Below are 72,089 nucleotides of genomic sequence, written 5' to 3'. Positions count from 1 at the left end.
ATTTTATAGCTTTTACATAAGATCTTTAGTTCGCGCATACGCCTTAAATTAGGCATAAAATTTCAGATTTTATCCCAATTTAAGGCGTATGCACAAACGAAAGATGTTATGTAGAAGCTATAAAATATTTTTTTTTTGTTTCAAACTACACTATATACTGGCAATTTATGGCTGTCGCCTAGTAAGAATATTTTTAAAAAAAAACTAATTTTATTATTTTTCAAAAATTTAATTTTTAGCATATTTTTTCAAATATTCAGCCTTATGCGCGAACTGAAGATGGCAACTTAGAATTTTTTCTCAATTTTTCCTCAATTGAGGATACTAAACTACAACTGTTGAGAGATAACGCGATATCGAAATAAAAAAAATCGATTTTTCTAACCACCCTACTGCCACATGGTACAAATACAAATACTACCTTTGTACTGAAGAGTAAAAAATAATAAAACAACGTTAAAATGCACAAATTTGCACGAGCTTGCAGTACGCCTCTTCACTTTCACTATTACAAGGAATCCATCTTGTGCACAGTGGCGGATTGGTTGAAAAAATCGGCCCTGGCATTAGGAGGTGTAGCGGCCTCATAGCTCTTATAGATATTAAATTTTACCTAATGATTGGGATATCACTTAAACATGAGGAAATTATTCTTAACAAATAAATATGTTTTATTTAAACAAAATTTAACAGATATGAACACTTCTGCACTTTAATGGTGAATAAATTGATACAGTATTAGCTAAACCTTATTTTCGAGGAAAATTGTGATTGTAATTAACCATTTAAGTAATTTTATAATGCCCGGAACTAGATTCAGTATTTCCTAAATAATAACACTGCTTGGCATGTATGTCCTTTTCTGCAGTCATAACAAGTAACTTAATTGCCCTGCCCTGTTATATAAAACTGATCTAGCGATGTTCATGGGTGAAAGACTAGGGCCGTCTTAGAACGTGATGGGTCCCTCGTCACAAACATACATTACTGGACCCTGTCATAAACATTCCCTTTTTTATACTGCTATATCCTGACGACCCCCAGACTCGATGCGAGGTCAAAAACCTGGTGGGAGGGGTCGGGTACGAGTTTGGCAGCACCTTAATATTTTTTCAAACGCAAGTATTAATACAAAGAGCGAGTGAGAGAGTGAACTTAGCTTTCTGGCTTTTGGGAGTCATTAAAGTATTAGCAATATAAACTTAATTGAAAGAATAACATTGAGTCTGAAATAGGGGGGTCCGGGGGCCTCTCCCCCGGAAAATTTTCAAAATTGTAGTCTTAAAAATTCAATTTTAGACAATATTTGGTGATATTAGGGGAGCGTAGGTTCAGGGTTTCTCCTGCTGCAATTTTTCAGAAGTGGAAATCCAAAAACAGAATTTTAAATTATCTTCGAGTAAATGGTATGAAGAGCGGTTCCGGGGTCTCTCTTATGAAATTTTTAAAAATATATTAGCTCTGAAAACGCAGTTTTAGAAGATCTTTGGTGATTTTGAGACGAGATAGATTCCAAGGCCATCCATCAGAAAATTTTCAAATTGAAGTCTTAAAAGCCTTTTTTTGGTAAAGACTAGGACACCGGCAGTTACTCGAAAATTAAGTTCCAAAAACGAAGTTTTTGCTGACCTTCAGTGATGTTAGGAAAAGGAGTTTTCAGGAGGCTCACCCCGAAAATTTTTCGAAATTGATGCACTAGAAACGAGATTTAAAACTTTCTTCATTGATGATGCTGAGAGAGAGGAGGAGACAGGGCACTTTCCCAGAAAATTTTTGATACTGTTAATTTAAGAACACAGTTTTACACCATCTTTGAGAATGTTAAAAAAATGGGAGAGGTTCGAGTACTTTCCTCCAGCAAATTTTCGAAACTGGATACTCCTCAATGGTATTTTAAGATTGCATATTTTAAAATAATTTTACGGAAAAAAATATTTTGTCACTTTTATTCCAATTGTTGAAAACAGGGTCGCCGAGAGCAAAAGTGGATCCGGGGAAAAAATGACAAAGGTTCATTTTTTCACAAGCCTCCTTCTACACATTTCACCATTAGGATATTTTACCCTCTGCACGAGTTCAATTCCGAGCCGGGCCCCTATTCACCAACTAAGCTGACATGACCTCACGTCGGCCCTTGTTGTAAGTTGCATTTTATAGCAATTGTGAATTGTCATTTATAAATAAAAGCGTCAAAGAGACCAAAAATATGTTAACTTTTTTCAACCGATAAGGTTTCCTTGTTTTTTTTTTTTTAATTTATTCATTTATTTTTTATTAAAAATATATTGGCAGCCCCAAAGAACGACTAACTAAAAGTGAGGCCCTAGGCCTACACTAATTTGGAGGACCCCTGAAGACTATGCAGTGTTTGATTTATATTTTTAAAGCACGAATGCGCTTTTGGAGGCCTCTTTGTCTAATCACACAACTATGTGCATTTATGAATCCCCTTTGGGCTCCCTCATAATCGTGACCAAGTATATTCGTTACTGGCAGAATGATTAAAAAATCCCTTTTAAAGAAGTTTAATTTCCAATTAATAAGTCATAATTTTTTATTTTTTTAAAATACATGTATTTTTCTAATACATGCCTAATTTTTTAAAAAATGTGGGGCTCCTTAAGAACATGGGGCCGCAGGCCTAGGCCTAGTCAGCCTGTGTGGTAATCAGGCCCTGGGCAGCCCCATTTCAGAACCCCCCCCCCTCACCCTTTTGTGGTGACGGCCCTATCTCTCCCTCCACCCGCAAGCTTTAGCCCATGCGTAAAGAGGAGCTGAGGCTGTGTTTTGCGAATTTGCGTTATTCTAAACACATGCGCGCAAAATTTACATTTTGCTGTTAGTTGACAGGCCCGAAAGACTTTGCTGTTAGTTGATCGGCCCCAAGCATGACCGGCCCACCGGGCAGATGTCCGGTTGCCCGCCGGCTGTATCCGCCACTGCTTGTGCAAAGGTATCCAAAAAAGCAAAAACGCTTTTGTCGGATGTCCGCCCCGCAAAAGTGAATCGCTGTAAATGCAGCTTTTCCCTGAGAAACCTATTATAATGGTGAAGCTAGATTTACAGAGGTGTCCATCTGATAAATAAAGCTGCCTTTGGTTTGTCGTCATGCTTCTTGACATTTTAAAAAGAATCGCTTAAGCCAAAAATATCCTTAGATTTAAAAACAATACAACACATGTTTGATTATTAGTTTTAAATAAGCAGAAACCTCTCACGGTCAAACGTATTATGTACTCTAAATTAATGGGGTTGTTTCCTTCAGTTAAAAGTACAGTAGGCTGTCTGTTTAACGACTTTCTCTATTTAACGACGGCTTTTCACGGTCCCAGATGGTTCACTGTAGTGTTAAAAGTATTCTATTTAAGGACGTTTTCTACTTAAGGACGATTTTTTGTGGTCCCTTGAAAGTCGTTAAACAGAGAGCCAACTGTACTACTTTTAGTCACTGAAATTGATAGAATGAGTTAAAAAAAAAAGTAACATGGACCCAGAAAATACTTTTGCTTTCCCAACAGTTATTTTTTAATCAATTTTTTTAAATGTCAGATTTTGAAAACAAGGCGTGGTCTTGATGACGTCACAAGTGATGCACTTTGCCGCATCTTTCACCACATTTCCACGTTATGATAATCAAGAAGCGAATTAAATATTGCGCTCTACGCTTGCTATCAGCCATATCGTTGCCAATACACGTGAGTAAAGATGCGAATTAAATATTTTTCGCTGAGAATGGCAACACTGACTGGTATTTCATCATTTGTGATGTCACACGACAGAAGCGTAAACAATAAAAGCGCACCGATTTAAGAATTTTTTTTTTTTTTTTAATTTTTTTTAATATTAAACTTAAACAAATTATTTAAGAAATGGTCAGATCCTATGTTTTTAAACATGCTCTTTCAGAAAAAAATACTTCAAAAATTTTGGAAATGACCCCATTGCAGAGTTTTCGAGGAAAAAAATAATTACGTCTACCTGCAATGGTTGTATTTTTAATGCTTCGCTGGTTTATTCAGTGGCGGATCCTCGCATAGGCTCGGGCCTGGGGTGTCAGAATCGCTGAGAGGCTCGTTCTCAAAAACCAAAATAACTTTGGTTTCGAGGATTTGTCAAAAAAAATTAGGGTTTTCGGAGAAAAATGTTCTAAGTCATCAGGGGTGCCCCCCTCCCTAAGAGTAAGTGTCCACATTTCTAAATATCGCAAAGACCCTCCCCCCAAAATAAACAAGAACCCTCCCCCTCTCCCCCCCAAAAAAAGTGAAAAATACCCCTTAAAACAACTCCCCCCCCTTGAAATCTCAATGGCGCAGACTGCGCCATGACCGCCCCCCCCCCCTAGGTCGGCACCCCTGTAAGTTATGGAAACTGACAGTTAGTCCTAGATTTAGAATTTAGGGCCTACGTAATATAAATTTTAAAGTTATATGATCTAAATATTAAAAATAATATTTTGAAAGAATATTGCACATGAAAGTTATCAGGTTCGCTGTAGCCTGAACATTTTTAAAAGAGTGAGGTTGAGAAACGCCAGACTAGAGTATTGAATAAACATTGAAAAAAAATTGTGCAGTAATAATGATTTCTTTGCATTTTTTTTCCATTTCTGATACATGGAAAGACTCGACAAAGCGGGAGGAGGGGGGGGGGTGGAGGTACACCGCACCAGTGTTTCAGAGAAGTGGCTGCCAAATTAATTTTAGTACTGTAATGAATTAAAGCCTATACGCAGTGCTCAAAGTATAAATTTAAAAATAAAAAAAAAGAATGAAGTGAATAACAACGCCAAAAAGTTTTTTTCTTTGTTAAATTTAAAAAGAAATGGCAACTTTAAAATATCCGAGAATCTTTAATGTTAAGATTAGATTACTTAAGGGTCGCCAAATGTACGTTTTAAACATTGTTTTAGCGAAAAATGCCTCAGTTTACAAGAATGAATACATAAATATGCATAATAGCTTCATAGAGGCACATACATTTTTAATTACATTTCTTACTACATTGCTAATTTTTCAAAACCCAAATATCGTCACGAAAATTGTAGTGAAGTGGAGAAAAATACAAGGGTCGCCAATCACCGAAATATTTTTCAGCTGGAAGACAAGTTAGACAAAGACAGAGATTTAAAATATTGTAAAGAAATTCACATCTTTAGTTCTTTGGTTTTGAAGGTTTAAAAAAAAAGGAGAACTAAACAAAAACTAGTCTAAAGGTTTAGGAGGCATGGTATTAAAAAAACTAATAAATAGATAATATAAATAAATAAATAATGGAAAAAGTGGCCAAAAGTATCACCGCAGACTAACTAATTCGGTCCTAAATGTTAAAAGTTCTTTTACTTAAGCCGAAGACCAGAGCTTTAAGCCGAGAACTGCTGGATCTGTTTCAGTCCTGATGTATTTTTGATTCTTTATCTCTGTTGTATTTTCCTCCAAACCGTTAGATCTGTTTAAGCCTTTCAATTTCAGTCATACATTCTCAGGCCCTATGAGCTAAGAATAACTACTGCACACATTACATGAAATACACCGCCAACTCAGTCATTTCCAGCCGAGGACTGCAGTTTCGTGCTTATTAGCACTCATCAGCACGGCATAGGAAAGTGACTGAGCTGGAGATGGAAAACCTCTTAAAGAAGCCAAGAGTGCCAAACAAACTGGTAGCTAATATAGAATTAGCACATCTCCGAATTTTGCTCAGTGGAACTAAAATTTTCCCCTAATAGAACTCCGAATTTTGTCGAATGATAATTTTGCAGAATCGTGAGACAAAATGTGCCGAATAGAACTCTAAATTTTTCTGAATGGAACTCCAAATTTCGCCGAATAAACTCCAAATTTGGCCGAATGATGATAATTTTGCGGAATCGTGAGACAAAGTATGCGGAATAATGACATTTTTGGAAGGTCACAGTCACCTCCCGTGACCTCTCATCAGGGCGCCCCTGTTCCCTTCGCGTATAGAGTTTGTGTGTGTGTGTGTGTGTGTCAGTCGGAATAAGTTCTCTCCCCCGACAGCAATGAAAAGTGCTAAATGCCCAACACCCGCAATTCAACTTTCTCTCTACGTACTTCCGCACAATAATTACATTTCGGAAGAATTATTTCCCCACAACACCCCTCAAAATTTATTGCTTCGGAGCGCAGGGACCGTGGGCACATGTTTGGGAATCGATGATATTTTGTAGCAGGGGGAAGGGGCCGATCGATGAGGCGACGTCACGTGACGTCGAAGGGTTTTCCCAGTCATGTGGTATGCAATAATACGTAACGGGTCGGGTTGCAATTGGTGGCGATTCAGTGGGATTTTGTGACAGGTTTTGGTTTTGTTTTCTCGTGAGACCGAAAATTGAAAACGCTACTTTCAGATTCATAAGAGATGATCTTTCTGAAAATTGGGCAGAAGTAATATGGTTATGTTTCATTTAGAATTTTTTAATCGCCAATAAAAGTCGAAATTAGTTAGCGACGAGCCCCGTAATAGCCGAAACTCACCTTGTTGTTGTGAGTTCTCGACATACCGTGTTTTAATTATACTAAAATAAATAAAATCTTTTATCAAGAAAAGAAAACTAATTAGAACTTTAAGCAACGTCATTCCTTTTTGCAATTATTTTCTGCAGTGTTCCTTTCCATCAATAACCTTTCACGAATAATTCTGTCATTCCTTCGAATCTATTTTTAAGGACAGTTTAATATTTTTAAGATTTAATTCAAAAAAAAGAAAAAAAGCGTAGACAAGCAAAAAAAACACTCCTTTCAATTAAAATTAGTTCTACTCCTGCGCTCTCTCTGAACGCAGCGAATGTACTGCTCACTGTGATTGCGGAAATTAAACGATCACTATAGTCGGGGAAACCTAACCTTGCAGCGTCGAAAAGCTGTGATTAGGATCTGCGCAGCCTTCACAATGCTGCCAGGTTAGGTTTGCCCCAACTATAGTTATTTTTCAAGGATTTTCCTTTTTTCCGTTTAGAGCTCGATTCTTATACGCAGTTTTAAGTAAAGAATATTAAATGGGAAAGACGTTATTTGAGGGATCAGGGGTGGGCTGGATTTTATAAACATTTATCTTTGTGTGTGTGTGCTTGTGTCTTTTTTTTTTTTTTTCGCTTTTTTTCCTGTAAAATAAATTGAATGTACACCTCTCCCGCCCCTTTAAACTTTGAAACGAAGTGTCTAATTGTGAACGTAAACAGTCCGAAGAATTTATCTGAAAATCATAAAAATTAGAGATGTTAGGGTTTCTTATTTTTTTTCTTTTCCTTTTTCTTTCTTTCTTTTTTTAATGGAAACTAAAATAATACTTTCGTTTTTGCACACTATTACACCACTTTAAAGTGCATTACTCCAGATGCTTAATGTCAGTAAAAAAAAAACGAACTTCTCTTTATTTGTTTTAATTAAGCATTAAAAATAATTTGTGATCTTTTTTAAATCTACTAATTGATTTTTAATCCTATAGAGGAATTATGGTCTCAAAAGCTTATCGATTCTTTTAAGGAATGGTAAGGTAAGTTAAAACGGTCTTCAAAGGGTGAGTAATGCAAAATAATATAAAATCTACTCTCATAACTTCTGTGTTTGGTGAAGAATTTCGCTTTTTAATACAATGATAAAAAAGTTGCTACTCATTCCTATAGAGGAGTCTAATTTTATTCTAAAAAATCTTAGTCTAAAAAAATAATTTCAAATTCTATTGAAATAAAAGTGCTAATGATGTTTAGTTTTGTAATAGAGTAATAGAATTTCGTTTGTCGTTAACAGGAATTTTCGAAGAAGCTAAGTTTGTAAAAGCGTGCAACAGTGATTGACAGTAAAATTTTCATATTTTATTGATAAGATCGGAGCTGCAAAAGTAAAGTCTCTCAAAGTAATGCAGAGTTTATATTCGGAAAGTAGTGCATTAGCAAGCGCTGATTCGTACAAGGATGAGAAAAATTCAGTTTCTCAAGGATGGCGTTGCCCGAAAAATCATTAGAAACCTTTAAATGGGTGATTGCACTATCGCGCATGGTACAAATTGAACTAAATTTTTCCTTAAATTTGGATAACTGTAAAAATTATTTAGGAATAAAAGTTCCCAGTTGCTGACTTATTGAAAGCTCTTTACTTCTTTACTTGTATGATTTGTCAGGCAAAAGAAAAAAAAATCACTATATTTTTTTAACCGTTATTTCAAATGAAGTTTATCTGTCACGTGAAGGGCACACTTTTGGACATCTGTTTTAGACTACTCCATTTAGGAATCTATCCTCCAAATCTATTGCTGCAAGTTTATTAAATATATACTTTGCATTCCCATATTATGTTTTAGTTTTAGTTTCCAACAAAAAGAGAGAGAGAGCCATTTCATGGGAAAATAGACATTTTGTCCCGCGCTTGACATCTCTATATTTTATTTCAAAAGTAATTTATGAAATCTTTCCCCCTAAGAAATCACACACACATGTGCGATTTCTTGGGCAAAGCATTTTATTAATTACACGTTTTGAAAGGAAACACATGCAGGTATTGTAGAATGCAGACAGAATGGCTGCTTAGAATGGCTCATATAAGAATACTATCATCAGGGGACGGACTTGGTCTCGCAAGAGGGCGCCAACCTTGGCCTCCAAAGGGCGCAAAAAAAGATGCGCTAAAAAGTTTTAAAAAAAGAAAGGAGAAAAAATAAAACAAAAAGAACAAAACGATGATACACAGTTTTACGAGTTTGAAGAAAAGAAAAAAAAAGCGAAGGAAAGACGCACAGATTTGTGAGAGCAAAATAAAAAAGAAAAAGAAAAGAAAGAAATTGCATCAAAATAGTTTAAAAATAAATAAGTTTATAAAAAAACTTTTTTTTAATTAAAAAAAAGATGTTCATGCTTGAGGGCGCATAGGTGGAAAGACACATCGGCCCGCGGGCTGATGGGCCGGCGGGCCAGGCTACCCCTGACTATCATCAACCGCAGTTTTGATTGTGTTTGTGGAATTCTTCGTTTTTCATTTGATAATAGCAACTGAATTTATAGAAAAAATTAGAGACATGTATCTAAAAATAATTTTTGGTTAGGGTATTAACTACTCTCTGCTCTTGAAGTTTCATTAACTCCCATATTTTCCACTCTGTATTAAACACCTTATTGGCTGGGCCGCCAAGAGCCAAGGCGGCCCTCTGTCAGCTTGTTCGCTGGGCCCCCTCCCCCGGTAAAAGTTGTCAAATTTATACTACTCCGATTCCGAGCCGGGCTCCTAGTTTCCAACTGAGCTGACATGACCTCCCTTCGGCCCTGCTTAGTACCAGTGTGAAAACCAAATGAATTCTAATACTCATTGCAACCGTTAAAAAAATAAGTAAGCACACATTTTGCATTTGGCGAAGAGAATAGCGCCAAGCATTGATGGCAGAACTATTGCAACCTTCCTTTCCTGCTCGTACACTTCTCCGTACTACAACATCATTTGAAATGCCAAGCGTCTCAGTTGAGTTAATATTCATAAATTAAGGTCAAACATTTCGATCAAGTGAGATTGAATTTCTACACGGACCTTTATGGTGATTTTTGACATTTGTAGTTTGTGAACCGCTTGTCTGGCGACAAGCTCACCAACAGCCAGTAGAATTATGGTGACTGCTTCCGCAAGGAGATTTTTCGGCTTCGATGTCTAAACGCCGCTTGTTTTGGTGAGTAGTTTTTCTTAATTGAAACAGTTAGAAGAACGAATTTTATAATTTATTGTGCCTAAATTTGTCGAATATTGACAGCTTTACAACTAACTAATGTTGTTATAAATAATGTTAGTGGAAATCAACAAAATTGACAAGTGAAAGAGATCAATATCTGATTCATTTTTGCTATGTCGGTTCATAACAAAAATACTTCTATGAAAGCTCTTACAGCATTTTTGCTATAGTAACAAAGTTTCATAATTTAAAAAAAATAATCGTTTCGTAAAAATGTCATATGAAGTCTGTTTCTTTCACAAAAAAATAAAATACAGTGTTTCATATTTTTAGCAATTGAGATTCAACACTTACGCTTCGGCAAAAGTACTTCTAATACCTGAGAAGCCCATTATTTATTTTATTTCATTTTATTTATTTATTTATTTATTTATTTATTTATTTATTTATTATTATTATTATTATTATTATTATTATTATTTGAAGATCAGTAATGATTCTTTTTAAATTTGAAAAAATACTATGTAATAAAAAAAAGTTCAAAATTTTTCCATAATAAATTTATAGCGGTTGAACGTTCATGCATTAAAATTGAAGACTGGGTATTTTTTAATATTTTTAACAAAAGAAAATAAATTTTAGACTCTTACTTTTAACCATAAGATATATGTAATGGTTTTTGAATTTTTATAAACTGCCAGACGCGTTCAAATTGAATTGTTCTGTATACATAACACACAGAAAATGTGTCGGAGTTTTAGAAAGTTAATCCAATCACATAAGGAATGAAATTACAATAATAATAATAATGAACAATGTTTTCTTTTAGTTTCTATATAAAGAGCATTTTTCTCAATTTTTTTCCTACTCACTTTTTTTTTTCTTTTTCAAAAAGTTGTAGTTAGCTTTTTCTGTAAAAACGTCGCATTTGATATTTATTGTTAAAAGTTGAAATAAAAAGCGTGGAACAGCATTGGCATTAGCACCCCAAAAGCCCCCGTGCCATCCAATGACATGAAACTGAGGGGTCAGTTTGAAACAACATTAACGCGTGCAGTAAATTGTAAACATTTTACTTACTTTAATTAAGGATAAAAAAGGAAAGGAAGTGGTTTGTAAAATCATGATAACCTCATAAAAAATAATTAATTAATGGAAAATGCAATGGAAAAAAAGCTAGCCTCTCTCTATATATATATATTTATTTGCAATTTTCATAAAAGTTTAAGGTATCAGTTGCCTCCTGTTCTTCAGACTCTTCATTTGTTTGAAAGAGAAACAATAGAATGCATGGTATGAGTTAAAAATGAATGAATACAGGAAAAAATATTTAAATGCTAATTTAAAGTCGTAGGGTCAGATGGGATGAAATGACCATAAAATTAGTTGTTTTCAACTTTGTTAATCTACATTTCTAAAACTACTCAAAACATTTGAATTTTTGGACAGATAGCTGACATTATAGTATCTGAGAGTAGCTACCTTTTTTTTTAATGCTCCTTTTTTTGAAAAACAAAAAGCTGTTTATTCATCGCCTCTTTTAGGTTTGTTTTATGACCATTTTATCTAATAGTGTGGAGTAAAATGAATACATATTGCGAAAATCAAATGACCTTCAAAAGGCAATTAGACCAATTAGGAAATCAAACAAGACCCACGCTATTGAACCTTTTTATGAATAATAGTAGTTAGAATTAAATTTATGCAATTTGTAATGTCCTCTGTTAAGAAATATTTACTCATTCAACATTTGGTCAATGTTACTTCCAATGCATCTTCATCAAAATATTCTGGAACAGTATTTCTCTACCAATGGATAGTTGATAAGATTTGACAGCTAAAAGTTTTAACCAACTTTCTCTCTTTGTACTTGACCTCTCTCCAGCTACTAGCAAATAATGGGCCTGAAAAAGGCGTTATGGTGTTTTCAGTTTGAATTATTTTTTCTGATCTTGTTATGATTTACAACAGTTTTTCTTCAAGCACTAATCAAGGAATAATAAGCATTTTTTCTTTTCTGTATTCTTTTGGAAAATTTGCATCAACCATAGCACCACCTGTATTTGCTTGTAGACATTTTCGTTTTTTTTTCCCCCTAAGTTTGCGAGGCAATTTCTGTTTTAGTGCATTCTAGTGACTGAAGGAGACAGGTTAATTTGTATGTTGGTCTGTTTCTCAAAAAAAAATCTAACATTATAAACATTGTTTTGGAATATAGTAATAGCAAAGCCTGATACAATGATCATTTTACCCCACTTTACTTATACTGTTCTAAAAAATAAATAAATGAATGAATTGAACACAACTTTAATAATATATTCTCTTTATGAATTAGAAATGTTTCCTTATATTTAGGCTTGCCAGACGTTTCGGTTTGACCAGAACAGTCCCGTTTTTCAGACAAAATCCCGGTGTCCCGGATGGCTTACTTTTCGTCCCGGAAAAGATAAATTTGATTACAAATGACCAAAAAGATCTAAAAATAATTAACTGTGAAGGATTATTTAGGATAACTACTTTTTCATTTGTAACATTGACTTGCAAAATTAGTACCGGATTAGCTTGTGATGATTTTTACAAGGTTAAAACCAAAAGAGACGGTCTAAAAAAAGTCCTTTTAAATGAAAAGTATATCTAAGTTTTTTTTCAGTTTTTTATTCCTTATTCAAAGTGTTTTTTCTAATTAAAATAAATTGTAACTATTTACAGCTAAGAAGTGAAATGTTCAAATTTTAACTGCTTATGTCATTTTTTATTACCCCTGTTTCAGGTTCATAATTAGTAACCATTTATTCATAGCACTGAGAATAACTGCCCTGTAAAACGCTCCAAAAATCAGCCACAGGTGTGTATTCTTTTGAATACTCGAGATGCTGGAGGGGGGGGGGCATTCCGGTGTACCGGTTGAACATTTCAGAAATCTGGCAAGCCTATGTATATTGGAAATTAGTTGGAATTTTCTATGAGATACGTGATGCAGAAAAGGAACTTCATATTTCAGACTGAGTCAAAACATTAAATCAGGAATGTTGTGTCTTTAAACTTAAATAAAGGGTTGGACAATGAAAAAGACAGTTTACAAATACTTCTTAAGATATAAATTACATGTGGTCATTTCCGAACTCGACACTGAAAAATGCACAAGATTCAACTAACAAATCATAGAAACATAATAATTACAGGTTTGTGTAGTTAATAATTTTTTCCTCAGAAATTCTGCACTTGCTTTAAAATACATTGCATGTCTTTTTTAATTCAGTTTTTGACTTAATGTAATCTAATACTTGAACACTTGCAAAATTATTATTAATATCAGGAATTTAAAGAGGTTTAAATGGATTTCAAATCCTTTCAATATATCAAGCAACCCGATATCAAATCGAAGTGACAGACTACAACCCTGTAAATGTAGCTTTACTATTATAATTGTTTACTGAAGGAAATGCGTTATTTACAGTGAATCAATACTCGTTCGCTGTTATTGAAATATTGGCAATTAGAAAATCAGTTTTCAAATTATTTCATACTAATACTCGAATGCTTGCTAGTTTAATATTAAACCCAAGAATGTTTTTGGCTTAACTTGTTTCCAAGTTCTTTTAATATGACCACAAACCTTATTTTATATCGTGATCGGTTTCTCATAGTGAAGCGATATTTTCAGTGATTCACTCCTTCGATTTATCATGCATCAATATTAGTAATCAGAAAATTATTTTACAACTTTATTTCAAACTAGTGGTACCCGCACGGCTTTGCCCGTAATAGAAAAATTTAAAAGGTTTTTTGGTTCACCTGTATATTTACAAATAATGTATGGTGAATTTTCTTGCCAATTGGCTTGTACCCATGTTACAGTTCCACGATATGATAATGTGGTATCTCGCAAATTGGCTTGCGCCCATGTAACGGTTCCACATTATGATAATTTCGTAAATTACTCGTCGATCTTATGATAATTTTGTTCTTAAAATTGGAATAGAAAAATAACAAAATCGAATTTTCGAAAAATCGCTTCTAGGTGCACGCTCCCATGCTACAATCTAACTTTGTGCCAAATTTCATGAAAATCGGCCGAACGGTCTAGGCGCTATGCGCGTCACAGACATCCTACAGACATCCTCCGGACAGAGAGACTTTCAGCTTTATTATTAGTAAAGGTAAAGACTACTCGAACATCTGAATGAAACATTATAAAATTTAAGGATTTTTAAGGCTTAAGTGATAAATCAGTCCTTGTCTCCAATCCCTGAAATCAAATCAGAGGTAACTTTGTGTGCCTCACAGACATCCCTGTGAATGTGGCTTTTTTATTATAATAATCATTTTAGCTCAATTATGCAATTTCTATTGTATTTTGTGCAATATATTTTGAATTTTCATCACAAATATGCACTAAAAACATGTGTTTACGCATTATAGATTTAATCATTCATTCTAGCTTTGATTCACAGTTTCTCTATTTTTTAAAGCCCTACATATAACTGTAATTGTGCCATTGCATCTACTGGCATAAAGAATTTTGGACACGTATAAAACAAACCACTTTTGGTTAAAACTATGCACAAAATACTGTATAGCTATCCAAAACTAAGAAATAAAAGTTATAAAATAGTAGTTTTAAAATGATGTTAAGTTAGTTATGATAAAATAATTGACCAAACAAATTACTTCAATGTAAAAAGCCCGTGGGACGTTTTTTATCTACATTTTTGCAAGGACAACAAATGGTAATGGAAGTAATTTAAGATGACTGATAATGAAGCCCCCCTACCCATTTACATTTAAGTTAATTGTTTGGCCAATTATTTCATCACACTTAACATCCAAAGATTATTTTTTACTTTTTAGTTCATATTGCAACAAAAGCGTGTTTTTTTTTTTTTAATATCTTAAACTATTATTTTCTTTTCTTTCTTTTTTTTATTTCGCTTGCGTTACGAAAAAAATATTTATTTAAACATAAATCGAGATTTTGTGTATTAATAAAATCCCTCCAAAAATAATAATGATACTCCTTAAGATGTAATCAAGTGTGACTGAAATATCTCAACTTTTTGACGTTTCTAGAATTACAATATCTAAAGCCATGACAGCATACACACAGCGCGGTAAGAAAAGCTCGGCAAAGCAAAATAGTGGACGGAAAGAAAAGCTCAGTGAAAGAAACCGACGGGTATTGAAGCGGATTGTAATGTCTAAAAAGCGAACAATAGAAGCAAAAGTGACCAGAGAACTCAATCACCATCTGGATTCACCAGTGTGAATGATTACAGTCAGAAGGCACCTTTATTAACAGAACATTTATGGCAGAGTAGCGATTTCCAACACACTTGTCATAGAGTGTTTCCATTATTTTGATAACTACCTGTACCTTTTATTACCAGAGTTCGATGTACCGTTTGTTGCTCTAACGGTACTCAATTAAACGGTGAACCACATCTAAACGGTACTCAATTTCATCCTATGTGAAATAGTTTGTGCTACTTAGGTAATTCGTACCTTCTGCACAATTCGACAGAAATGAACACAAAAAATATTCGCGAACCTGTGAAGCATTCTTTTTTAAACCGCATATTCGTAACGACAGTTTGTTGCTTTTTAATGTTTTTTTAATGTGCCAAGGACTTTTTAGACACTTGGTACATCATTTTTTTCTGTAAATATTTCTAAACGAAATCAAAAGATTTGTGACAAAAGCACAATCGTTATCTGAAACTAATTTAGTCCCTTCTTTTTCTTTTTCCATACGTCCAGCAAACAAAACAGCTCGCGTTATATTAACACAATAAGCTGCTGCGAAAAATGTATAACTGGTTAGAGTGTTTAATATGAGACTGAATAAAATAATCCGAAAAGGAAAACAAAAATTTATTCTCAATTATAACTTTTAGAAACAGGGACAATCACTTGGCTGCAATTCTTCATTGCAAAAACTTTAATTTGACAAAAACGAATTCATTTTTTTTTAAATTTATTTTCTATTGCTATTTTTATTTCATTTTGCTCATTTATTTATTTTCAATTTCTGCAAATGTAATTGAATATAACCTGAATTTTGATTTTAATTCCACGCAACCATAAAATTCACGCTTGGAATGCACTGATTGAGAAATTGTAACTTTGCCACTGCTGTACCATTGAAGTCGTGCTTCTGAACAGGGTGCTGTTGTAATAACCATGACTATTCTCCAATCGTTTCTACAAAATCAAGTTTTACAGAATTTAAGTACCTTATATTTGAATGGAGCAGATACTTTAATATTAACTTTAGCATGAATGATATTGTCTCAAAAATCACATCACAAATAGCTCATGGTTTTATTATTAGCAGTATATTAATATTAATAGTACAAGCAGAAATATTTTTAACGCCTAGACAAGCATAATTCACGCATTGAAAACGGGTAATACGCCACAAAAATTTAGTTTAACGTGTTTTCGCGCTTTTTATTTCAAATGAAAATTTAAAATTGTGGCATTTGGGGGGGGGGGACAGGGGAACCAATTGGAATGAGAGTACTATTAAATTTGAATGTTTTGTTATTTTTGCATACAAAATTTAAAACATCTTTACTAATAATAAAGCGGAAAGTTTCTCTGTCTGGATGTCTGTAGGATGTCTTTGACGCGCATAGCGCCTAGACCGTTCGGCCGATTTTCATGAAATTTGGCACAAAGTTAGTTTGTAGCATGGGGGTGTGCACCTCGAAGCGGTTTTTCGAAAATCCGATTTCGTTCTTTTTCTATTTCAATTTTAAGAACATTTTCCGGAGCAAAATTATCATAAGATGGACGAATAAATTACGAAATTATCATGACGTGGAATGGGAGAGCGAATGAACATAACCAAATGGCGAGAAATTCGTCATCCATTATTTGTAAATATACAGGCGAACCGAATGACCTATTAATTTTCAACTACGGGCAAAGCCGTGCGAGTACCACTAGTTATAAATAAAATCAATACGATACGCATCTGTTCTTTCCCTGTTTTCTTCCATTTCATGCTGACAATGTTTCTTTTCTTTCTTTTTTTTAATTTTTTTTATGGATTTGATCACTGTTATGATCTTTACTGTTTTCATACTGTTCACACCTCTAACTTGAATTTCACTCATCTAAAAAAGTCAAGGAGTATTTTCATGCCTTGAAGGGAAAAAAACCCTAGCTATATCTCTGGTAGTAGTAGTTATAATATTGACTTGTATTTTGATAAGATGAACCAAATTCAACTTACTAGTGTTCGTAAAAATATTTATTAAGGACGTTAAAAAAGGGAGTGGGTAAATTAAAATTAGTATTCAACTAAATGGGAATTTTTTAAAAGTTCCATGGTCTCTAGGTCTAATAACCTTTGCGGAACTGTTTCACCTCCCCCCCCCCTCTCTTTCTTTCAGTTTCAAAATCTCAAATGATTCTTTGGTAAATTCTGCTGCTATTCACAGTAAAAATGATGTAAATTAACCTCGAAACGATCATTATTTACTATTTTGTATCACTTATACAAATATGAATACAGAGGTGACGACCAGCAACTGCTGCTATTCACAGTAAAAATGATGTAAATTAACCTCGAAACGATCATTATTTACTATTTTGTATCACTTATACAAATATGAATACAGAGGTGACGACCAGCAACTGACTCTGGGCCTCTCTAGGTTCCTCCTAATAAATGTATCAATTCCCAGTAAAGATCAATAGCCCTCTTAAAACCAGGGTCGCCGACAGCCAAGGCGAGTTCTTTGTCACAGCTGCCTCCCCCCCCCCCCTTCATAAATAAAACTTGCCAAATTTATGCTACTTTTATTCCGAGTCGAACCCGCGCTGGAGGTACCGACCCTAGTTTCCGACTTGGCTGACATGGCCTTTCGTCAGCCCTGCTTAAAACCATGCACCCCTTTGTTTCTTATGGCTTCTTCCAGTAAACTGCTCCATGTACCCTATTGAAGTAGTTTTTTTTTCTTTTTCTGATTTCCATATTAACCTAAGAGAGATATGACATGAGTAGCTTAAAACCATGAATGACCTTTAAACCTGTCCTTCATACAAAAACTCCTCCTTCATTTTGATAAATTAAAGCGATTGAATCATCTCTCCTGTGATTCTTCTTTGCTCTCAGGCCACATATTAAGCCTTTAAGGTCTGATGTCAAAATCCAAGTCGATTTACTAGTCCCTTAGTCTCCAAAGAACTTTCTCTAATAAATGACTAATATCTCCTCGAGATAAGAAAACCAAAACTGATCAGTATAATCTAAATAAGGTCTTACCAAACTTCTGTATAAAGGCACTTTACTTCACACTCCAGGGACCCCCGTACCTACCACTGTTTGTGTGTGGGTTGGACGGGACCCTGAAGACAGTTCTGACTTTTTCATCCAGACCAGAAACCGAGCAAAATCTAGTTCAGCATCCCCAGAGGTATTGATTCACTAGAAGGACTTTGGGATCATGATATATTTAACGTGCTTGGGCGCCATTGACGAAGATGAAGGATCTTCGACCGGCTGGAATCGAACCAGGGACCCTTCGGTTACGAGTCCGACTCCCTACCGATGGCCCCCTAAAGCAGAAGAACCTTCTCTAAATAGATCATAATAGATCGATTAATAAACCCAAGCATTTTATTGGTTCTGTTACTTACTGCTATGCTGCACTGTTGATTTAACTCGACGTCCTGAAGTTGCTTTTGTGTTTCTGTTTATGTTTGAGAACAGGTTGTTTCTTATATTGTAAGTTGTGTTATTGCTGAAAATTTGGGATAAATTGTTAACAATTATAACAATATTAACGAGAACCCTGTCACTGTTGTCAGACTTTCCAAAGATTTAAAAAGTACTTATCATACTCCAAAGAAAAGCTTTGACAAATGTGAAACTATAACTAAAATAAAAAAAGACACATATTACAATCAGAAAGTACAGCAATATTTGATTTTTTCTTTGTTTGAAAATCATCTTTTGCGTTTTGTAAACAAAAACAGATACAACAAAATTAAAGCTTTATTCAAAATATGAAAACATAGAAAAATGAACAAAAATTTACTCAAATACTCATTTTTAATAAATTAGAAAATTTTAGTGGATTACCCAGTCGTGTATTCAATGAACAAGCAACTGTAAGATCAGGTTCGCACCGAATTCAAATTTTTGGGAGGGCGAAAATTCTCAATTTGCCGAATGGAACTCCAAATTTTGCCGAACAATAATAAATTTGCCAGATGTAACTCCAAATTTCGTCGAATGATGATAATTTTGCCGAATCATCAGAAAAAAATGTGCTGAATAAGGAACTTTTCGGATGGTCACCTCCCTTCATCCCCTGTGTAAGATAAAATTTGAACGAGCATTTCCTCGACTGAAACTATTATTCGGTGCTTTCTGTGTATGTGCAGAAAGTCATTTAAAGCTTAAAATAACACCGGTCGATGAATCAAGATACGTTTACCGTAAATGCTTCATTTTGTCGCATTCATTTGTACAACTTGAGAGTTCTTCGGTCAATAAAGCACTGAGCTAATGCCAAAACGCAGCTACTAGATGCTGCAATAAGTCCTCAAAATGTTTTCATTTTATGACTTAGTTTTAAATGAAAACTTGTGATTCAGTTTTTATAAATTTAAGTTGAATAATCTATAATCGTTTATGCCAACATTTATTGATGATTCCTTTCAAACCTGGTTGTTTTGAAACGCTTGAAAAAAAAAATATTCTCAAATGTTAACTCTTAAATACTATTGTATTTAAGAGTTAATGTTTGACGATATTATATTTATTTCTATTATGTATGCATCAATACTTTTAAAATTTCATAATTAAAAAATTCCACTTAAAAATTTAAATTAAGGTAATAAGTATCAAACCAGCTCGATCCATTAAAACAAATTTACAGGAGAGAGAAAAAACATTTAGGTTTCCCAAAATTATATATATATATATATCTCTGTTTAAATAACATTTAAAGTACCAATTTCTTTTTGTTTTCTTTTTTTAATTAACAGAATTGTCTAATTATTTAGATAAAATAATTTTATTTGAGCAGATTTTGAATTAAATTGACTTTTCTTTTAGTTTACCGTTCAAATTTCGATTAAATCCATGTGATATCTCCACCTTATGCCATGTACTAGTCTGTACAATCAAAAATGCGGGTTGATAAAACAGTTTATTATAATGACTAGAGGGACTCGGCCCTCTGTTCGCTTCGCTCGAAAACCCCCGTTCACCTCCTGCGGGGGCTCAATGCCGCCTGCGGCGGGTGGCCAGTTATTTTAATGTTTTTTATCCCTGGATGTCTTGCCCCTTAAGGTTTATAAGGAGTCAAGGCAAAATGGTTTGCCCTTGATGTCCAGCATCCAACGGTTAACGGTATTAGTGTTAATCTGGAAGACATTGCCAGGAAGGAGATACGGTTACAGCACACAAATACACACACACGGACAGACGCGCAAAGAAATTAACAGTAGAGATGTTGTTGATATACGTTTTCACAGTGTCATATGGTAGACGTATGGATTCGGATGATTTTGAAACAAAACGGGGTTTTTGCAGCGGTTTACGACTTGATTGAGAGGGATTCGTTTGAAATCGCTTTGAGGCTGATAGTATCAAGAAAAGAGTATCAAATTACTATTTAAAAAAACACTTTCATGGCGTGGGCGTGAGTTGGTTTGGATACTAAACGCATCAATTTTTAACCGACTTCAAAAAGGAGGCGGTTATCAGTTCATACCGTATGTATGTTTTTTTTTTTTGTTTGTCCACTCATAGCGTCTCACCTAGTGAACCGATTTTGATGATTCTTTTTTTAATGGATAGAGGATGGCTCAACTTAGGTCCCATTACTTTGTTTGACCATATTTGTTCTTTAGAAAAAAAGTTATGGGCAAAAAACAGTAAATTTCCCTATTAAATGATTAAAATGATATTGTAGCAAAGTTCGCACTTCTCAGCTGTGGATAACGGTGGCTCAGTGGTAGAATTCTCGTCTCCCACACGAGCAACCTGGGTTCAAATCCCGATTAGGACAAAGTGAATTTTACTAAAATTTCGTGTCTACTGTTTTCCGTATTTTCTCGAATGTTCTATTAATTTCTGTATCTTTTCAAGTCTGAAAAGTTCCAGCACTTTTTCAAGTTGTATATAAGAAGATGTAACGTTCATTCGTGGTTCTGAATTAAGATCTCGAGTTGAGACTAACGAGTATTCGTTTCATTTGGCTTTCACATTGTCTTCGCTATCTTCATCTACGCGACAATATGAAACTCATTGTTATAAAAGTTTGGTGCCATATAACTGTAACATTAATAGTAATTGTAATGATAATTTTGAATAAAGGCTTTTCTAAAGCAATACAGTGATATAGAGCCGCACTTCTTACTAGGTAACTTCTTACTTTTACTGAAATATCTACATTTACACTAAAAAGAATGAAATAAAAAAATTTTGAAAAAAAAAAAAAATAGAACCGACTTCAAAATTGCTCTAAAAAGTGAAAAATAATTTTATTCTTTAAACACCATCGATAATACTTTTAAACATAATTTTTGAAGTTGGCGCAAAAACAAAAAGTAAAATCCATTGTAACCATGCTTCGTTCATATTTTTATCAAAAAATCATCCAAACTTAGGAACGAAACATTTATATCGTTACTCAAATATGCTGTCATCAATGCGTAATGCATGTGGTAGTGAAGAAACTGGACGTGGTTAAATTTATACTTGTAGTTGAGTTATGGCTGTGAATGGTTTTATCGATCGTTTTTGCGCCAACTTCAAAAATTATGTTTAAAAGTATTATCGATGGTGTTTAAAGAATAAAATTATTTTTCACTTTTTAGAGCAATTTTGAAGTCGGTTCTATTTTTTTTTTTTTCAAAATTTTTTTTTATTATAAAATTAAAAAAAAAATATTTTAAAACAGTTCCCTCTTTTTCGTCATTTGAGATCGATTTGACATGTTGTTCTTGTTCCCTTTTTTCGATTTCTGGACAATTTTACCTCAATGCATTTACAAAGTTATGAATAGAAAATTATATCCGTTATTTTATTTCTTACGAAGTTCATTTCATGTAGCGAAAAACTTCAGAAAGGGTAAGCATCAGGGCCGACGAGAGGTCTTGTTAGCCTAGCCGGTAACTTCTGGCCCGACCCTTTGGGACAACGGCTCAGAATCGCGGTAGTATAATTTTTTAACGTAGGCGGCCAATTGACGAGAGGTCCGCCTTGGTTCTCGGCGCCCATGGGAATCATCCCCCCCCCCCGAATCATCAGCCCCCCCCCCCACCTCTGGATACTGCCCCTTCTCTTGATCGATGCCAACAGCAGAAATTAAAATTATATTAATCGCTGTTTACTTAATATACTTTTTAGACGAAACGCATTGCAAGAGGGGGGATAACAGATCTAACAAAGAGACAAAATTGAGAACATCTTTCCTGTGACCGAAATTCCGAGGAACTCTAACTTTGCCAAAGCCGGGAAAATACTAAGAATCGTCAACTCTCAGATCAATATTCTTTCGGGAAAAGCCTGCGTTTCAAGGTCACCCTACGCCCCCTGACGACTGAATGACATTTGGCATCAATCGAGGAACTTCTGCGAAAGTTTGTCAGCCAAATGCATTATTGGAATGATCACCAGCTTTGAGTATAATTTATCCTTTCGTTTCCTGATGGAGTAGTACACTTTTCGTGAAGAGTTATAAATGTTATTCAGAAATATTTTGTATGAAAATGTAAATAAATGGAATGATTAGGTGCATGATTTCGCTTATTTGATGATGAATCAAAGTTCGATTGAATTCTAAATAAGCAAGAGGGTGAGGTATGGCACAATCGCGCAATCTGTGCCATTGAAATTTTTAGGAGTCGTTTTTGAGAGTATTTATTATTTTTAGGGGATCTCCTCTTGGGGGAGTCTTTGTGATTTTGGGCCGGATAAGCATGACCAAAGTAAAGGATTAATTACCTAATTACCTAGTCAAAATTACTTTTTTTTATCGGGGGGGGGTATATATTATTCCCCTCTACTTTTCAAAGGGGTTGACTTTTATGGAAAACCATCCTTGCATCAGAAAGGACTTTTTTTTTTCTCGACAGAGCGGGTTCGCAAAGCGCTCTGTTGAATGACTTATGAAGCGCTGGTTCCAATTTTTGTTGACAAGGACTTGTTGATATTTTGCTAGCTAGAATCAGGGGTCCCCAATTTTTTCCGTTTGTGGTCCTTTTTGAAAAGTTAGAATTTTTGCACGGCACCCGGACTATCTCTATTATATACAGATACATAGTGATAGTCTAGGTATTTAATTAGCGGCATCCCTCTTATCTTCCTGTGATACCCCACGGGCGGATTTACGCGAGTATCAGGGGATGCGCCTCATTCGTAGTACAAAATTTCTTTTTTATGGGGGAGATAAGTCCCGGCTACTAAACTGGCGCCTCTTCTCTCAGTGGCTGCTTCAGCCTCCTTGCCATTTTCGACTTGCCCAACCTTTCTACTGCACCCAAGGACGTAGCCAAGGGGTGGGTCCATGGGGTCCGGACCCCCCCCTTCCCGAAAGACCCTTCTCCTTTTTTCTCAGTTGTTGCATCTCGCATCATATCAACAAAATTTTTTCCGAAAGATAATGATTTTATAAAACGCAGCATTCTCTCCCCTTAAATATTCCCAGTAATCGGCAATTTTCTCAGCACTTGAGTCAATTCAGAACACGAGAACCTCGTGCAACAACTGCAGGTACCCAATTTTCGTCTGCTTTTTGCTGTGTCACCTACTCCGTCCAAAACGGGGAAATGTCCCTTCCGACTTTCAAACCAGCTGGGTCCTGTGACCTTGAAATTCAGCCCCTCTCCTTGGTCCATCAAATTGCCATTGGCAAAATAAAAACAAGCATTTATTGCCACTTCCGCTGTATCCCGCAGGCTCATTGGCGTGGTTTTCTTTATTTCTTTCTCTTTTCTTTTTGGATTTTCGTGGATTTCGTAGACGCATGTTGTACGAAATACAGCCAGAGTGAGGTGCGTTCCTGGTGAATCAGTAATTGAATTCCGATTCTTTTCTGTTTTAACACGCAGTTTTTATTTATGTCATACTTATAGGAAAAATATCTTGAACAAAATTGTATGCAAAAGAAAATTAAGTTTACCCAAACTAGGTAAGTCGCAGTACTCCCTTTCAAATTTCCTTGATAATACGAGCAATTTTACGTGTTAATGTGTTTTTCCATTTAAAAACTAATTTTAGATTCTAAGCCAGCAGCGAAAAAAGAAATTCTACACATTTCGTGTGTTTGAGGATGAGAAAAATAATTATTGATTTTTTTTTTTTTTCATTTTAACTCTATATTTTTGGCATGGTTCATTTCAGATTCATTTTATATTTTGATAAAAATTTTATTTGAACTTTTAGATTACTTTTAACATCTCTCTCCTTTCTGAGTAACAAATTACGTAGATTTTTATTTAATTAGGGGAGATACGGGCAAGATGGGGTGGCGGGCAAGACGGGGCACCCGGTCTATTATAACCTTCTAGTCGCGCGAACACGTTCAAACTCGCACAGACGATGTGGCACCACGACGGCTTCCAGTGCACTCTCGTATGTGATTCGTGCGACACGTATTTTTTAGGTTATCGAAACAAAAGTGATTTCGCCAAGTTTTCTTCTTATTTTCTCAATTCGTTTAGTACGTGTTTAATATACAAGTAATAGTAGTGTAAATGAGATAAGAGTTTATCCGCATGCGCCGAATATTACGCTAACAGGTAAAAACTGGTTTATTTCTGTCTTGTGTGTTGTTTATTTTGTTTTCTTTTTTAAATACATCAAGACCCATGAGGGCAAGATGGGGTATGTGTTCCCCGTCTTGCCCGCTCTAAGTTTTTATTACGGTTCGAGCTTTTGTGTTGATTAATGTTAATGTATCTCTCGCTCTATATGTATGTTTGTGATTGTATATATGCATGTGGCTTGGCTGTGTAATGCATAGGCGGACTTGTTTGTTTTAGCATGGTGAAAACATACAAGAGAAAGACAAATAGAGGCGAGTGGCCGGAAGAGAGCATGGAAAAAGCTGTTAAAGCTGTTTTAGAAGAGAAAATGGGGTATATGCTAGCAGCAAAGACATTTTCAGTTCCTCAGACTACTCTAGAAAGAAAAGTAAAAAAAGCTCGGGAGAACTTGGCCCTATCTCCATCTAAAAGTATTAAAGTAAAGGTTTCATTAGGACCTAAGCAACCTGTTTTCACAGAAAAAGAAGAGGACGAGCTTTGTGGCTATATATTGGACATGGAGACTAGACTTTACGGACTTACAGCCAAAGACTTAAGAGCATTAGCGTACAATTTAGCAGTAAAAAATAATAAAGTCCATCCTTTTAACGTTCAAAAACAAGAAGCCGGCAAAGATTGGTTTCAAGGGTTTTTGAACAGACACCCAGACTTGTCAATAAGAAAACCCGAAAGCACTTCTGCTGCACGTGCTGCCGGGTTCAACAGAATAGTTGTTGATCAATTTTTTAATTTTTTGGGCAATATCTATGACGAACACCATCTTACACCAGACCGCATTTATAACTGCGACGAAACTGGTGTTTCAGTTGTACCAAAGACTAAATCCAAAATTATAGCAAAACGAGGCCGAAAACAAGTAGGGGCATTAACTTCTGCAGAAAGAGGTACTACAATCACAGTAGAGATATGCTTCAGCGCCAGTGGACAATACATGCCCCCTATGATGGTGTTTCCCAGGAAGAGGATGGATCCACAGTTAATGCTTAATGCTGCCCCTGGAGCATGGGGAGTTGTTAGTGACTCAGGCTGGATGACCACGGAGTTGTTTCTTGGGTGGTTTAAACAGTTTGTGAAATTTAGTGGGGCCACAGTAGATCGACCTGTTTTGCTATTATTGGATGGCCATAGCACCCATACAAAAAACATCGATTTAATAGATGAAGCTCGAGCCAATGGGGTAATTATTTTATGTTTCCCCCCACATACAACTCATCGTCTTCAGGTCGCCGATGTTGTTTATATGAGACCGTTGAGCAATTATTACGATCGGCAAATTACGACCTGGCTTCGCAGCAATCCAGGGATGGTTGTAACAATGCGGCAAGTTGCAGAAATTTTTGGAAAGGCATTCATAGAAACATCTACCATGGCAACAGCTGTAAATGGCTTCAAAAAGTGCGGAATTTGGCCTTACGATCCGACGGTCTTCTCTGAAACCGACTTTGCTCCTTCGTTGGTGACTGATATTCCGCTCACTCAAACACTGACTTCAGCGACCACAAATGTAGCAGTCACAGCACCTGCTGAGTTAGAAACGCAGCAAGTTGACGTATTACCTGTGCTGGATACCAGTGAAGCTGCTATTACTAATGCAACTACATCTCGTGCCTCACTTCTATCTACCGGGGTTGAAACAGAGGCAATTCGCAAAACCATTAATAATGTTCCTGTATCAGCTACTTTTCACGAGACACCTACGGTGACTTCTGCTACCTCGTCGAGTCCTCAACCTGGATGTTCCACGTGGGTTGATGATACAGAAATAGACAGAAGACCAACTACTCCACAACAGTCAACATTTTCTGTTGTTAGTCCACAGCAAATATTACCCCTTCCAGCAAGTCGTAGATCTTCACGCGTGACTCGTAAACGAGGAAGAACAGCCATTATTACTGAGTCACCGTATAAAAAAGAACTGGAAGAAACGATTAAAAGAAAGCAGGTCACGGAAGAGAATAAACTAAAACGAAAAGAAATTAGACAATTAAAATTGGAGAAGACGAAAACGAAGGATAAAAAAGGAAGACCCAATAAAAGAGGAGTCATAAAAAAGAAAAAAACGATAGATAATCGCAAATCATCGGATAACAATAGTGATGCAGATATTGAAAATACCCCTTGTTTGTACTGCAGCGGTCTTTATTTAGATTCCAATGAAGGCTGGATCAAATGTTCTCTCTGTGGTACGTGGGCACATTGCTCTTGTGCTGGAGTGGATGATGAGGACGATGAAGCAACATTCTCCTGCGAATTCTGTCAGGAAAAGTAGGTGAAATGCTGTACCCCATCTTGCCCCTAGGGGTACCCCATCTTACCCGAACCAGAGGGTAAGACGGGGTGGTGGGGCTTTTTTTACTTTTATATCTCTAGAATAATAACTACGCTATGATTGTTCCTAAAATTATAAAAAAATTAAAAACTGATTACCAAAGGAAGATTTTGAAATAAATATGATTGTTTAAATGCAATGGTTTCAGTTTTATTGCCCTTTAAACGTTAGATATCCCATCTTGCCCGCATCTCCCCTATATGCTTTTTGGAAAAGTCTTCCATAGAACGCGCTTATAAGATAAATTTGTAATTCAATGCATATTCGCAACTCCAACGAACTATAGGGGGCACTGAAGTCACAGTCTAATGGCGGAATTGAAAACTAAAACAAACGCACATGGTAAAGAAGAAAATGCTAAAAGTGTTGTGATTTTTGTTCGTACGTATGATTGTTTCGCTTTATTCTTTTTAAATTAATTTTCAAAGTCTTGTTGATTTTCTGACCCACGTAGAAAGAAATGAGAATTCAAGAAGCATTACTAAACGTCAAACATTAATGCAAAGTACGTAGTTCGTAGTTCTAAGCAGCCATTTTCACGATGTTGAATTCGATATTTATCAATTCTTGATAAAACTAAATAATAATTGTGGCCTGACAAGAATAACAATTAATGCTAGAAAATTTAATATGACATTACAAATTATTACCAAAAGAAGATGATACTTCTATACTTCTTTGCTTTGCTTTGGCTAGCGCTTGTTTTCCATTTGTAGCTGAGTTATTTCTCTTGAATTCCCGAATCGGTTAATTTAAAAATTTTCTGTTTCGATTTTTCTAATTTCTGAGTTACGATTTAATTGTGTCATGTTATGCAAATCATCAACAAAATTCTCACGGATATATGGTGGTAGTTTTCTTTTCAGTTGATTGACAATTATTTCTTTTTACTTATCGAATTCTGTAATCTTACTACCATTTTATTCCACTCATGATAAAAATTGAAAATGGTTTAACTAAAAACGCGAAATCTCGCCAAGGCTACTTTGCTCGCACAATGCCAAAATTATAACCCTAAACAAATTTGGCGATACCTTTCAGCTGAGAATAAAAGGAATAAAGTAAATTCTTTCTCGGTTATTCATTTTGTTCTACGATAATATATTCAAGAAAATATTTTGCATTCTGTCCATTCCAACTAAATGCTGCTGTAAAATATGGTAAGTTTAACTAATTTAAGATTAAAAAAACTCCCATATTCTTACAAATTTATACAAAACAATAAAAATTTTTACCTTGTAGAACGTTATCCAAGTTTGTTAATCCAGAATTTTCGCTTTCACCTATTATTAAGGAAATAATGAAAACTAACATTATTTTGAGGAGCTCGAGAATACTACTAAGGGACGAATTAATTTCTGTAGCTGAAAGCAAACTAAGACACATCGATTGCGTTAATAAATACTCAGAACAAACTGCCTGTGTTTACGTCAACAGACACACATGGAACGCAACGTGGCAAAGTTTTAGTTGCATTCGCAGTTTTATAAATCACCGCAAGGTAGCGTATTCGAGCGCTGGAGTTCCGAAATTCGCTAACTTAAGCGCTTATCACACGATCCAACATGAGACAAGTCCAAGCAACGCTGAAGTTCGCGCTATCCTCTATACCAGCCAACACTGGCAGAGCTCAGACTTGTTTCTAAACCATGACGTCATCGTTACTATTGTGGGTTGCCGTAAAAGTTCGGATCGTCTGCTCTCAAAACAAATACTTGGTTTGCTAAAATAAGTTTTTATCTCTTCATGCGGGCTTTTTTTTACTTGTTTCATCGCCGATAGTTTTAGTAAATAATGTTTGAAAAAAGGACTTTATTTTGATACATTTTTTTTTGTTCCGTATGCTATTTTTTTACTTCCTTCCTTTTTTCAATAAAAATCTTGTCATTGTTCACTTTCAAGTAAAAAAAGGTGCTAAATTTTAACTGCATAAAAATTGTCTTTTTTGTCTTCATTTGTTTGGTTATTAATTTTTCCCTATGCAGATTCAAAATAATGCCTTATGAAAAATGGCTTTTATAATTTAGTTCCATGATTTTTTTTTCATCTCGTTTGTGCGCAGAAATGCAGAAGAAATTTATTGAATTTAAAATTTTCCTAAAAAAGTGCTATTAATGTAGGTTTAATTAACTAAAGACTAACAGCTGAAGTAAATTAATTTTATATCAATTTTCTAATAACAAAAAGGCTTTTTTTCCCACAGAATAAATTTAGAAATCTGCTGCCCCCCTCCCCCCCACACACACATAACTTTTGGGTGAATAGTCAGATTTGAACAAACTTTCTGTTTGAAAAATTTCAGCGAGCACACCTCATTTCCAGATTTTACTTTTTGATTTGAAATATATTTTGTTCCATTTTTTACGCATCAAAGGAATGTAACATTAGCCTCTAAGGGAAAATTTAAGGCAAAGATAAATCCCTAACTTAAAGGTGAATTTGCTTCAAACAAACAGTTGGAAAAAGTTCTTGGTGGTGAACATGTATATAGAAAAGGTATTTGTCAATTTAACTATTTTAAAAGTATTTTTTGAACAACTGAAAATTTTTTAACATTCAGAATGACAGAAAACATTATTTTTTATCACCTAAAAAAAATTAAGGGGGAGGGGGATTTGTGCAGATTTTGAATACTTTCTCAATTTTTGGTATCAAGGAATAGATAAAAAAGCTATCACTAAAATTGAAATGCTATATCTCGTAGACCTGAATATTGACACAAGAGATAAACATGACTGAACCAAAATGAAAGGAATATGAAATGCAAATGGTTTTACTAATGCTGCGAAATTGAAGGGAAATGCCTAGCTACCAATTCTGACTCCTGTACCATACAATTAGTCGTAATCCGACTCCCCAGCTGTGGCAGAAATTCATTACTTCCATCTTTTTTTTTTTTTTTTGTTTTACTTCATAAGTTAATTTATTATATTTTTCCTATTCAGATTAAAAATGTACATTATGAAAAATTGTTTGAATAATTTAATTTTATGATTTTCTTTCTCTATGCATGTACAAAGAAATGCTAGAGAAAATTTTAGAGCCTCCAACTCCGACTCCTGCACCCCCAAAATTAGTCGTACTTCCACTCTGCAGCTTCGGAAGAAATTCCTTATTTTCATCCCTTTTGTCTTACTTTATTGAGTACCGGTACTGGCACGGCTTTGCCAGTAGTAGAAAAATAAAAGGTGGTGTATATTTACAAATAATGGATGATGAATTTCTTGCCAATTTGATGTGTTCATTTGCTCTCAAATGTTACGGTTCCATGTTATGATAAATTGGAAATTTATTTGTCCAGTTTATGATAATTTCCTTGGTAAAATATTCTTAACATTGGAATAGTAAAAGAACAAAATGGAATTTTCGAAAAATTTCTTCGAGGTGCTCACCCCTATGCTACAAACTAATTCTGAGCCAAATTTCATAAAAATCAGCCGAGCGGTCTAGGCGCTATGCGTGTAACAGACGTACAGAGATCCAGAGACACAGACTTTCATCTTTATTATTAGTAAAAGATTATTTTTTCCCTATTCAGGTCAAAAATTTTACAAAATGAAAAAGTTTAAATTACTAATTCAATGATTTTCCTTCTCCATGCTTGTACACAGAATTTTTTGAAAACATTTTTGGTCCTCTGACTCCTGTATCCCAAAACTAGTTGTACTCCGACACACACCAGTACGTAGTGTTTTCAACCCTAATATTAATATCTGTACCTCAGGTCAGAACAACTTAAGTCATATAATTGTAACTTTAGAGGCGAGAGGAAAAACTTTTGTCTGCCGCATGCAAAAGATTGAACATGCGCTCAACACAGACACAAATGCCTACATACACACACACGAACTCCTACACACACAGCACTGCATACACAACACGCACACACATGCATACATACACATATACACGCACCCACATACATGTGCCTACACAAACACACACGCGCATTCATACACACACAAGCTCGTGATTGCGAAAAACATAATTTGAATTCAAGATGCCAAAAATTCAAATTAATATAATTTTTTTTTAGAATTGCATTCACATGGCTCGATGCGGAATGAATAGGATTCTACGTACAATATAATAATGAACGAATTGAAAATCACAATTTTTGGACTTACATCAGTCTGGCTCTGAGGTACAGGTATTATGGAAGAGGTATGGAAAGTGTTCACATATGCAGGAAGATGTTATATTCACAAGTAACCCCATCTTATCTACCTTACAGCTGACTTTCAAAAGAAGTTGAGTCAATTTAAAAAGTTATGTCATAAATTCACTTGCACGTTCATATAATTGTTTGCAACAGCTAAGTTTAGCTCCATAATTAGTTTAAAATATGTTTTTACAAGGAAAGGACATATTGGTAAAATTATATACAACACCCGCTAAAACAAAGATTATGTCACCAAGAGGTAGGACTGGTACTGTCATATTTTGAGAATTTTAAATATTTTTTGCTTGAGGTTATCTTACTAAAACATGCCATGTACACATGTGCCCCTTTTTCCCCCTACATAGTCATAAAAAATGCAAATTAACATCTAAAATACATCATTACGAGTTGTGCTAAAAATGTTTATTTTTTAAAAAAGAAATTAATAAACTCATAATTAAAAAATCAACTTTAAGAAATCTTACTGTGTTCAAAAAATTCAGGTAGAGTCTTAAAAAATGCAAATTATTATCTTAACTACTAAAGGCAAAACTTGATGAAGGAAACATGAAAAGTTATTACATCATCCCATTTAATTGAAAATTTTCCATCAAACCCCACTTCATACCGGATAATCCCCACATATATACCGGATAACCCCCATATCAATATCAGATTAACTACTGGATATCCTGCAAAAATCTGTCAGATATCCCGTACGGTGTGGGCTGGCTGGATCAGATACCGGATTGTTAAAAAAAAAATAGCCGGAAACCGAATAGTTTCCAAATAATTGGTGCAACATTGTTAACATATTCGCAAAGTAATGACATGAACAGCAAGTACACCAAATTGAATAACAATGTTTATTTTAAATATAAAAACTATAGCAAATGTTCCAATCATGCTTTACTCAGGTAAAGAACTATTCATTAAAAAAATAGCATAAACTATAATAAAAGAACAGAATAAAAAAAATACTATGAAATCGTAATAAAAATTGGTAGAGGGAATACATTTCTAGGTTTTTCAAAGTAATGATGCTTGGGTTCAAATCTTCATTTCTTCTTGGTTAAATGCAATGAATTCTCTTCAAATGGGAAAAACTTGGGGTTTTTTTCTTGAATTAAAACATAGATATCACCAACTGAACTATTACAATTGTAAATGCCTCAGTGACTTGTGGTTTTCTTCAATTACTTTGGCACCGGAACTCAAAGGATGAAAAGATTAACCAGCAAGTTAACCAATATGACAGATAATTTAATTTATTTAACCTGTCAATATCGACAAACCAGCTAGCGTTTAATGGTAAGATTTCACTAAACAGTCTTTCTCATATCCTTCTTCATTCATTTGCACAAATGAATGGCTGAAAGGGATCCTTGTAACTGAGAAGCAAAAATTATGTACAGCTCTCTTACAAAATGATTCAGAAACTCGCTTTTAAATCATGATAAAGCAATAACATAGATTAATTTTAATTTTTTTTAACACTAAAAGCAAGACAAAATGATAATAATTTGCAAGCAGGATTAATATTGATTTATTAGCACTGCAAAATGAAAAGTTGTTTTTGAATCTTATGAAATTAAGAATTTCTCACTATTCTAGAACACCTCAAAAACTATTTTACAAACATTTAATATAAAAATTATGTATCAAACATCAGCCTACTTTTTATATGATACTGTTTTATGTAAACAGTTTTACATTTCGCACATACACACTATGAGAAATAATACGGCAAATAATCAAATTAAGATTGTTATTTTTTCCAGTAATTTGACAAGGATTCAGTAAAATGTAAACAATCATTTGGCGTCGATATGTACCGGTACTGTCGCCAATGTACCTTTAACCAAAACTACGAATTAATATAAGAATTAGCCAAATTTACAGGCGAAATTTCAGCACGAACAACAATAAAACTAAAGGTATCACAGCATTTAAGATTTTTCTTTCACGCACTATATCAAGCAAATAAATAAACATCGAAAAGGATATCTTTACCGTATGTAAGGAGTATGCATGCTTTCGGCAATCGCTGATTAATCAATTCCTTGAAAATACTCCCTCATTAACCATATCCTATAAATCTTCATGCAGTACAAGGGACTTTTAACATCTCATAGACATTTTTTCTCGCTAATAAAGTCCATTATTTAATAAATTTCTTAGTCTTCTACTTCGGATTCGAGCAGTCAGCCATGTTGGATTTGCCCGTGCACTCAGATGCTTTCCTATTGGTCGAAAGGCCAACTCTACCCAACTTTATTGCTCGGAACCTATAATCTTGGACTAAACTCGCGTACGGGGGAACAATAGAAATGATGACGTCAATCTTGGCCGAAGCACCTGAGGTATATTGGACTAGTCCGGTATTGGATGGAATAGGGTGAAAAGTTGCATCGTGTGATAAGCGCTTTAAACTGTCGCTATACCACACAAGAATACCACACAAGTATGCGTAGAGCATTTTTTTTCCCTTTTTTGCAAGCGACCCCGCCTTCCTTGCAAAAAAGGAAACTTATTGGGGTTACACCACAGATGCCGCTAGGTAAAGTACGCTGAAAAAAATAATAACAAAAATAAATAAACGCTTACAAAGTGCTTGTAACTTTCTTAAAAGGCGCATGGTTAGTTACGGATTAATCGGTTACTCTTTTCGAATATACCCTCTGAATCTCCTTGGTGATACCGGTGCTCATTTCCGAACACTAAATTGAACTTCACCGCTAACCGTAACTAGTATTCTGTTTTTGTTTTCTTTTCGCCATATATGTTTTCGGGGCTTTCGGCACCGAAAACGAAAATATTTCTTCTTTGTTTACTCTTTCGATTACTCTTCTAACTCAGAATTGAAAACAATAAAATCAGTTAATTGCTTTTCTTTTCTTCACAGTGAATATGAGGCACTGTATGAACAAAGTTCTTATGTACTTAACAGTTTTAACGTAGTTGAATTTTTAAATCTTTTCTTTTTCTCTTAGGAAAGAAGAAAACATAACGAAAAATGTCTGCAACAATTCCAAAGGCTGAAATTCAAACTCCTAGCTCCATGGAAAGTAGTCTGACATCACCTGGTTCTTTAGGAATTATGGGCAGTAGCAGTGAAAGGGAAGATTTTCAAAAGAGGTAAGTGAATGCTTGAACTTTCTGTCTAAAAACTTCCAAACTTACAATTTGACGCTGCCTAAGACCATATATTGTCATATTAATCACTTTGTGTTCTTTTGCAAACTACTTTTGAGGAACTTGGCACTTCGGTTTGTGCATGTCCATGAGAGATTACAGATTTATATAAAACCATGTGCAGATCAGGGTTGCCAGACGTCCCGGATTTCAAGAGACAGTCCCGTATTTTGAAAAATTGTCCTGCGTCCCGGGGAACTTCCATACGGGACAGCTAAAGTCCTGTATTCTAGCTGATAACAATATTTTATAGAACGAGACATTATTTTAAGGGAGAAAAAATTAAGTATAACAAAAAATGTGAAATTATAAGAAAATAATGTGGCAGCAACCTCAAAAATTATGTTTCCTTTTGGTTTGGTTTGTATGTTTTTTGGCGGCAGACCATGAGGAACCGAATGGTTGCTTCTTCTTTGCTCATTGACTAAGGTTGGAAATATATCTCTGCCCAAGCTTGTCAATCGCAATGAAAACGATTTTTATACTTTGATAGGCGACATTTTGTGAGGTTTAATGCTTTGTTGCGATTGAATTTTTCAGATTTATCATGAATAACGTCTCAAAAATCCCCCCATCCCCCTCCCATTTCACTCCTGGAAATTTCTCTCCTAAAAGCCTGTCCCGTATTTGCTGTTCTCAACTCTCGCAACCCTGGTAGAGATTGAACATATTTGGCAATGTTTATAACATTTTCAGGGTATAGCTGCTCTCTGAAGGGGCTCTCCCCAATATGAAGCAAATGCCTTTATACCGCAGGACAGTTAAAATTATAGTCTGGGCTGAGAGGTAAAGTGTGACATTCATGTCAATGTTTTTGAAACATAGATGTTTTTTCTGAGATCAGTCTTTTGTGTTCTATGTTTTCTGATGTTCATGTGTTGTACTTGAACCAAGAACATCCTTAAAACATAAGAATATGTTCGCAGTTATAATTAAGCTTTGTTATAATAGTTATTGCAACATTAGAAAAAGTTTCCTTTATTTAGTTCTCTGTAGAATTAGAATTATAATGCAGAAATGTATAAAAACCTTTTTTTTAACTCACTGCTAATAGTATTGTTTCGAGTTACTAAAGTTTTCCCTAAATACAAACATAAGTTTATATTGTATCTTTCCTGCTTTGTGATTTGTGAAATTTCTGTTGATTTCCAGCTTGGCTTATCCTTTCTTGAAAAAATCCCTTAACATCAGGAAGTCTGCCAAAAGTTATATATTAGTCATAAATCCGTCATTTGCCGGCACAATAAGCTTTAAAATGAGTCTTAAATCATGGAAGTTGAAAAAGGAATTAGAGGATCTCGCTTAGCTACAGAAAAGCAGGCTAGAGAAATAATGTATAAGATCTGTATATAGATAAATGAAGAAACATTTGTTTTTAATCGATGAAGTAAAAGGACAGGGTGGCGACAGGAACTGTGAAAAAAAGTTCCCTGACTTTTCCCTGATTTCCCTGATTAAGTTCACCAAATTTCCCTGATTTACGTGACCAATGATAATGGTTTTCTTTCTTTGCTGTACTTGAAATCCATTGCATGTTTGTACAAAATGCAGTATTTTAAACGTTTTAAATTATGTAAAGTTGTTGAACTAAAGATATATATTTTAAAAAGATGCTACTTTTTTTAATAAAATGGTTTTAAAAAAAAGACAATTTTTTTGGGGGGGGGGGGGAGGAGGAACAACCTACAATACAGCATATTAAATTTTTATACATGGAAAGATTATAGAAAATTAAAAAAAAAAAATACTTTACTTCCAGAAACCACTTAGCATAAGAATTTTAAGAAACTATTAAAATTACTTTCAAGAACATGTGCATTTATGATAGAACTAAAAAGTAATTGAAATTATTTTGAACTAAGTTTTCAAACAGTATAATAATTGCTGCAAGACTAACAAGTAATAGTGAAAGAATAGATGTAGTTATTCTTATATAACTAATTGACATATTTATGCAAAACAGATGAAACCATTTGACAACCATTCATAGGGAGCTTTTCTCTAATCAAAAACATAGGTTTTGATGAATGAATACAGTATTTTAACAATAAAAAAAATAAAGATATTTACTTAAGTACACAAGTTAACTCTATTTCAAATTATTTCAGTATGTAACGAGAAAAAATCTTAGATTGCTTTTGTAACAAACAACTTTGAAATGCAAGGGAAAGAAAAGAAAAAAAAAAGCAATTAGTTAATTTTAAAATATATAAAAGAAGAATACAACTTGGTTATAAAATTAAAGAATCACTAAAGTCAGAAGGAAAGAAAACCTTTATAATCTGCAGTGACAACAAATAGTATAACGGCAAAAAACAAAGTTTTTTTAATTGAAAGTTCCAGTTTAGCAATTAAATTAAAAATGCGAAGAAGTAATAACTTTTAAGCTTTTACAGTATTAATTCAAAAAACAAAGCTTTCTTCTTGAAATCGTGATTAGAGTACGCTAATTACTTCAAGACAATGGAATAAAGGCAAAGGAGATAAGGCATAATTGAAGGTTTCCTCTTTGCCTGTATAGTTGTTTATTTTACGTAGCATCGAAAGCGTAAAAAGAAATTTCAAGCTAGGTAAAATAAACAACCTAACAGACACAAAAACAATCTTAGGAGTTCATCCTGTGGTTAATAAGTAAGATTCAATACTTTAACGTTGAGGAAAAAAGATGCACAAATATGCGGCAGTGTATAATCGCACCTCATTAATTTTACTTTTTTTTTGAACAGATAATTGGTGGAAAATGCGTAGGGAATTAAGATTAATTAATTTTGTAAAGCAAAAAAAAAATTTTTTTTCCTCCAAAAATTAATTTTCCCTGATTTTTTGTTATTTTTTCAAAATTCCCTGATATTTCCCTGACTTTTCCCTGATTTCCCTGATCTGTCGCCACCCTGAAGGAGAAGTGGAGGTTCCTGGTAGGTATGCACCAAATGCCTTGCATAGTACGCACTGAAATTTTAAAGGCACTAAAATTCAAGTTGATATTCTAATACATGTGATATGTTTTATCTATTTTAAAACTGTAAAATTAAGCAACATAGGCAAAACAATAGACAAAAGCAAGCTTGTCATTTCAAATTTTTCCCGGAGCCTAAGGGCTCAATGCAATTTTTATCAAAAAAAAAAAAAAAAAAACAGCTCCTACTTATGTGTAAAAACATAAATTTTTCAAAGCCAGGTGGGACCCTTTCTCCCCCCCCCCTTTCCCCCCTAAATGACCAGCCTTTATAAAAGGGAAGAGCTGATAGAATATTGTAGAAAAGGTGAAATCACCATCACAACTAGGAAAAGGTCACTTTAACTCTTTTAGTTTCGTTAACTTAAATCTGCAATTGTCTAATATCAAAAAGTTTTTAGATTTAAACAATGAAGTTTACAATTAAGTGTTAATCTGGAGTTTAAAAACGTAGATAACATTATGAGTCTTAAATGGTGATTATGGAAAGAATCAATTTTTATTTTAAGGTTAAATCTGCATGTATATATTGTTCATATCTTCAAGAGCGTATCTAGCTCAGCATGGAAAGGGGCAGGCCCAGGGGAGCCCCGGTAGAAGGTCACTGTGTCCTCCCAAAATTTTCCTTATTCGGCAAAATTTTTCTGACATTTCGGTAAGAATATTATTATTTGGCAAAAATTGTAGTTCCATTCGGCAAAATTATAATCATTTGGCGATTTTTGAAGTGCCATTTCGCAAATTGAGAGTTTCCGCCCTCCCAAAAATTAAGCTCTGAGCCACCCTGGGCTGGTCCATCATTTGAGTTGTCAGGGACTGGTCTATTCTCCCCCACCCCTCCAAAATTTTGCAAGCAATGCCATTCTAAATTGATAGCTGTATTAACTTAACATAACACCAATAACTTTCCCTTTTCTATGGGCTCCCAAAGAAGGTACTTTCAAACTCAGTAACAAATTTACTGCAGCCAAACTCATTGATAAATTCAGAAATTGTAGCAATTTAAAGTTTGTTTCTTTTTTTGGAAGGGGACAGCTGCCTCCCTTGCCCTTCTCTGGATATGCCCATACCTGTCTTAATATATTGTAAAAATCTAAATATTGTGTTACAACAATCAATGAAACAGTTGAAAAGTTGTGACATAAGAAAAGTTGGCCTAAATTTCAAAATAGCTGTATTGAGATTTGAAATTTCAAGCAAAGGCTGAAATCGATCAAATGCCATATTTTACAACAGGTTAAAATAATGCACAATCATTAGTTGAGGCCTCAAAAAAAAAAAAAAAAAGCCTAAAAATAGTTTTTAAAAATCATGAATTAAACTACATTTAAAAAAACTTTCATTCCAGACTAGTTTTATTACATATCACATATTTTTTCAGCTTGATGTATGCAATAGTTGTTAGAAAAATGTTGGTGATAATTTTGCAATGTAGCATTGAAAAAATGAGTAAGCAAATCAATGACCTAAAATTTGCAAAATTCTATAAACCTGAAATTGCTCTGTTCCAAATTGGGCGAATTCGAGAGATTTGACTATGAATGAGTTTTATTTATTTTTAAATGTAATGCATAAAATTAGTGCTTCATTTTTTACAATGATAAACGTGTTCCTCGAAAACCTTAAAACAGACACCTTCAATATTTTAAAATTGCCACTTGTGTGTTCATTGTGTTGATTTTCTCATTTATGACCTCTACACAAATGCAACATTTTTAGTTTTTCTCTATCTGTTACAGTTTGCTGTGTATTAAAGATGAAGAACATTCTAAATGTTCTACAACTCCTGAAAGTTCAGCTATAGTTTCGCCTCCTGCACGCTCAAGCAGTACACCTGTTGTTACTGGGGCTGCTTCCTCTACAGCAGCAATAACAAGTTCTACAAGCAGTCCTGCAGCACTTACAACAGTGCGCTCACCCATTAATTTAGAAGGTGCCGCCAGTTTTATGCCAAACATGCGAGCAAAAAATGGTTGGTTTGATGGATTATTAGTGTGTCTACGTCCAGTATGGGGTATTTTAGGAAAGGCAGCTGGTGCAGATCATAGTGATGCTGGTAAATATAATAATACGTTTTCATATTTTACTGACTGTTATACTAATTTTCTTATTACCACCTGCTAAAGAAACTATAAAATTATTTTTGAATAAGAAAAACTGTATTCTGTAGCTGATGATTCTCCAGAAGACGAGGAGGGTTACTATATCCCTCATAGCTCCTGCCTCTATTGTTGAGCCTCCTTGCCCTATTGTTATTGCCTTGCCCCTGACCCCATTTTTGTCAATGGGTGTAGTACAAAAAGCATTTTAATGGTATTTTTCTCAGTCAGGGACCTATTGCCGTGGTTTTCATATCAAAGCCATGATTTCCCTCTAATGACAAAATAATGAGTTCATAAGTTTTCAAAATGATTTAGTCTTGTTTTGAGAGCTTGCATGAGCCTTAAAAATATAGTTTATTAATGAACTGTTGAAACCAGGAAACTTCAAGAACCATCAACAGTTTCTAAAATATTTTAACCGCCTGTTTGTATATGAATTATTTTTAACTGCAGAATCAAAAGCAAGAAAAAGCTTGACTTTTTATTTTTTTCTAATTATAAAAGCATTTTGTATTTATGGGAGTAAAATTTATCTTGTATACAAGAGCAGATCCAACTTCTGGTTTAGGGAGAGCATTTCCGTGAGAGGATAGGCATAAGTGTCATTTTTGGCACAAGTATGGTTCTGGGATGAATTTTTCAAAATATAAGTCCTCCTAACAGTCTTTAGCTAGGCTATCTTTAGCCATTTAAAGTACAGTCATAACGCCCCCACCTCCCAGGATCCATGTCAGTTTGTCTGTGTGATTTCCTTATTATTATCTACCTATTAATACTATCAAAATGCTAGATATCTGTCAGTGGTCAATTGTGTTTCCCAGAGATTGTTAAATATATTCCAGTCGTGTATTGAATTTTACATATTTCTTATTAGATGAATGGGAGATACCATTTGAAAATATTCAGGATTTGCAATGGGTTGGAAGTGGTGCCCAAGGTGCAGTATTTTTAGGAGAACTGGAGGGAGAGCTTGTTGCTGTAAAGAAAGTTCGTGAAAAGGAAGAAACAGAAATAAAACACTTACGACATCTCAGACACCCTAATATCGTCACTTTTAAGTAAGCTTTGTTTTTCTTACTAAAGTTCAATTTTAATTTTCTTTGTTTCTTATTTACATTTTATAGAAAACTTTAAGTTTATTTATAATTGTTTTGTTGAATTTGATATTTTTAACTGACATAAAACTTTTATTCATTGTACAGTGCCCACTGCTTATTAAAACCATTCTTTCTGAGGACATTTGATTTTATAAACTGGCATGCTTACATTAAAAAAATGAAAGGCTTTGAAGTTTTAATACTCTCAAAACGAAATGAATTACTTCATTTATTTTTGTTTTGTGTATTTCAAATACAGTTGTCTTTTTAACTAAATGTCAGGAACATTTTTTTGTATTTGCACAAGGTTCTTAAAATATTGGTGTATTGTTGTTTCAATATTGTTTGAAAGTTAACGACGTGTTTTGTAATGTTCAACATTATATTTTCCTCTTTGCTCTGGTGTATTGTATATCAACAAGACCTTTCCTGACATCTATTGAAGATGCAAATTCGGCACTGAGATTTCCTCATCTTCTTAGACCGATTCCTTGACTTTTTGGTGCTTATTTATCAATTCTTTATGTTTGATAGTCAAAAGCTTGATTTTGTAAAACAGCGATAGTGATTTTATTAAAGGATGGTTTTAACATGTTTTTGTATTGCAATGATTCTGTTCTTCCAGATTTGATTTTAATAAGCGGCTGATTTTATAATCCAGTGATTTTATTAGTGGCGGGTACTGTACTTGTGTTAAACTAGATTCTGAATCTATGTTTTTTTTCTTTAAAATTACGGTCAATTTATTCTTCTTTTATAAAATAATATTTTGATAGGTAGCAAAATTATTACTTTTTAAAAAATATGTTCAGTTTTCCTTAACTTAAATTTATTTTTATCTTCAATCATACATTTGTAATTACTGTTTGTGTGTATGTGTGTGTTTTGCACAATTATTAAATTCACTGTCCATATCACTGCCCTAGTTCAATACTGAGAGTGAGACTCATTAAATGTTGCTGTTTCAAGAAAAACACAGTTAAACTTTTTTTTTCTGCTCTGAAATATAGGAAATGGGCCAAGGAGAATGAAATTAAAAGTGAACTCAATAAAACTCAGCTTGTCTCATGATCGAACTAGATAAAACATGAATTATTCTATTTATCTTTATAAAAATTTCAAACTTGCATTTTTTTATGACGTCTTGAAATTGAACTAGAGCAGCAATGTGTTAAAAATATTTTTCTAACTTAAAAAGTTTTTATGATACTTAAAACATAAATGTCAATATGCAATAATTGTTTTATTACCATATCAATTTGAAAATAACTCAATTTTTTATTGATTAAAACTTGATTTTTTTTTTTTTTTTCATAAGTAGGGTTACATAAAAAGGAAAAAATATTATTACGGGTTGCTGTTATCCTTTTGGGCTATGAAAAACGTTTGCATATCAATCTAAAGTATATTTCAATGTTTTAATAAATATTTCCTTGGTCTAATAAGCCTTATGCATTCTTTTGAAATTTTTTTGATGAAATTATGCTTTGAAATACTGATAAATTTCTTGAAATGGAACTGATCGCCATAAAAAACATTTAAAATACTATTTTTTAAATATTATTTATATACTTCAAACTGAGATAAAATTTCAAGTAGCATTCAATTGTCTTTTCTTTTCTTTTTATTATTTTAGTTTAGCAGAATATGCTTTAAGTAACCTTGCTACTGTATAATGAGGAAATTCATTCCTTTATTTTTTTTAGAGGAGTATGCATTCAATCACCTTGTTACTGTATAATCATGGAATTTTGCCCATATGGACAACTATATGAAATGTTGCGGAGTGACAGAGATATACCTCCTGATAAAACCTTGGATTGGTGCAGACAAATTGTTTCTGGAATGGAATACTTGCATCAAAATAAAATAGTTCACAGAGATCTCAAGTCTCCTAAGTATGAAATTTGAAATGAATTTTGCTATAAAAGTTTTTGCCATTTTAATCCTTATGTGCTTATAGGTGTATATCAGCACTTCCTTGCATTGTCATTGTTATTTAAAATTTCTTTAGAAAGAACTGTTGCAGGTTACTTATTTGAGGCAATGAATGTGAATAAAACAAGGCAATGATCAGATTTGCAAAATAAATTACATTCACTTGTTTCACTAGTTATTTCAAGAAACCTCTTTACCAATGTATAAAGTTGTGAGTCTGGTTGTCTTTACTAATACTAAAGCTGAATGTCCCTCTGTCTGTCCGGATCTCTGTCTGTCAGGATCTCTGTGACGCGCATAGCGCCTAGACAGTTCAGCCAATTTTTAATGAAATTTGGCACAAAGTTAGTATGCACTAAAGGGGGGTGTGCACCTCAAAGCGATTTTTCGAAAATTCGATGTGGTTCTTTTTCCAATCCAATTTTAAGAACAAAAGTATCATAAGGTGGACAAGTAAGTTACGAAATTATCATAACGTGGAACCGTAACATGGGTACAAGCCAATTGGCGAGAAAATTCACCATACATTATTTGTAAATGTACAAGCGAACCAAAAGACCTTTTAATTTTCTATTATGGGTAAAGCCGTGCGGGGTACCACTAGTAGGTGATACAAGTATTACTGATTTTGAACTACTTACACCCTGAAGCTCACAAGAAAAATAGATTCCTTGTGATTAATTTTGCAAGTTGCACATCACAACTCTTACATGCTTAGAAGTTTTGCTGAAAACATTAGAAATATCATTATTTAATATTATACAATATATATGTAACTGTGAAAGACCAAAATCAGAGCATGTCAATGTTCACAAAAATATTCGGTCTTTGGCCGATGTTTTTGCTCTCTGAATGTCGACGTTTACCAGGTTTCGATCTTTCACAGTAACATATACACATTTTGAAACAGGTACAGAAACAGATATTTAATGTGACCAGTGCTCGACTTTTTTAAAAAGTATTTGCAATGTGTGGGTCTTTTTTATGGAACTTAGTTTCAAACTTTAAAGATAGAAAAAGTTACATGCTGTTTTGAAGCAAAATAAAAAAAATAGCATTAGAATAAAATTTCTTCAATGACATTAGAAAAAATTGAGACTAGATTTAAGTTGAAGAACTATTATGTAATGATGTCTTTTTCAGCTAATTTCTCTGTCGTGGGGCAAAACTATGTCATTCTTAAATTATAAAAGATTCCTTCAGTCATTACTTGAAACCACTTTATTTTCTTTTTTCTTTGTTTATGTATTTCACGTATTGTGCTTTATTAATTAGTTTTCTTTGATTGTTCTTTATGTAAAAAATATGCTTTTGTTGAATTTTATTTTATTGCACTTTTTTATTTTTATTAGTATTCTGATTTTAAATAATTAGAAGATCATTGTTTCCATATTTTAATTATGTTTCGTTTATTTAGGTGTTGTTAGTAGTATGAAATTCTTTGCATAGCATGTAAAAGGTATTTCTTATTTTATATTTTTTTTTCATTTACAACCTGAATTTATTCTTTCAAACTGTATGAAACTTTCTTCATTTAGTTTCAGTATTTAATATTATTATTATTCCAAATGCATGATTTGTCAACCTTTTTTTTTTTTTTAGTTTTCCTGGAGTGCATTGCTTTTTGCTTTTTATTTAATTGAAAATATTTACAAAAGTTATTTTTTTACCGCTATCTTTAATATTGTTAAATCACAGTACTTAAACATTTTTAATTCAGTCAAATTAAAGATATTCAAGAACTTGTTTAACTTGATGCAGGCCAGTCAAAGTTCTTAGGGGAGGGGAGTTAACGAGTTCACCCAATACTTTGGAAAAAAAAAAAAACTTAATATATACAAATGGATATTTACATTATCCTTCTAAGATCCAGGAGGCATTCCCCCCCCCCCCTACCACTGATTCGCAAAGGATGTGCCTGTTCCAATGACTTCTTAGCAAGATATTTTTGAAATTTCAAATAATTTACAATTGACATTTGGATATTTGAACTTTAACATTGTGCTGGAATGAAGTAAATTATCTTATTTAAAGCAGTTGATTATTTTCATTAATCATTACTATAAAGACATAATTTTTCCTTACTTTATTGTGTCTTTTTCTTTAACATAATCAAAGAAACATCATTTGGTTAATACCATGTGTTTGCTGTGTTGAATAGAAAACTGTTTCCCTTTACAATCTCATATACCTATGTTTTAACAATTGTTTTGTAAATGAATATGTACTATAATTTGAAATTTGTAATATATTTGTTATGACATTCTAACTTTCTTCTTAACTTAGTGTGCTAATTAGCATGAACGAAGTGCTGAAAATTTCTGATTTTGGAACTTGTCGACAATTGAATGACATCAGCACTAAAATGTCATTTGCTGGTACAGTAGCATGGATGGCTCCAGAAGTCATACGTCACGATCCGTGTTCAGAGAAAGTTGATGTTTGGTAAGTTTCATATTTTTGATAAAGTAGTAATTTGTCTTAACACCTTTCAATTTAAATAACTAGAAGTGCTTCTTAGAATACTATTCATTTGTTTGTTAGGATGTTTAAACTTAAATCTGTTTTGATACTAAACATGTTTCATCATTTTTTTCTTCATGTAAGTGTTTTTTAAATCTATTTTCTTTTGCTGAGCATGTTTATGGCATTAAATTTATAAGCTAGTTTTAACTATAAATTAATTAAATGCGGTTGATACGTTGAAGTAGAGAATAATATTGAAGTCAAATATCCTTAGAATATTAGAGAAATTTTGGAGTCACAAATTCTCTTATTTTTGAAAAGTTAGAAGTGTTAATTTTAAATTACTTATGGCATTTCCCAGTTATTCAATGTTCGTAGAGTTTTTTCTTCCGTTAATTTTTTTGGTACACTTAACCGAACCTATGTAATGATAAAATATTTTTTAGCAAGTTTCTAGTTCTTGTATCAAACTTTTTGGAGTAAGATGCCCTGGATAAGACAAAGACTTTTGAGTTAAATATACAACTACTTGGTGTTAGTAGATTAACAGACTTGGTTAAAACTGAAAATTCTTGCATGCTTTAAAGCAACAAATTGTAATTCAATTTTTTATGTAAAAAAATTTTACAATTCATTTTGGAAAAGAAACTTCTTTAAATCAAATTTATTTTTACCCTGCCTGGTTTGCATGTTTTATTATTATTATTGTTATTTGATTTCAAGGTAAGAATACACATAAAAACTGTTATTAGTATGGCATGGTATATTAATGTTCTATCATGTAATGCATACTAAAGAAAAATTCATTTCTTTGTTTATAGTAAAGAAGTGTTTTCAAATATTATAAAGCTGCTTATTTTTTTGTTTATGAAACTTTAATGAACAATTTATGAAATGTTTTAACAATAATGTCCGACAAGAGTATTTTCCAATTTATATGTCTCAGACGAAAAACTGCAAATCAATATTATTTTCAACATGTAATTTGTATAATCGATATTAACACTATTAGAACCATACATTGTGTTGCTCATTTGTGTAAATGTTTCTTTTTCTTTTCCTTCAGGTCATTTGGTGTTGTTTTGTGGGAATTATTGACCAGGGAAATTCCATATAAAGATGTTGATTCCTCGGCTATTATCTGGGGTGTTGGGAATAACAGCCTGCATTTACCTGTACCTGATTCATGTCCTGAAGCTTTTCGAATTTTATTGAAGCAGTGCTGGTTTGTATTAATTTCAATTTTTCCATTGAAAGCTTTATTTTCAAGTATTTTTTCATCAAAAGTATTTAACATTTGCTGAAATTCTTGTATTTTTGAAATTGAGTTTTAATGACAAAAGACCAACTTGCAATATATGTATGCAGGTTTACTCGAATGATTCGTTCAATTTTGAAACACTATACAGTGGACCCTTGTTTTAGACGAGGTTTATGTTCCACAAAAATGCCGCGTAATTAGAGACTTAATATGTTAAAATAGGGGTTAAGTTCTACCGATTAAAAATATGCTTCATTCTAGTGATAGATAAATATGTTATAAGTTTAATGTGTAATTCTCTTGATACGTATACGCAACATGCATAAAGCAAACATGAGTAAAATTATTGTTAATGAAAAAGATCTGGTCATGATAGTCTTTTGACTGTCATTATTTTTCTCCGTAGCTTTTTGCAGGACTTTAACGCATTCATGATCACTCGCGTCACTTCCATGATGGGATCTTCCTTCCCTAACAAATAAGAAAGATCATTTGCCTTTGTCAAGGAGCAGTTCAAAATTTTCAATGTGAAAGTTTTTGGGAGTGTGTCTTCCATGTTGGTATCCTCCTTGGTTTTGTCCTTTGTCACTTCTAAAATTTCTTCAAGTGTGTTCTGAATTGTTTTAATTTAATAACTTTACTTCTGGAAAGAGCTCTGGAACCAATCAAAACAAATGTCTCCAATGAACCAGGCTCGCTTATTAGTGCCAAAAAGCAGTTTATTCATGTTATCTGAAATCTCAGTAGTTTGGATTTTGAAAGAAGGGAAAATTTTATCAGTTTGCAATACCACAGCCACGTAAAATTAAAACTCATCCGCATAAAACAAAACAAAGATCTCAAATCTTAAACCATGTATAATCAAATCTGCATAAAATAAATCCACTTAAAATAAAAATCTACTGTATATCCAAAAGTATTGCATGTACAGTACTGAGGAATACTTAAAGATAATCACAAACTCCATGTGGCAGTGATGGCCATTACCAGCACAGCTCTGCAAAATGTGCAGTGTGAGTTTCACTAACTAATGGTCATCGCTGCCACATGGATGCTATCTTTGAGTTTGACCAACTGTTTTGGTAGTGGGGGGTTCATAAACAAGGTCATTAATGTGCCCCTAAAGCACTGCAAGAACAGATGAACATCACGCTTATTGTAACACACACGAAAGAAAAAAACATTTTCTTCTTTTGTTGTCATTTTAAAAGTACTTCACTTGTATTATCACTTAGTTAACATTATTCCAAATCTTGATGAGTTTCTGGTCATTTTCATATAATCCTCATCATTGTTTGTACAATACTTTTGAACATATAGAGTTTCTAAAACAAATGAATTATTTGTAGCAACCCTGCGCATAAGCTGCAACCAATTATACAGTCAATTGATAGGCCAGAGTATTTATTTTGATCATGTACTTTTAAAATTATTAAATTGCTTAAATTTTCAAACACATCGCAATCATTTATAACCTTGATTGTGTTGTTTTCAACAGGAGCTCCAAACCCAGAAATCGTCCTTCTTTCCATCATATTCTTTTGTATATGGATACTGCTGCTCGAGAGTTAGCAGATGTATCAAAAGAAAAGTTTCTTCAAAACCAGGTAACCTTTTATGTTAATTATAAAGTTATACAATCCACTGTAAGAGAGCCATGATTTTTTTTCTTATTAATTGCAATGCTAAATATTTATTTAAATGAGATATTTTACAAATCATGTGTAAATAAAAAAATATTTATTAATAGGCAAAATGGAGACGCGAAATTGATGAGTATATGCAAAACTTTCAAGATAAAGATAGCAGGGTTCCTCTTGTTGAAGAAGATCTTGTTAAACAAAGAAGGGAAGAATTGCGCCATGCACAAGACATACGTGAACATTACGAGAAAAAGCTAGAACGAGCCAACAATCTTTATATGGAACTAGCTACATGCTTATTGCAATTGGAACAACGAGAAAGAGAACTTGTGCAGTGAGTTTTGCTTAAATTTGCTTTGCTGTTGTCAATCCTTTAATTGATAATCTCGCAATAAAATAGTTCATCCCAATTTTTCTAGTTATTTAGTATTTAAAGGTCAATTCTTCTATCACTAATGACGCTCATAGGCAATGCAAGAAACCGGTTCGAATTCAGTTGCCTACTTCCTTTAAAATTATTTTCATGGATGTCTTTATAATCTTTAAAATTCTTTGTTGCTAACTCAATCACAAAACAGACCTCCGATATTCATTAAGTTATCGCCCTACAGCCAGGGCTAAGGCAGAAATATATGCAAACGATAATGTAACTTACTGAATAGACCATGCCTTGCCTTCAGTCTTCTGAGTTGAACCGAGCCATTGCTTTGATCACTCGTCTGGTCAGTGCTAATTCTATATTAGCTGCCAGTTTGTTTGGCCTCTTGGCTTCCTTAAGAGGTTTTCCACCTCCAGCTCACTCACTTCCTATGCCGGACTGATGAGTGCTAATAAGCATGAAACTGCAGTCCTCGGCTGGAATGACTGAGTTGCGGTGCACTCCCATATTCTTTTTTAAATATCCAATTTATCATTAATTTCCTGGATAGAAAAAAAACAAGATAAAGATTTATGTTAGGTTATCTGTTGTGGAAGAGCAATAAAAATATATACTTCCCCAATGTTTCCTTATATAATTGTAGAATTGTATCCTCGTCCTCCCCTACCTAAAACTGACTATGAGTTATTATATTCTTCCTTTGCCATTTCATCTGACTTTTTATTCTATTTTAGATAATAGATTTGGAATGATTTGTGTTGAAGTTTCCTCCCTTCTAAAAACTGTTTTGTTAATACAATAAGCTAAATTCCTGTTTTAGTTATGTTAGTATCTGTTATAGCTTAACAACATATAGCGTTACTGGTGTTGAATTACTGAATTTTTATTCATTTGAAGTTTTTTTTAATAATTTTTCAGTGCTAATTAATAAAAGAACTATGCATTTAGAATTTTTTGAAAATTATATAAGAGTAACTTAACATCAAAAATCTTAGTTTAGAGATTATGTTACATTCAAGAAATATCTTAACAATTTAATTGTTCAATGCTTGATCATTTATCTTGAAATTCTTAAAACTAAACTGGCAAATTTATTCCAAAGCAGAAAAAAAAAATGCTGAAAACACATGGAAGAAATAGTTTTCTTCCAAGCGAAAGAAATGTAAGGAACTTATGCCAAGAATTTATCATCTCTATTGTAGTTTTGCACAATAAAACAAATGTATTTTTGCTGAAAGAAATAAATGGGGGGTGTGTGGCAAAGTAAAAGGGTAAAATATTTCCACAGTTTGCAGCTCCATCTATCTAGCAATATTTTATCTATGTTCTTCTCATATAGTTGATTCCTGTCAAAAGTTCCAAGTCATTTTCAAAATTTAATACACATATTGTAAGATTTTGTGGTTTACCAAAAATTATTTTTGTTGCAATAAAATGATCCAGTTTTTGTAATTAACATTTTAAGTATTAATTGAGATCTACTGATGTCCAGTGCAGTACTTATTTAATGAATATTAGGCATGTTTTGGTTTTAAAAATTTAATTCAATTTGCCAGATACACACGAGACAAAGTAAAATACAGTACAGTGGCCGCCTCTTATATGAATCACGTTTGATCTAAACAGTTTTGATTCCATAAAGCGGCTGATTCAATAAGGCGGCTAATTTAACAAAGCTGCATTTTGTTATGTTTATAACAAATTGATTCATTAAAACAGTTGATTCAATTAATCAGTGTCCACTGTACCCCGATTTAACGATTGTCAAGGGACTGGAAAAAGTTACCGCTAAATCAAGGAGCATACATATTAAACGAAGACAAATTCGGACCAGCAAAAGTATCATTAAATTGAGGAAATTGTTAATTCGGATATCGTTAAATCAAAGTTACGTATAGTGTAGTTCATTTTGTTTATTTATTAATTTATTTAATCACTGTTGTATTCATTCATTAATTATTTATTTTACATTCCTTTATTTATGAATACACTTATTTATTCACTCTTTTATTTTTCTCCTACATTAATTTATTTATATATATATTGGTTCATTATTTATTCAAGATTTTTTTTTTCTCATTCATTTGATCAAAATTATTTTATTTCTTACTTTGCCCCATAAAAAAATGAAAAATTTCCACTTTCTTTTTTGAAGGTACATATTTACTGGTTAAAGTGAAAGATAATATTTCATGGCAAGTTTTATCATAAAACAGTGTCCTTTCTTTGTGTACTGCAATTTTCAAAACGAATTTCTAATTTACATAAAATCCATCGCCAGCTCAGTCATTCCATCTGAGGACTGCAGTTTCGTGCTTTTTAGCACTCATGAGCTTGGAATAGGAAGTAACTGAGCTGGAGGCAGAAAACCTCTAAAGGAGCTAGAGAGCCAAACAAACTGGTAGCTAATGTTGAATTAGCACACCAGATGAGTGACAGCAGCAATGGTGTGGTTCAACTCAAAAATTGAGGGCAAAGCTAGGTATTTTGCAGCAGGTTACCGCCCTAATCCAGGGCTAAGGTAGAAATACATTAAAATTTAAAAAAAAATCCATTTTGTTCAATTTGAAAAAAGTAAGTCATCTCGGCTATTTCCCTTGCCCACATTCCCCTGCATATTGTTCGACCTAAAAACGTTAGTTACACATTATAGATCAATAATTTAACTATTTAATCATGCTATCAACTTCTAATTAAACAGCATAAAATGTATGACAATATATATTGATTTCATAAAGATTAGAAGTTCTATATAAAGAGATTACAAAAGCCTCTATTGCAGCCATGTGAAATTTACACTTTCAGGGCCAGTTACAAGTTTATATGAAAGACTTCACTTAAAACATAGTTCTTCACTGTAAACATAGTTGAAGAAGTACTGCAATCAAATAGTTTGGCTAAAAATTACTTTGTCACACATGCTTCTTGAAAGTGATTCTAATATGAAGTGTAAAATTAATACTCTGGTAAAAGTAGTTGATTTTCCCAAAAATACCATTTCTATTGTTAATGATGCCATCTTTTTACAGTTGATGTAATTATTCAAACAATTTTTTTACACTAATTTAATATTTGTAAACTTTTAACAACTGTTTCGTTTTATATTAGTTTCATACTGTTCCTTTCATTTCTTCCAGTTTCTTCCACTGTCCTGAAAGAACCTTTTTTTTTTTTTTTTTTTCTGGGTAGAGACCCAACTCTGCCTTTAAACTTAACTGAAACAGACTCATATATTTTTCTATAATTTGTATTTAGACGAGAAGAAAATCTTCATGAGTGCTCTAAACAGGGTGACAAAGACTACAAAAAACATATTGTGAGACCTTTGCTTCGGGCTCATGAAAGGTTGACAAAGAAACGTTCTTTGAAGTCTTCACAAACTCAAAAGAGGTATGTAGTTTTTTTAAGCTTTTGGAAATTAGCTATATCCTGTATGGATAGTATTATTATTTTATCCTAACCTCGATTTTTCGTGCATGCCGGAAAGGACTAGGCAAGTGTTGTTGAAAATTTGGTGACCCCTGAATTTTGTGGCATGCCGGCTAATGTGGGGTAATGTGCTATATTATTGGAACATTACAATATTTTTCATAGCTCTTTACCATTCTCAAAAATCTGCCACTCTAGGTAGAGGCCGAACCTTACCTATTGGTTGAAAAAAACTGTAGATCGGCGAAAGCCTTGAACAGTTGAGGAAATGGAAAATAAAGCTAAAAAGTCAAAGGGAAAACTGGGAGATTAGAAAAATATTGAAAGATCACTAAAATCAGAAAATGAATCCTACTACTCTACTCATTCAAATGCAGAATGTAATAAAAGTTTTAAGTAGAATATTAGATGATATTGATTTTAATAAATTATTCATTTTTTTACCATGAAAAATTATCACGTGAGATAAGTGTATGATCTGTGTTCATTTTCAAATACTTGTATTGAAAGAAGTAATTACGATTTCTGTTGAACTAATTTAAAAGAAATTTATCATGAAATCTGAAAATTATTTTATTTGATTCAAAGGTTCATTCAAAGATGACTGCTCATTGTGTTTTTTTCTTTTTCAGAATTATTACTGTGTTTATTCGGTAATAAATTATTTTTAATTCATGTAAATCTGTTTGTTTGTTTAGCCCTGAAGAAACTTCTTCAGTACCTCAAGCTAAAAAGGCTGCACCTCAACTTTATGTAGCAGATCCTGCTGTAGGACATTTTCCTGGACAATCAGCTGTATACGTAGCAGAGATTCCTCCAAAACAAGATTTTGAAATTTTCTGTGATGAGCATTCGCCAAATTCGTACTCCTATTGCAGAAATTCTGCCTCCTCAAAATGCAACTCCTCTGCACGATCAGCAATCATTTTAAACATGGAACAAAACTTACTGAATCAGGATTCAGATCCGTCTTGCAATCCTCATCCTCGGCCGAGCAACGTCGAAGTCATCAAGAACAGGCTTTCTGGTAACCCCAGGCATTGTAATTGGGATCTGTTTGACTCTGAGGAAAGTTATCCATCAGTTAAAGTTCCTAATTGGCAAAATGATGCACAGTGTTTTGCAATTCCGAAGAAATTCTGTGCAGAAGAAGAGCTTGTGCAACATCCTGATGGTTTAAATTTTTATGCAGATGATGCTTCTAATGGAAATGGACCTCCTAATCTCAGGGTGAGTGCGATTATGGACAGCAGAATTCCATTTACCTACTGTGTTGGAGGATCTTTAGAGAGCTTAAAGCAACCAAACAGGCTTCGAAATTTTCCTAGAGCTGTGCCTGGAATACCTGTGAGGCATGTTGGTGGCAGTTATAATGATATTTACCGGGTACAGGTGAGTACTTTTATTTTTATATCATAGTAAGATGTGAAAAATTTAAGGATCCTTGTTTAGCATCAATATTTATTAATGTTATTATTGTACTCTTAAGCATTTCTGTTTTACCAATATTGAATTGTCAGCACTGTGCTTAAATAGAAGTATTCAGTTTTTTTTTTTTTTTTTGAGCATTCACAAACAGGGGCGGCATTTCAGCATTTCGTTTGGGGGGTCGTGTTTCTTGAACATGAATTTCCTCAGAACGGTATAAAATACATATTGTTTAACAAGAACTGATAGTTAAATGGTTTTAATGTTAAGAATAATTAGGTTTGTAAAGAACAATTAAAAATTTTTCGACAGAAGCTTTAAATTAATTTTGTTATAAATTATCTCACAAAATATCTCGGTACTAGTTTTTATTTTTTAGTAAAGTTTTAATCTGCTATTTTTGGAGTCAGGAAGAACAGAAAATTTTGTAACTATAGTTAATCAATATCCAATGACTTAATTTATTGCCAGTATAGCTAAAGAGGAAGGTCTTGCTTTGCCTCATTGCGCTTCGAAGGCAATTCTCTAACCTCCTGAGACACGAAAGTCAAAATTGGTTGACGTTCAGATCTCCTACAACTTTCTAGTTGTGTGCGTAGTTTTTTACACCGATGAAGAGGTTCCATTATTGTAGCCTTGAAATAGCTATATGCTGTATTTTCGTGTAAATTTGTGCTTTATTTACATCGGTTTTTCAATCTAATCACGGAAGTCATCTTTCAAATGACTGACCTGATTGAAACAGTCAAAAAACAATGGAAGCAAGAAAGTTATGTCAAAAAAGCACATTTCCTTTAGATTCCTCTCTTTTAAAATAACCAAGAAAGCTTTTTAAATAGGCTAGTATTTATTTTGTGTCATTAAAAAGTATAATCACAATTCACAAAACAATTCCTCTTCCCTCATGCTATTACTTATAAGTGTAATATTTTCTTTTTCGCTTTCTATAACCGACCTACATAATATTGAAGTTAAGACCAATAATAAATATATCTCATTAAATCCTGTCTCAATTTCTTGAGAAACTGAATTGATCAGTTTATTCAAAATATTGATTTAATATTTTGACTAAAACTTCATCTGGGTTTTGTCACCTCTTCCACATTGGCATACATTAAAAACTGTTACGAAAAGTTCTGTCACAAAGTTCCACACCTGGTTCAAGTATGCATTAATGCGAAAATTACTAAGAGTTTCAATTGTCAATCCAAGAATTAAGATTAGCGAATTAAAATTTTGATGATAGAGTATAGCATTTATCAAAAAAACGCTCCGCAGTATAAATAAAGTAAACAAAAAAATTCAGACAAAGGCATACATATTAAAATGACAACAAATTGTTTATCAATGAAAAGGTCGCTTTCCACTAATTCTTCCAGGAGGCTTTTATAACTCTTGAAGACCATCTTGTGTCACTCAGAGATTGTCAAGTAAAGAGCCTCAAGATACATTTGTTGATGTGAAAGTATTTTTTGATGTGAGATGTTTTTCAAAAATAGCATATCTTTACAAAAAGTTCCCATGAAAGCATATGATACACCGAGTTGCTAAAATGTGTTTCTAGTACATGGCGTCAATGAACACTTACTAGCTGAACATTAAGTTATAATATGAGCATAAAAATTTATGCAAAATGACATGGAATTTACGCGTAAAAATTGCAGACTCTACACTGTACGGGTATCTCATACAAGATGCTCCATCATAACATAGATTACTCAATTTTGAAATATTTAACCCATATGAAGAGATTACTTCTTTAGTTAAGGCAAACACTTATCCTCCATCAGTTTTTTCTGTTCTGAAAATTCAGGCAAACGATTTTCTAAGTTATCTAAATTGAATTTTACCCTTTTATATTATTCTTAGTGAAAAATTTGGGGGTGCGACCGCCCCCTCTCGCACCCCCTATTTGCCGCCCCTGTTCACAAATTGCTAATTGTCCTCCTTTGATGGACAGAAGTTTTCTTTCTTGGTCACTTTTAGTCCTAGGCCTCCGCACTGTCCACGAGCCTCCGTGAATGAGACCTCCTCCTGGCGGGTGGCATCCATGTCCATTCTCCTGGGCGATGGTGTATATATCCCCTAGAATTAACTTATTTATACCCAACCCTCTCGACTTGACACAATCCTGTTTAGACAGAAAGAGCATCCAGTACACAACATCCAGCAGCCAGCCCACAAAATCCGGCATCCAGCCCCTGGCATTCATTAGAATTTTGACATCTTGAATTCAAAATATGTTTTTCACAATTATGAATGTGATAGGAGTCACTTGTAGAAACTAAGAAGCCCAATGGTCCTATTGCAATTCATGATTGCAAAAAATGTAGTTTAAATTCAAGCCATCGAAATTCAAATTAAAGATAGGGCTGGATGCTGGATGTTAATTATTTTGATCACTTGACTGATTACCCCAAGGTTTTTTTTTCTTATGATTTAAAAATATATATATACATATATTTTCTGTGCTGTTTAAAAAACGCTACTTCATTTTAAATCTAATGTAAATTTGGGGGCATCCTTCACTCTCTAAATCTGATTATGTTTTAACTTTGCCAATGATAGTTATTGATAAATAAACATGGTTTTGTCCTAAAGGTGTTAAAAAGCAAAAAAAAACTTATTTTATGTATTACATATTTTTAAAAATATTTTCCTATTAAACTTTTTTATGTTGTCAGTTATAATTTTATATTGTGTGTCTGAATCAGTTATTCTTTTAATGCTATTTTCAGGAATCTGAAAGAGATTTACGTACAAATAATTCAACCCTGCATGATGTTGACGGGAATATTTTGAAGAAAAGATGGTTAGTATTTATTTCAAAAAGTGAAGCGCTTTCAATTATTGTATTTATAATTTATTAAATATCTTTTTTCTTGGGATAGACTTATGCTGCATTAGAATATTTTCTAAATTTGTCTCTGCATTCTTTATTAATGAATGTCTCTTTCATAGTTTTTCATTCAAAATTTAGAATGACCAAAAAGTATGACTTGAAGGTTCTACACAAATTGTAGAAATTTGTGAAACTTAGTAGTCAATGAAATATATTTTAACCTTATTTTTTTTTTTTCAATATATTCAACTTTGTTGAAGTATATTTAAAAAAGGTATTAATGTAAATATATTTTTAATCACTTTAAATATATATATATATATATATATATATATATATATATATATATATATATATATATATATATATATATATATATATATATATATATATAAGGGTGTCCCAAAATTAACGCAAGATTTGAATTTGCCACCATTTTTTCCATAAATTGTTGGCAGCCATGAAAAAAGAACAATTTGACAGTTGAGAGTTTAGGGTTAGTAAAAATGGGGTGTTATTGTACCATACAGCTAGAGAGAGTGAAGCATTTCAATTACTGCATAAGGCATTTCCTGGTCGCGTACTCTCTCATTTTGGTGATCAGAATTGGCACCCTAGATCGTGTGATTTAACATTTTTTAATTTCTTCTTATGGGGTTATTTGAATTCAAAGGTCTATGTCAACAAGCCCACAATCACCCGTGCATACCGTGTTGCGATACCGAGCGCCAATAACAGTAACTGCTTGACCAGCCGCAACTTTCATTATTTTTGAAACAATTGCTCAATAATGAAAGCGCGTTATTGTATCGTATAACGCTCCATTTTTGATTACCCTAAACTCTCAGCTGTCAAATTGTTCTTTTTTCAGGGTTGTCAACCATTTATTGCAAAAATGGCGGTAAATTCAAATCTTGCGTTAATTTTGGGACATCCTTTATATATATATATATATATATATATATATATATATATATATATACAGGGGCGGACTGGGGTCAGGTCGGCTAGTCGGGGATCCCCGACTGGACCAACCGCTGAGTGGGCCACTTTAAGCCATTTTTTATTGAACTTAATACATTTAATTCACATCTAACATTTTTTAAAGCATAATAATAGAAGAAAAAATGAAATTTGTTCACTCAATGGGAAAGAAGTGTTTGAAAGCAGGTTTATTTTCTTCCATCCTTGGCCCCCAGGGACCAAAGTAAATAGTCGAAGTCCACAGGTGCGAATGCTTTCCTCTCTTTGTCAACTTTCTCTCTAGTTTATAGAGCTCTGGGGTCCATGGCTCCCACATTGAAAAAACGCGAAGAGACCAGAGAAATTAGGGTCCGACGCGGCCTGAAAAAGTGCTTTCAAAATCTTATATTAGTACGTCTATTGACAACAATTGGCCTGCACTACTAGTCAAAGCGGTCCCGGCCCTGCTATAAATGTTTGGGCCATGTTTTGGGGTGTTGATACATGAGCAGCGGCATGCACAAGGTTGGGGACTTTGATGCAGGAACGAGTTAAGTCCAAACTTTTCCTTTTTTAAAAATTCATTTTTGCGTGTGGAGAATTGGTTGTTCCGACTGATGTAACAACGGGTCACAAATGTAAGATTAGACCTCTGCTTTCTAGTAAATAATGTGGGAAAGATATTAGCCTTTCGATCGGACACTAATGTTATTTATTGGTCTTACCAAAAATGAGTGAGTCTGGACTTACCTGGTTCTTGGTTTTTGCATCAGTGTCCAAAAAGAAAATTGTGCATTACAGATTTAAGGTGGTCCGGGACACATTTTGAAAAAAAAATGGTATTAAACAATTTAGAGTTTTGAAATTTTTTGCACTGATTCACCATCAGTTTGATTCACAAAATCATAACATAAATATTTAAAAAATATATTTAAATTTAGTTATTGTTTTCTAAAAAATATGGGGTTGCTTTAAATTGCTAAAACTCAAAATATTCTTGTCACTTTTCAAATTTTTTTCAAAAAACTATGCACAAATATCTACGTTTTAATTTTTATTCGACGATTTGAAAAATATTAATTCAATAAAAATAGAAAATTTTTCAAGAAAAATTTCGAAAAATTCAAAGATACTTAAAAAAAAAAGCTAATATTTTTTGAATTAATGGTTTTTTTTTAAATTCACCGTATAGAAATCAAAGTAAACTGTTTGAAAAAGATATGTTCCAAATTTCTTTGCTTTATCTTTATCAGTTCTTGACTTTTTAGAGTTTGAATGCCAAAAATCGGGAAAAATTGCATTATGGAGAGAAACACGTTTGAAGTTTTAAAGTTAAATATATTAGTTAAAAGAATGCAACAAAAATAATTATATCTTTCGTTCTAATTAAGATAGAAACAAGATTCAAACGTCTTTTTAAGCAAAAAAAGACAGAGAAGTTTTTTTAAATGATTTTTTTAAAAAAATGCAAAATTTGACACATTTTGTTTTCTGACCCCCTTAAATACCGAAAAATTGCCAGACAAAGTCTTCGAACCTTAGGCATTCCGTTAAAGTTACTAAAGATAGCTTAGAATTTCACATATAGAAATTTTCATGGGAGAGCTTCGTATCGCTTTTATTTGCACTATAGCCAAAAATTGATTTCAGTTTCAGAAAAAAATGCCCAGAGAGAACTAGTGTTTCCTCCAGACCAAAAAAGGGGCAGTGCGCTTTCAGATAAAAGGGATAAAAGGGTAGAGAAGTTTTGTTGAATAAAAAAAGTGCTTCTTTTACTTTTTGGTATACTAGGTACATACAAAGTTCGAGTGTTTTCGATAGTAATTATTTTTAAAATATTAAAAAGCTTTTTGATGTCTAGTTTTAAAGGTAATGCAAAAAACATTCAGATATATTCTAATAAGATTCTTGTGGATAAATGATTGAAACAAAAGAATGACGTTCAAGGACAGGGGTCGAAGGTTAGCTTAAATGCGGAAGGGCACGGTGCCCTTCTAAAAAATCTTGGGGGAAATCTTTCTCTTTTCCTTTCAATGTTTCCAAACGTATTATAGGATTATATTTTTAAAATTACAATGTCGGAAAATTTCGAGGGAGAATGGCCAGATTCCCTATTGTAACGAAATGTAGTTTAAAATTGGATCAAAAGCATACTTCAGTTTTTAAATGCTTCCAAATGAGATCACTGACCCTCCTATTCTCTCAAACGTGACCAAAGTTAGTTTTGCGTATTTTAACAGTCCAAACTCTAAACGTTTTTGTAGAGAGCTCCCTATGCTGTTCCATAAAATTACATTAATTTTATTAAGGGTATTCTAAAATTGCATTTCTAAAACTTCCCATTTTGGAGAATTTCTGGGAAGAGCCCCCGACATTCTATTGTAAACAAAGATAGACTAAAATGGATTTCAATTTTGAAAAAAAAAAAAAGTTAAGAAGACAAAATTGTGGGGGAACCCCTTGTTTTCCTTCGCCTTGAACGCACTGAAAATTGTAAAATTGTGTTTTTTGACATCAACTTCACTTGGAAGGGAACTAGAACCCTGTGTCCCGATTCTTTTCTTAGGCTTATATAGATCAACCAATTTCAAAAAATTTCCGAGGGGATTTACCTGTTTCCTCATCTCTTTCCTCGTGTCCTTCCTATGTTGTCAGTATAGAAGCCTAAAGATGTGCCTTTTCTGGCTTATAACTATAAGTATCCTTTCAGGGCACATAAAAAAATGTGTCTGTGTTAGCTATATTTTACGTTTCATAATTTTCTATTTTAGAACTTTAAATCTTAATTTAGGAACTTAAAGAAAAATAGGAACTAGTGGTAGTTTACTGTCTTTGCTCAACTAATTTACAGAAATGGGCCAAAATATTATTTTGCCGACTGGGCCAAAGTTAGCCAGTTGGCCCCTGCATATATATATATATATATATATATATATATATATATATATATATATATATATATATATATTCTGCAATAAAAAGTGTTCTTGAACTTACAGTGAACTAAATCTCATATTTCATTTCTACTCTCTTTTTTTTTTTTTTTTTTTTTTGCATAAAAACACCAACTGCTGTTTCTTTTCATAATACTGTAACAAATCTGCACCATCCTTCTTTTGAATTTTTTTTCCTACTTTGTTTTTATAAAATATCAAGAGTGTAGCTAGAAATGGGTCAGGCTAGGTAGTTCCAGTAGCCCATACTGTTAGAAACTCATATACCAGCGTTTCAAAGCAACAGTAGGATATCTTACTGTTTTTCTTGGGATTAGGTTTCTTACTGTTGCTCTGAGCCAATGATATGTAGGGTTACCATAATTAACATATGAGGCAGCAAGAAGCAAACAGATGTAAGCGGATGCATCCGAGTACCCTACATTCAGGTAGCAGTATTTGCAACAGTTTTGAATGCCAAAAAATAGTCTACAAGGTAGACCATCTTTTGATAAGTGGTATCAGTTATTATTAAACGTCTCCATGGAATGCTTAAAAGTAAAATGCTAAATTTTGAAATTGCTTACAAAACATAAGATTATAAGTTTCAAAATAAAATTGAGAACTGATGCACAGATAGCTGCCAGAGCAAGTGTGTTTGACCTCTCAGCCCCCAGGACTCCAATATAGAATTAGGTGCCTTTTTTGTTTTCAGTTTTGTTTTTCGCATCTCTCTAAACTGTATTTCTACATCTAATTTAACAGATTCGTATAGAAAGTGAAAAAAAAAAAAAAACTTTCCAATTCAAAAATAGTCTACAGATTTGATCAAGAATATGTGATGGGGGTCGTAGCATCACATTGGTTCTGTTATTGAACACTGCATACATGTCTTTTTTTAATTTTTAATAGACTTAGATAAATCTTTGTAAAAAGGTTTGACGCCTAATATTTTTCCCCAGGTTTTAATTTTTATTTATAGTTTTATGAGAAATTTTAGATACTGAAGTTGAATTTTGATTACAGTGTATTTAAATAAGTTCTGAAACTAGAAACCTCGTGCCCTTTCTTTGTTATAAACTAAGCCCTGATTAGAGTACCAATGAAATATAAAATTTGTAAATTTCCCTGCTGTGGCTGAATTATAACACCACTCCTTTCTTTTTTTTTCTTTTCATACAACAAATTTTTGTATTTTATACACAATGAATTTCCCATTGGAATTTTTTTCCTAAATGCAGCTATTCTGATTATTGCAGAGAATTGAATTTTAAGGGTATGAGATCCATCATAAAACATTAGCTTCATGCTTCTATTAGTTTCTATCTGGAAACAGTTAAGAGATACCTTCTTATAATAGAAGCTAATGATGTGGGTTGCTTTAGACAGAAAGGTGTCAAATCTTTTAAATGTTTTGTATCAGAAATGTCATGACCTTAATCTAAAGTGATTTTTTTTTCGAAAGATTTTAACTAAACATTAAATTGAATTATTTCATATTTTAGGTATGATACAGAGATATCACCTCAGGAAAAACATTTTGAAAATAGATTTCCACCTCCTTCTGATGTACTTCGAGGCATTTCAGATCTTCATGTATCAGACTCCCTAACTCCTCAAGTACACAGACATTTAAGAAGGCACACAATGGTCGACCCTACAGTTGTTTTGTATGGAAATCGGGAAGATTTGGAATTAAATCGCATTAATAGGGTAAGGTTCTCCTTCCTAATGTGTCATTGTGCATTTTAATGTATAACTTCTTCCAATGTTCTTTTTTTTTTTTCAATTTATGAAATAAATGCTGTAAATTTATAAGCACCCATTTTTTTTTTGTTTTGCTTTTTTTTTTGGGGGGGGGGTCTTAAAAATTAATTCATTTATTTATTTAAACCAACCAATTAGTTTTATATATTGAACTGTAGGGAATTTTTTTTTCTTTTTTCTTTTTTTGAAGAAGAAGAAGAGTCAATACTTTGTCTACTTATCAACGACTTTCATTAGTAAATAGATATAACTTATAACTAATTCAATTGAAATTTATTCAGCTGTTTTGTGGATTTTGTTTCCAATCCTCGTTTCCCGCCTATCTTAACTTTTTTTCTTCTCCCCCTGCTTAACTGTTACATCCAGCAATTGTCATTTACCCAGAGGTGCCCATCCCCCCCCCCAGCCTCAATGGCACAAATTCCCCTCCCCCCCAAAAAAATTTCGCATTGGTTTTAACATATCGATTTTTGGTCTTTAATTTCTAGTTTAATTCACACTCTGCATCTTGCATCTAGTGAATAAATTTAAGAAACTAAAAAAAAAATTAAATTTGCATGAGAAAAACAATTGCGTTTGTGACAAAAATTAAAAGTGCAAGAGATGCTATTTCACAATTTAAAATCATGTTCAAAAAACATTGTTTTTTTTTTTTTTAAATTCTTCTTAAGTCAAAAAAACTTATCCTACCATGACCTCAATCATAGAATTTGACATTGGATAACAAACTGAGTGCAAGAATGAAATTATTATCAGGTAGTACTTATTCAAGCTGAACAAAAATCTGTTTCGGAATCCCAAATTTCCGACTGAGTCAACAATAAAGTTCTCATGTCAAATTTAATGATGGGGCAAAAATTAATAAAGTCACGCAATCCACCAGTTTCATGCGATTTACTGCTTCAGCGGGATGTGTAATTTACGTATAAATCCCAATTAAAATAATGATAGCATTAAAATTATCAAAGCTGTCGCCAGGCCAAAAAAAATGAGGGGGGGGGGGTTAGTTAGGTTTCTCCAACCTACGGCCTGCAAATAGATTTTTTCGGCCAGCAGGAAGCTAACAAACTGAAAAAAAAAACATTGTTTGAAACTTGATTTTTCCTTTAGCATTTAAAAAAAAACTAATCCCAGGAAATCTCAAAAACCACCACTCAACGCTTAATTTAAAAAGAAAAACGAAAAAAGAAGGTATAAAGGGGGGGGGGGGATCGCCAACTAAACTATCGACATAAATAATGTTGGATTATTAGCTCACCTCATCTTCCAGAGTTCACTATGTGGTCCTTGAATGAAAAAGATTTTGAGACCCCTTAGTTTTGTGACTTGTTTTTGAAGTGTATGAATGAATAAATAGTGAGATTGGATTCATTTCTTTGGTTAAGGTCGGAGTCATTACTAGATCTTAGCAATATGATTGTCACAAATATAATTTTCAATCCGAAAGGAATTTTTAAAATTGTAATTTTAAAAACGAAGTTTTAAACGATCTTTGGTAATGTTAGGGGGAAGAGTGGCATGGTGGCCCATCCTCCGCAGTTTTTAAAAATTAAAATTCCAAAAATGCATTTTTAGATAGTTTTCGATTATGTTATGGAGAAAATAGGGGGTTCAGGGACTGTCCTCCAAAAGTTTTCGTAAGATCTCCGGAAATGTTTCGAAATTGTAGCCTTAAAAACCAAGTTTAAGACAATCTTTAATGATGTTGGTGAGAATGGAGGACGCTCCTCTAGACATTTTCCTAATTTGCAGCTTCAAAACCCAGTTTTGATAGATCTTTAATGTTAGTGGGAGGAGAGGTAAGGTGACTCTCATTCAGCAGTTTTTCGGAATTGAAACATCAAAAATGCAATTTTAGATAGTTTTTGATCATGTTATGAGAGGAAAAAGGGTTTGGGAGGCTGTCTTCCAAAAAATTTTCAAAAATAAAGTTCTAAAAATGCAGTTTGATACCATCTTTGTTGATGAAAGGGAAAAAAGAGATTGGAGGGCTCGCCTCCAGAAATTTTTTCGAAATTGAGGTCTTATAAACGTGATTGTAGGCTGTCTTTGGTGAGGTTAGGGGTCAGGCAGTTTTCCAAAATTGAAGCTCCAAAAGTGTAATTGGTACCGACCTTCAATGGTGTTACAGGAAGGAGTTTTCGTGAGATCTTTGGAGATTTTTCGAAAATTGTAGCCCTGAAAACCAAGTTTAAGATTATATTTAATGATGTTGGTGAGAGTAAATATTCCTTGAGCAAAAAACTCAATAAATTTATTAACAGTGAGCAAATGTAGTTTTCGGAAACAATATTATAACTTGTAGTATAAAAGTTTACTAACTTAAAAAGAAAATAAATACAGTGGAACACGTTTAACACAAAAACACTTAACATAAAAAGTTGGTTAACACCAAATGGTATAGCGGTCCAGACAGTACACTGTGCAATTAAATATAAATCTTTTAAGATGAAATTCTTTTAACGTGAAAAATTATTTTGGTCCCATAAGCTTTGTGTTAAGCGTTTTCCACTGTAATGCACAAACTTCATCAAACTGAACGAAATATTAAAAAATATTCCTTACATTAAGGAATATTTTTAAGAAAGTCACTTAACATTACTAAGAAATATTAAATCCCTGTACTTTTATGCAAACATATGAATATTTCAACTTTGTTTTAATAATCTTTGTAATAATCTTTCACATAATTTTCATAAGTAAAAATTGTAAGGAAGAAAAAAATGTGGGGAGGGGGGGGGGTAAGTATGGGGAATTTTGTATTAAAAAACTGAAAATCATTATCATGACCATTAATTGGCCGATTATCAACAGCCAATTAATCAGTATTTGGCCAATTTTCTTACAGGCACGTCGCTATAACTAGCACATTAATGGTATTTTTTTATCTCCTCAGAATTCTCTGCCACCTTCGTGTACAGTGCCTGTAGATGACAGTCATGATTGCATTCCATTGGCGACTTCTATATGGTAGCACTGAGTAGTATCAAGATTTATATTATTTGCTTACACATTTTGAGTGTAAAACTTGAAAGATAGTGCCTATACTTGACTCAGAGTGAACCAAAGTAACAAGTGCATGAGACTTACTGCTCAAATGTTTTTAACGGATTTGGCCTGGATAAGTACAGTGATTATGTTGATATTCATTCTCCCTAAAAGATTCCATGATTTAAGAAATAGCATGTTAAAGTTTCAATCAAATGGTTGTTCCATTGAATTAAATTGCCTTGAACTTGTTTCATTTTTAAAAACTATATTTTGCTGGCACAAGCATCAAACCATAGAATTATCTAGAGGAGAATTTTGAATTAAAGTGTGGTTAATGAAGTAAAATAGGTAAAACCTGCATGAAATAATACATTAGAGATTTTATTTTGAACTGTTTTTAATTTTGAGTTTATTTTTATAGATTTTTATTTCTTGCAATCTTTGTATTCCATGCTTTGATTTAAAATGCAATAGCATCATTTTATTATTTTAGTTTTGAATTGTATATTTTGAGATAATTTTTATATTGATCCACCATAAAGTTGTTAATATGTAAATTGAAGTAATCTTAATTTTAATTAAACATGTTTTTATTTTGAAAAGTGTTTCTTTTTTCAAAACTTTTTAACTTGTCTTTCATGTTATTGACTGTCTACAATACAGCTGGAGGGATTTTTTGTGTGACTGATGTGCACTTGTTTTATTTGTAATGAAATTCTTCAGTGTATTTTATCATAGTTCTTCACAAATTTTGTGTGTTTGTATATTTGCTTTAAATCTTTTTGTAAGCAATCAGAAGGTTTTTTTTTTTCTAATTTCAGTTTTATTAAACTCATTATTTTTAAATCAATTGAATGGTTCCAAAAAGGATAATGGTTGATTAAAACAAAAAAAAGAAAGAAAAATGTTCTGTAAAGATTTCAAATAGTGCTAAATTTAAAAAGTGCTTCCTTCTTGTAGAAAGGTTTGTAATTTTTTTTCTTTCTGCCATGAAATTAATGTGCATTCTTTAAAAATTGAAAAAAAAATAAATTTGTTGAATCACATAAATTGTTTTATAGTTATTTTTCATGTATGAATAAATTTTTAATTTCTGATGCGTACTATGACTTTGTAACTACAGCTTTGACCACAATTTAATTCAGGTTATTTAAAGCAAGTACAGTAAACTCCCGATTATCGGCAGTCGGTTTATCCGCGGCTCGGATTATCCGCGGGTCTTTTCACTATTTTTTTAACGGTCATTAAATGTTTTTTAAACTTATAATTGTGTTATTGTTCATTTTTAGCTTTTACATATGTATATTTTTTACATTCAATGTTAGTAGATGGAATGTAGCAATGTTTTTAGCAAAAATTTAAATGTATGTGTGAGTGTTATTCATATGTTTCAGCTATTGTATACAGTAGTATCGTTTTTTTAACTATTATTCGGATTATCCGCGGTTTTCGCTTATCCGCGGTTACCATGCCACCTTATTCCGCAGATAATCGGGAGTTTACTGTATTAACTTTTTTAGTCAACATCCAGAAATAACTTTTATTTTCTTTACTATAGTAAGTGTTTTCTATTTTTGCTGCCCAAAAATCACTGTTAATTTTTTTTTTAAATAAATGCTGCAGTTTATTATTACTTATATCCTAGTATTCTTTGATACATTTTTTAAAATTACGTGTCAACGAAATATTTTAGATTGAAGAGGAAAATGAATCTTGCTTGTGCTCTGATTTTTGAATTTGATTATAAAATGTCTTCAAAACTTTATTTTTCTCGCTCTTATTCAAGGAAAGAGAAAAATGTACAGATAAAACAATTAAAACACATGAATGTGTGACAAGAATTAATATATGCTGTGCATTCTTCCCATGCTTAAAGCTAGCATTTTGCCTTAAATTTAGTATATTTCGAAATGCATAACTATTATCAAGCATAATTAGAAAAGCATTGTGTATGGAACTTTTACGACAATTAAACCCTTAAAAGTATCATGTAAATGTTTGGCAATGTGTGCATTTCAAGGCCCTAAATCTGTACAACATCTTAATAATCCAAAACCCTTCAATATAGATGTTCGGCAGCCACTACTTGCATTGTTTGCATGCCTGTGTGCTATTGATGCAGCTTTGATTTTCATCTCACTGTTCAACCTCTCAATTTAAATCACTTTCCTCATGAACTGATAACTGCTAGCAGTAAAATGTTGAAATGAAAGAAATGGTCGCTCAACCAGGCTGCCTTCAGAAGTCTATTGTACTAGTCCCTAAACAGAAGTCTTAAAATAGACCAGTAGCAGAAGCAAAATTCAGCAAATGCCTAATAAGAATGTTATAAATCTCCCAAGATACTAACAACTGAGGACCAAGGTATTCAAAAGTATAGGCAGGAAACACTTCGCAATCACACAGGCAACTCCTGTTATTTGGATCATTACTACCCACCCCCCCCCCCCTCATTTTCCCAAGGTGTGCACCTTTAAGGTGCAATGACCAGCAGTGGTGTTCCCATACTGCATAGACGGCGTATACTCAAACATTTTTTAGACATATAACGTATACCCTCAAGCTTCATAAATCTTCATATTATGACATACCATGTATATGATCACATACAAAAATTGCACGTCATAGATTACTGGGAGTATACCCTCAGAAAATGGGAACATCATTGATGACCAGTAAGAAGACCAATAGCCTACCCAACAGGCTTGGAGTAATCGCCGATTACGTAATCGTAATCTGAGTAATCGATTACGTTTTTGTGTAATCATAATCGTAATCTGTCGATGAGATACTGCCGTAATCGTAATCGAAATCACAATCAGGATTTTCATGCGTAATCGTAACTGTAATCTAAGTAAAATAATCCGTAATTTCCCCTTGTAATCGTGTAATCTTGACTTTCTAAAAGAGAAAACATTTAAGCATCCCTTTTATTAATGTATGGAAAGATAACATATAGTGCAATAGTAACATTGAAAACAACTTCTTTCTTTAAACGACTATTCAGTGCTCATCCCCACTCGTCCCTGTTTGCAAACAAGAGTCATAAATCGAGCCCCATCTTAAAGTGTTTAGTACAATTAGTACCCTGTGGGCGCTTTTGCACTTCTTGGCTTCTTGGGAACGTCTTCCCAAATTCCTACAATTGGTCATTCATCAGTTTCCCTTTCATCTGTCAATGTTAGGCAATCAAGCGAAGCACATTGCCGCCTCAAAATCGTATTTTAGCAGAAAAGTACAATGATATCAAAAGTACAACTAAGTTTTGCGCAACAAAATGCTTTTGTTTTTTTTTATACTTTCATGAGAAAGTAGTGAATGACTGAAAAAAGATTTTGTCAAACGAAAACGGAATTCGCATTTGTGTTTCAGTGATTCTTTAAATATTCTTGCCTCTACACGTATTGCATTTACTTTTTACTACATAACATCTAATTTAAACCCTGGTGAATAAGATCCTCGCATAGTTTCATCTTAAATGTATGTTCATATGTTTACAACTGATTATCTCTAATTAATGAGTATGTATGAAAGTAAAAAGTTTGCATTGACAGATTTTATAAAATTTGTTTTCGTTTTATTGTATCAAGGAATTAACACAAATTTTGAACTTTAATTATCTTTTAAGCTACATTTTTAAAGTGAGAAAAATTGCACTTCACTGTTGCATTAAAACTCTGATGTATAAATATCATTATAAAATACTCATTTATGCAAAAAAAAAAAAAGCTGTATGACAAAAAAGTGGAAATCATAGCAAAAATATGTTATGTCCAATCTTTTTTTTTATGAGTGTTAAGTTGAAGCCTTTTAGCGCTTGTAAAAGTGAAATTTATATGGTACGTGAGTGATTCAAAAATGAAATCAAGCTGTAGGGGTCTAACACTCATAAGTATCTTTTTGCTAAAAATAATACTACCCAAATATTTTTTCACCTCTGCGTCATCTGCTCCAGTTCAACGATTGTTTAGCATTGCTGGAATTTTTTCACTTCTTAAAGAATGAGAGAGAGAGAAAAAAGAAACAGACATCTTTGAAGTATTAATTACACTTAAATGCATTTAATTCCTTTTTTTTAAATTTCAATTGTTTAGTTAAGAATTTTTTAGTTACAATTTCCGCGTATTTTATTACATTGCAGTTTTTCTGCATAAAGATCCATAGGAGGTTCTTTCTTTTTTTTTTGAATAGCTGCGCATTAAATTAATTGGTATCATATTAAATAATTGAGAGTACAATGATGAAATATACCACACAATTTTCAGAAATAATAAGCTATAAAATGTTGAGCAGTTTAGCAATAAGCCATTGCCCTTAGCCAGGGCTAAGGCAGAACTACTGCAATGGCAAAATAATAATGAACAGATGAGTCAAAAACAATATGCACTGTGTATCCATTTGAATAAAAGTGTGCCTATACCTGTACAGTCATTGTGGCATTGTGTAAGGTACGCAATTTGAATTTTCTAGATTTTTTTTTATCTTTCATATATTGCTCTTTCCCTGCAACAGCGCAATAATACAAAATAAATAACCTTTAAGTTAATACTACACGGTAGTTGCAATTATCTCTTTAATATTAAATCAAAAATCATAATTTTCAACTATCACGTTGTTGATGCAAATGGGTGATATATATACAATATAATGTAAGTCGGTAATCGTAATCAAAATCATAATCGGCATATTATAATCGTAATCGATTACATTTTCTACATAATCGGATAGTTGCTGTAATCGTAATTATGTTTTGCCAGAGGATTATAATCGTAATCGTAATTGTAATCCCCTTTTTATTGTGCCCGTAATCATAATCGTAATCGATTACATTCCCTCGTAATTGACTCCAAGCCTGCTACCCAATATTATTTCTTTTGAGACGTTGCCGATTCTTTGAATTCATTGTTCACTGAAAATTTCCTGTTTAGAAGAAAAACAAAATAAAAAACTGTGCATTTAAGGGTTGAATAGTTGTACACTTTTTAGCATTCATGGATGATGTTTTGAAAATTACTGTTTAATATTTTATTCTTGTGTGTGAAGTCTGTTATATTTTTATAAAAGTTGATTCAATATTTCATAGAAATAAAGGACAGTGTTAATGCTTAATTTTGATTGTGTTGCTAACCTAACTGCTATCCTGATTTGAAACCTGTTGTCCTTTCAGACTCAAAAAGAGAAAGAACCCCTTTCTCAATGCGACCATTACTCACCCACGCCACATGGTTCAAAGCTACCCTAAAAAACTAAGTCACTTACCCAAAAAAGAAAAAAAAAGGTTATTAGATATTTCAAATCAATATTGTTCATTAAAAAGATATTTTTTCTTTTATTTAGTATCACTCAAAAGTAAATCATGTTGTATAGTGATATAAGTGTTTTTTGCCCTTGGTAGAATATTCTTTCACAATTAGATTGTGTGAAGTGTAATGTTTGAAAAAAAAAAAAAAATGGATTAGTTCATGAACTTTTCTGCATTATAAGACGATACTTATTTCTAGTAATTTATTTTATCAGTTCGCTTAAAGCCATCTTGAAAAAAAATTTTTGGTTGTGAGAAGTTTTATTATATAGCAACAATAGTTGAGATAATTTAGTTTAATGCATTAATGTTGATTAATTGTTAATTATTTAATATTAATACATAATTTAATGACATGTTTATACACAATATAACAAGATATGTATGGATATTGTTAAAAGCCCACCCTGAGAAGAAAAAAAAAAAAGATTTGCACCTGTAATATAACATGAATATATTTGAATCATCATTTGAAAAAAAATGTATGCTTACATTCCAAAATTCTATATGTTACAGCATTGCATTACAACATGTTGATTGCAAATCCTATATATATATATATATATATATATATATATATATTGCACATTCAGTTTTTACTTTTTTTTAAATAGTTTACATCATACATACTTTAAAACTTTAAAGGCAATAATTGTTTCCTATTAGGCACATTTATGTATAAAGCCTTATAGGATTGTGTGAGTTTTGTACATATTTTAGTCAAAAAAAAAAAAAAAAAAAACTGGATATTGTTGAATGAAAGAAACTTGTACTAAATGTATTCTGCCTAATATGCATAGACAATAAAATTAATTTAAAAATTGGGTGTTGTATTTTGTGTGATGATTTTAAGTTATAAATGTAGCAATAAGTTTTTATAATCAATTTCTTTTCCCCAATAGAAAAACTAATTTGATTTTATAAAATATAATTACTTGGTTTTAAAAAGTGTTTTGTCAATGTGAATCGAAATATTCACGAATTATCTTGTTCTATAATGTAAAAACAGAAAACCAATATTAATTTTTTAATTTCTTTTTTTTAATGCAATCTCCACTTTGTTAAATCTTTTGACAAATATTGATTGTACTATTCAAAAAGCTCGTTTTATGTACGACGCCTTTTTGGTAACACATAAATCCTGCTGTTTTCTACTTTTACAACCATTCTTTTCAAAGTTGTGATTCCGTTATTTTCATCTTTCACTGATCATTTTGGAATGAATGACAAAAAAACTGAATTAAAAAAATAGATCATTAAATAATGGTTAATGTTTTTTTTTTTTTCTTTTCTTTTGTCGCTATGATTTTCAAAATGAAAAATTGGTAAGCGAGACTAAACTTTGTCAAAATCGGATATCAATTAATTTTTCTTTTCTACCTGCTTTTCCACACAAAGGAAGAGGGGGAGGGGAGATAGTCTATTTGATTGATTAATCATGTCATAACTAGTGATTACTTGCTAGAACAAAATTTTCCTTCCTCCACAACGAGGCACAGGTGATATGGTTTCTTTTTCCGAGAGTTTGCCCAGTTCTCTAACAGTAGCGATAGCTTATGTCAATGAGTTTCTATGTGTTGTCCAAAATCGTCAAAAAAAAATTTTTTTTAGAAAAATTATATTTTGTGAGAAAAGATCAAAAACAGAATAAAATTTATTAAAATGATGTTAAATATTGAGCATTTATTCAATGAGAACAATCAAGTACACCCAAACCTGTTTTTGTGCAGTCTTTTTTTGTGCGATTATTATTTATTATTTTGTGTGGTATATGGAAATTATTAAAAAACAAGCGAAAATTATTTATAAAACGATATAGGTAACGGTAGTATCTTCAAGTGACGACAGGGGGCCATCTTCGCTCTGCAGCTGCCCTACTCTTATATAAAGAAGTTTATATGTGATACAGTTATTGAAAATTTTAAAGTAAAATATTTTTTTAAATGAATATTTCAGAGAAAAATACAGTGGTCACCGTTTACATGACTCGCGTTTGTTCTGAACAGTTTTTATTCAGTAAAGTCGGCTGATTCAATCAAGCAGCTGATTTAATAAAGCTGGATTTTGTTCTGTTTTTGACGATTTAATTCAATAAAGTGATTGATTCAATTAACAGGCGTCCACTGTGTTATCAAATACTCATGAGTTAAAACTTAATATTTATATTTATACATTACAACAGAAAAGTTGCTACTAAGGAAGACTTAAAAAAGAAAGAAGAACAATTGAAATTGATAATAGTATCTTCTAATCGCGCAATGAGCCTAAAAATTTAAAAAAAAAAAGAGGGTTTTTTTTTGGCGAGTGAGTGATTTTTTGACACTTTGAGTTTGAATGTTTTTTTAATGCTATAGGAAGGAAAAGTTGCTATTGGGGAAGACTTAAAAAAATATATATATATTGAAATCGCGCGATAGTAATATCTTCCAATCGCGAAACGACCC

The 72,089-nt window shown here is 32.9% G+C and overlaps 1 protein-coding gene across 1 annotated transcript; it reads left to right on the top strand.

Annotated features, from left to right (window-relative positions):
• Positions 1-33,969: 33,969 nt before the first annotated feature.
• On the top strand, positions 33,970-64,337 carry LOC129227481 (mitogen-activated protein kinase kinase kinase 13-like). The gene is made up of 13 exons (XM_054862052.1): positions 33,970-34,091; positions 38,844-39,160; positions 40,081-40,264; positions 42,010-42,201; positions 44,528-44,686; positions 45,774-45,932; positions 47,467-47,575; positions 47,719-47,945; positions 51,246-51,380; positions 52,118-52,811; positions 55,586-55,659; positions 61,091-61,298; positions 64,249-64,337. Exons 1-13 carry the CDS (start codon positions 33,970-33,972, stop codon positions 64,324-64,326), a joined length of 2,658 nt encoding a protein of 885 aa, XP_054718027.1. The 3' UTR covers positions 64,327-64,337.
• The last annotated feature ends 7,752 nt before the right edge of the window (positions 64,338-72,089 follow it).

Source organism: Uloborus diversus, chromosome 8 (assembly GCF_026930045.1).
Source record: "Uloborus diversus isolate 005 chromosome 8, Udiv.v.3.1, whole genome shotgun sequence".
In the NCBI taxonomy this organism is placed as follows: Eukaryota; Metazoa; Arthropoda; class Arachnida; order Araneae; family Uloboridae; genus Uloborus; species Uloborus diversus.
The sequence above is the reverse complement of the archived record's forward strand: the minus strand, read 5'-3'. Positions and strand labels throughout refer to the sequence as shown.

Excerpts from the sequence above, each read along its gene's own strand:
- LOC129227481 (XM_054862052.1), top strand. The coding sequence starts at position 33,970 with ATGTCTGCAACAATTCCAAAGGCTGAAATTCAAACTCCTAGCTCCATG. Across the intron at positions 42,202-44,527 it reads AGAGATCTCAAGTCTCCTAA|TGTGCTAATTAGCATGAACG; the intron begins GTATGAAATTTG and ends TTCTTAACTTAG. Across the intron at positions 44,687-45,773 it reads TCAGAGAAAGTTGATGTTTG|GTCATTTGGTGTTGTTTTGT; the intron begins GTAAGTTTCATA and ends CTTTTCCTTCAG.